Source organism: Phaeoacremonium minimum, assembly GCF_000392275.1.
Source record: "Phaeoacremonium minimum UCRPA7 unplaced genomic scaffold PA7_03_scaffold_620, whole genome shotgun sequence".
NCBI classification, from domain to species: Eukaryota; Fungi; Ascomycota; class Sordariomycetes; order Togniniales; family Togniniaceae; genus Phaeoacremonium; species Phaeoacremonium minimum.
In genome coordinates, this window is record NW_006921522.1 from 1 (window position 1) to 69,333 (window position 69,333).

Here is a 69,333-nt window from a genome sequence, read left to right on the forward strand (position 1 = left end):
GTGCAGCGCAGCGCAGCGCAGTGCAGTAGGTAGCATGCAAGCAATGCAGCTAGAGGAAGGGGAAATGTATGTATGGATTGTATTGTAATTGTATGGTATGGTATGGTATGGTATCACTGAGATCCTAGAGAAGAGGCATTTTGGGCCACGGGTGCGTGAGGGGGGTTCCTGCCGTTTAATAAGTGCTGGTCTGGTTTTCGTCACCTGCATCTGAAGCTCTGCATCGTGCATATCACGCACCTCTCCTCCGTTCCCCATTGCCTTGCCATTGCTGACCACGACGGCGTTAGTGCTGCTCTCTTCGCCCGAGCCGTAAGGAGTACAGCCTGCCAGTGCTTGCTCTTGCTGCAGGCTGCTGGAGTGCACATTACGTGGAGGGCTGGCTCCAAAGGAAGGACACCGACACCCCAAGGGCACCCGAAAGACACCCTATGACGGCTATGACGGGAGCCGTGGCGATGGCAAATAGCAGTCCCTGTTTCTGAGACTTGCAGCTCTCATGAGTGGCCCGGATTGCTGCCCAGCCTGTGAATCACGGTATCAAACCGGGCCTGTGAATCGACTGGGGAAGCTTAGGAGTCAGGGAATAGCGTCACTCCCACAGCAAGAGATTCGCTTAGCGATGGCACCATGCCGAATTCCGCACAGGATCACCCCCCTCACCACCGGCACTCTCCAGCACCTTCCAGCGCTCGAGTGCCTCTCAAGATGGCCGGGGGGTGCTGATTCCAGCCGACTCGATTGGCCCAACAGATTCCACGCCGCATGCACCGCCCATGCTGGAATCGCTGCCTCCGAATTTCCGGTTTCTTCCCGTCCAACGCAAGCTACCTGCAGGCTGGTGATAAGACACACAAGGACTCCAAGCCCCGTTCGATAGTGAGCTGTTCGTGGGTAGCCTGGCTTCTATCGCCGCCTGCTAGACTCGCTAGAGCGAGTACTAAGACGGCAAATCGGCAACTGGCCATGCAGCCATATCTGTTCGGTGGGCCAGGCTTGCGACAACTGCCGGTCAAGTGGTAGTCCAACTGGCAATGGCCATCCTTTACAGTCACAGTTATGAGACATACAGCTGTGCGTTTTTCCAATTATCGCGGGTCATCCGGGACTCTGCTAGATTGGTGGACTTTTGGTGTTTTGAGCCTTGAACAATCGGGATGGTGTACTGTTTTGAGACATGTAAATGACATAAGCCACGACCGCTGAAGCACAGGCCTCCAAACAAGAATCCTAACCAACCACGTTCTGGTTCCAGCAATTGTCACTGTGCTTTCCACAACAATAGAGTAAAGCCTTAAATTAAGGTTAATAAAGAAAATCAATTCATCAGGTTGGGTGGTCCGACTGTCCTCCGTCGTCCGGCTGCCGTTAAACTTAGAGCTACCTCCGGCCGGCAGTCCCCGTCGCATGGCCTCCGAGCCCCGCTCTCCCACCGTTTCCGTTTCTTACCGCTTTGGGCGGGCAGAGAACGATGATGTACCTGCCGGTGCAATGATCTCACCGCCTGCCGTCTCGGTGTTTCAGGTGTGAGCCGCTCTAACGATATCGCCAGAGCCAAGGCGAAGTCAATTTCTCAGCCACACACTTAAAGATCGCTTCATAATAGCAGAGTGCGTCGGTGTTTGGTGTAATTGGCAGAAACCACGGCTATCGCTCTTGTCGGTTCTTTGGCAACTTGAGTCTTGCAGCTCTCTCATCATCCGCAAACATGGCAGCTGCTGTCGATGAGACTACTGATCTCAGCAAGGAATATGACACCCCCATGGGCCTTGCCCACACGACAATGGCAGCTCTCAAGGACAGGATAAAGCTACATTATGACCTTGCGAGCGAGTATTACTTGAGCCTATGGTAGGTTCGGCCTACCAAACCATTTACAAGTCCTACGAGGCTTCACAATGGCTGAATATTTCATGGTCTGGATATACTAACTCTCCCTGTGTCTTCACGAAGGGGTACGCACATCCACCATGGGTATTGGCCTACAGAAGATTCAAAGGCAAAGGAGACAAAAGAAGTTGCCCAGATCAACCTCATACAGCTGCTCCTCGACACTTCCAAGATTGGCGAGGGCAGCAAAGTTCTCGATGTGGGCTGTGGAATCGGTGGCACCTCGAGGTATCTCGCCTCGACCCTAGGCTGCACCGTGACAGGCATCACCATCTCCTCGAAGCAGGTGGAGATGGCAACTCGCCTGACCAAGGCCGACGCAGCCAAGGAGCAGCCGGACGTAGAGCTGGTCGCTGATGCTGATGGCTTCTACAAGCTCGGCAAAGGCAAGGTCAAGTTCATCGAGCTCGATGCCGAGAAGATGGGCGATGTTTTTGCCGCGCAGGCAGAATCGTTCGATGCGGTCTGGATCTGTGAGGCACTGAGCCACTTTCCCAACAAGGCATTGTTCTTCGAAAACGCGCAGAAGGTCTTGAGAAAAGGCGGCAGGCTTGCACTGGCGGACTGGTTCAAGAATGAAGATCTAGCTCAATCGGATTTTGATAATGACATCAAGCCCATAGAAGGTGAGCTCCTACAGTGCAATTTGGTGCCTTGGATCAGCTGTGTATAGCACGAGCAATCTAACACTTTATCTAGACGGTATGCTTCTACCTCCGCTCTGCACCCAATCAGATTATACAAAGTTTGCTGCGGCAGCCGGGCTGGAAATATATGGCGGTCCGAAAGACATTAGCCGGGATGTGAGCAAAACTTGGTAAGTCTGAACCAGGCCTCAGCTGCATGCCTTGATTTAACAGGATGCCATAGGGACATATCATGGTCGCTTGTTCAAAATCCATCACTGTGGGCGTTTGCTTTGAGCCAAGGCAGAGACGGCATCGCATTTCTCCAAGCTTTCCGCGCAATGCGGAGAGGGTACGCCAACGGCAGTTTCAGATATGCCGTGATGGCCTTCCAGAAATAAGAACCGTCTTCCGTATTTTCAAATATGGCAGCCTGTCCAATTATTGCGCTCGATTGTGTACCAAGAAAGACATTTAGCTGCATGAATAATCATTAAACGGACGAGATCTGGGTCAAAGGATCCCGAAATCTTTATCGGCATTGCTATGTATGTATAGCATTAATTCCACATGTCACATAGCCGCCAAACCTCGTTGCGACCGGTCATTGGTTGCATGTGTGCGTAAATCGGGATTGATGTGTTCAAAGAAGAGGGATCAGTGGCTTTAATGGGTAGGATCTCGTGGATTGTGTAACTTTATCGCTCCTACTGGGGGGCTGAAAGACGTATCTGAGTCCGAGGCTGACGGTGATGCGAGCCGCTTAAGGCAACCCACGATTTGCCGCAGAAGCGCAATCCATATAAGCTAGCTACCGGCGATCCTTACAATGATACTTCAATCCCAACTGATGCTGGCATCAATGATTTGCGAAACAAGCGACAAATAATGAATAGACTTCCAGAGACAACAGATGGGATTGTCACAAGCTGGATTCCGATAACAACAGCATATCCACAAAAGCCGGGCTGTTCAGAGAGATACTGGTCGTATGTCGAAAGCACAATAGCAGCATGGGATCCAGGATATGGCATCAGTTATTCTGACTACGGGTGTCTGCCGAGACCCGTTACGACGTGGTGGGATCAAGATCGTCTTGGCCCAAACCCTTCAACAGTTGTTAGCCTAGGGCCAATCACTTGCCCGGACGCCTACTACACGGCATCAACATCAAAACAGGACGAGTCGAGTACATTCGTCGCTTGCTGCCCAAGGTAAAACTCTTGAAATTTGGAGCTGGTCTTTCACGACTACCACCGCACTCAAGGGACTGTACTGACACGACGCAGCGGTTATATATTCGCCGATTTCCTCGATAGGGGGTCGACTGGAGAGTGTTACAGCAAAGTTGATGCAGGAAAGGTCATAAGTTATATCATTCGGGACGAGGCGCAAAATTGGCAGGAGTCAACCCTAACTTTCGATTCGGCGACCACCGTGGCAGCGATTCAGGTCAACGGATGGGTCTTCGCCAGCCAAACCGGAACCGTTACGGGCAGCGGTTCCGTCGTATCAACGCAAGGATCAACACCCACATCAAGCTGCGCGTCAAACTCCGCGAGCAGTCCAAACCTCAGCGCCGGAGCAAGAGCAGGTATTGGAGTTGGCATTGCCTTTGGAATTATCGGTATTGCAACTTTGGCGGCCGGGCTTTTCATGATGCGCAGATCACGACGGAAGCCCAGCAACAGGAGCAGTATTAGCAGCACGACTGCTGTAGTCACGAGTAGTGTTCCTACCCAACCATCGAGCCCATTCAAATTTCAGCAACCGACAGTCGAGTTATCTGCTGGCCGCATGGCAGATGCCGAGTTGCCTGTGGCTGCGAACATGAACCACTACGCATACATGTCGAACTCGGCTCTCAGCCCCCCCTCGGCAACGACGACAACATATTTGCCTCCTGGAGACCTTCAGCCTCAAGGGTGGGCACCAAATGGCCAGTGGCGGTAGGACGATTCGCAGTATGGGAGATCTTGGTAAGATGAAAGGAAATAACGTCCTTAGTCCGAATACAAAAGGGCTCAGTAATCCTTGTGATACAATAGCAAAACATTTACAGTCAGCTGGTAGTCCGAACATTCCGGATATACAACCTGCAGGAAGACAACTTACAAATCTACATTAGCGTGGAATGACGAGGTACATTAGTTGTATGAAGTACGGCAGCGGGCATGAGGGAAGGAATCATTGTCCCGAAGTCAAGATAGTATCGAACCGAGACACTCTAGCATCAATCATTAATGACTCGGGTCTAGATACATGTAATGAAAATCTTGTCAGCTATACGAACAGCTCAAGCATCTGGGTCAATACTTATGTTAACGCAGTAATCTTAAACAACGAAAGCTTAACGGTGCGTGAACTTGTTTAAAGGAGTGTATTTTTGTTGATTATATATATACGGAAGTCTGCAATCTATGCATACTCGAATGATACCTGACCTGGAAAGACACCGAAGCAATGCTAAACACCGATGCCATGCAGTGCCCCCTTATTCACCCTTCCAACCGATGCTACCTGGATCCGATGTGGTTATGCCCATCCGTTGATGCGAATGCAAAAGCCACGCCATGAACTCCATTCCTATGCAAATGCACCGTTTATATGTACAACCAAAGGAAAGTTGACAAATGGCTGCTTAACAGTTGTAGGTCATCCAAAGCCCAGTACCCTGGACCTCGGAGAAGTTGACAGAGCCAGCCTCGCCAGCGATGCTTAGCTCAAAGCCCATAGTAGTGCGGCATGCGAAGCTGTTGATTGTGTGTAGCTGGCCGTCTGCCACAAATGTTGCTGTGCCGACGATTGAGCCGGTAGCAGGACCATCGAGCGCCTTGATATTGAGCGCTGGGTTGCCAGTAGTAGTGATGGGTGTACCAACGGGGAACTGGTATACCAAGCTACATGGACCGCGTGCATTGGCCGGGATGGTGAATGAGATGTCGTTCGGGACATTGCTTGTGGCGTCCTTGGAGATATGGAAGTTGATAGGAAACCCAAGAGCATTGGGGTACTTCACTTCGCAGGCACGCTTCTGTTGCTGTGCAGGGGCGGCAGAGACGGCGGCGGCAGCCGAGAGGACAGAAAGAACGATGGTAGTGAACTGCATCTTGATAGTGATATTTGAAAAGACTAGATTGTCTGAAGAGATATGAAAGAAAAAATTGAAAGTGAGATACTGAGGATGTTGCTGAGGTATTTGGTATAATGATGAAAATAAGAAACTATCCCTAGGGCAAGAAGCTTCTCTTATATAGAAATATGCTCAAGCTCATGATCCGTCATCAATACGAAGTTTGCGAGGAGCATGTTCTCGGCGTTCTCACCGCGTGCGCAGGTTGACTCTTGCATGAGGCAATGGCGATTACTGACAGCCGCAGCACACACTCAATACGGCTGCATCAAAATAGCAAGCAAGTAATTTAGACATCTGACCAGCTGCATCTATGCAGCCACAGAGAGCGCCATACACCCTCTATGGGAAAAGCTACCGGCAGAGGCGGCGTGATTCCTGGCTGCAAAGAGGGAGCCTGTTCGAAACGTTGCATTCCAAGTTCCGGAAGCCCATCCGTGATGATGGTTCTTGATCGGCAGTCAGATCTCGTGTTGACCCCGAATATGACCAGGTACCCGAGAATGCCGTTAAGGCTGAAGGCTCCGCCACACATTACCCAGAAGAGTGTCTTTGAGCTACCCCAATACTTCCTCTGCTTGTTTTGTGATTCCGGCGTGTAATCCAACGTCTTGGCAATATGATATCTCGACAAGGCTATTGTGTAAAAACGCTGACAAGTTAGTGTTGAATGTCGCCAGCTCGCAGCCGAGATGTTCAAGCATCGCAACTACGATACCCCAGAAGAAGGTAATTCTCGAGTCTTCTTGGCTTCTGAGTTCACGAACCATATGATCCTGTGCTTCTTTTCTTAGTCACGCCACGGCGCAAATCCACGAATGAGGGTGCAGCTCATGACATGGTCTGTTGAACCCCAGATTTTCGAGTCCCGCGCCACGGCAGCCGCTTGGGTCAGCAGCATAATTGCCAAGAGTCCAAAGAAATGTCGAGGCCGAGCTTATGACAATTGCAATGATAGCCTACACGTAAAAGCTGGAGCCTGAGCCTTAAGCGTGGCATCAGAGTAATTGATACTATCTTGGTATAACCCTCGCTGACAGACCGTGGCGTTCCGGCGTTGTGGGAGAGGCGCAGCCCGGCACATAGTGCTGACAGCATAGCATCCTGACATTTGACAGGTAGGCCGTCATCTCCGTGATTGGCTCGCGAACGGCCATGGAAGCATTTTCGGTGTCTTCCTCGGCATAGGCAGACTTTTCAGCCCAGCCCGGCAAAGCCAGTGTTTCCACTTAGAGATGGATGTGAACGGATGGGCCGTAGGCTACGAACTTGGTTGAGACAAGGCTGCTCAGCCTGACTACTAAGCTGTAGGGGGAGCTTCGTAGTCGGGTTCTCTCGAGTGTGGAATCACCAAGCGACCTTCACCGATCTAGATGGGATGTTGCATCTTCCAATAGTCTTGTCATTGGCTAATTATCGTACAGCATAATCCAAATTGCCGACCTAGTGTCATCCAAGATAATCAGCAAGCCCAAGCGCCCTCTAATGAACCAAGATCTCAGCGTTAATCGCGAAAAGAGATTCATCCTCAATCTAATCGTCTGTTCTTGGCAGCTCTGCTTGTTTCGCTCTTGGAAACACACTGCAGGGGGGTATAAGCTTAATACAGCATATTGTAGTACACTTGACAAACAAAGGAGATGGGTGCTGCTCGTCATCAGCTGGTATAGACCATATGCAAAAGCGAAAAACGAAAAAAGTCCGTCGATCGTCGTCTCGTCAATGAACGCAAGACCGTAGTGTGCTTAGTCTGCGCCATTCGCAAAATCATTATCATCTCGCGGATAAGTTCCCGGATAGGGGCTCGCCGCGCCACTTCCCTCTCCACTCGAGGAGAAATAGCTCTGGTCGATGCGGAAGATCCAGTCTAGCTTCTCGCGCTCACTGCGTGCTGCGAATAGCCATGTGTTGTCCGTCCCGTAGACAGCGAAAACGCCTGCTTGTAGCCTGTCACTGAGCTTAGCAAGTCCTTGGCCGGCCTTGCCATTGGTCGTGCCTCCAGTGCCAGTCCAGATAGTTGATATCACTCTTCCCGATGAGGTTCTTCGATGACTAGGAGTAAAGTCGCTGCCTTCACCATTTTGATGTCCATCTCCGTGATGTCCATCTCCGTCGGAGTGGTGGTCATAATCACCTCCATTCAACAGGCCCAGGATACCAGGCTGACTGTCAACCCTGGAGTTGCGCAAGCTGACTATGGCTATTTCCTCTCCGTCGGAACTATTGTGAATATGGAGGTATGGTCTGCGAAGCTCCACAAACCGCTTGACCCATCGTGTTGAATCGCTGCTAGGAACAAGCAGGTAACCACCCTTCAGCACTGTAGGGTTCTTGGGAACACGGATTATGGTCGTGATCAAGTCCGGTGGTGCCGGCGATTCTGGAGTTATTCCATTGGCTGGAGGGTCTGTATTATTAGGCCCTAGAATGTTTGCAAGTGGGTCTGGGTACCTCATCCAGAGTTTGATGCAGCGTTGTAGGACATCGGCTTCATGGTCTGTAAATTGTGGCTCTGATGACTGCTCCGCCTTTGGCTGTTGGCTCTCTTCCGTTTGTTCTGGCTCCTCTCCATCTCCTTCTTCTGTTGACAGGAGCTGTGACGCATCAGGGGTATCTTGGAGAAGCTCGTCAATCGAATCCACGTCGTCTGCACGAGACTTGGGCCGCGGGATGTCAGAGTCCGATTGATCATCGTTGTCATCCACCTTGTTTCTGGGCTCCGGCATGCCAACCCTCTTGAGCAGGTTTTGAATTGCACCGATCTCCGCAATTCGTCTTCTTTTCTTCTTGGAATTGATGTAATCACTTACAAGAGATACCCCTCGTGGAGTCCAAGCAGTCAGGTATTCCTCGCCCTTAACGTAATCATGCTGGCTGTTCATTCTCCATAAGTCGCCTACTTTCTTGATGGGAGCTGGCTTCATCTTCAGAGTGAAGATGGCAGTCGAGGAGTGAACGAACCGAATGTTCTGCCACAGAGACGAGAACATAGATGTCTGTCTTACAAATGATCTTGACAAAATCTGCAAGCAGGCATTCATGGAGAACTTCATTGGCTCGGCGAGCTTCTCAGAGCTCACGTCCCAGGCAATCGCCATCTGAACACGATACTTCTCAGCTGTCGTCCGATCGAGGAGTAATGAATCGTGTAAGCTAGAGTCCCACTGCGCGCTTATCGTTATACTTCTCGTGCCGTTGGCGTTTTGTCGGAACACTGGCTTCGAAGATAGTTTTAAGGGGATGTATGGAGAAGGAGATCCCAAGTCTGGTGTCTTGCCTGCGGCATCAAGGAGCTGGATTTTCCCAACTCTCATAGATGTCACATCATCCCAAGGTAAAGCATCGCCCGAACTGTGTGACAGGTTGATTGCAATCCGCCTTTGCAAACCTTGATGCAGCTGAAACGTACCACTATCAAGTTCGCTAGTCTGGGTGACTTCAACAGGAGCGTACTCGCCAGCTTCGTTGAGCTCCAGGATCTGGATGCGAGCCAGCAAGTCATGCTTCTCCTCGGTGTAGAAGTGAGACTCTGCAATACGAGCGGACTTGGGCCGACTTCTGGACAGTGGCACACCATCCCTCATATCATCCCAGCTTAGGAGCTTGTCAAGGTGCATTGAAGTCACCTTTGCAAAAATAGCCACGCGAAGCGTGACATCTGGAGGGCTGAAGAGAGGAACGCTCATGCTATGAACGCTTTCAAATCTTATCGGCTCTTCATCGAAGTCTTTGATCATTTGTGTGGTCGTAACCCCGTCTTCCTCAGAAACGCCTGGGATGAAGATCTGAGCATGCACTTCTGTGCCTTCTCGCTCCGGAAAGCCCACCATTTCATGCATGACAACATTGAACTTGAGGGTATTGGTAGGTGCTCGTGCGCTCGAAGGCTCCAAGGCAAGCTTAATGATGCCAATTGTTTGTGAGGTATGGGGGGACAAAACATCCAGATGGAAATCCTGAACACGACTCTCAAAGACAGCTTTGAGCGGCACATCAGCTTCTCCCACCAGCGTGTACTGAGGCATGCAAGTCTCAATGAATGGGTTGTCCAGGCTGAGATGTTGGGCATACTCTGGCTGATCGAGATACTGATGCATTTGACGCATCTGCCTCACACGGTCATGCAGCTTTTGCAAGCTCCATAGGTGGGCAACATTGTGCTTGTAATCGACGACACGGACGCCAATACAAGGCTTTTGCGCTTGCTCGAGAGCGATGTCATCCCCCTCACCGGATAGCCCATTTAGGACCATGTCGTATGAGGAGCATAGAGTATGCCCGGCGTCCACAACACAGAACTGGAAGACAACATGTTCATCCAACTCATGGCTCATGACCTGCGCTTCCTTTAGGGTGGCAGCGTGCTGAAGTACGGCCTCGGCCATGCGGACGTATTTCCGGCTTCTCCAATGTTTGACAACTTTCTTCGCTATCTCGATCTCCTCTTCAGAGAGCTTCGGCTTGGCTTTGGGTCTTTTCAACGGATCGAGTTTCTCGATCTTTGCTTCATACTCCTTTCTTTGGACATCCAGCTGCTTCTGCATATCTTGCTTCAACTGTTTCAACGTCTCTTCCATGCGAACCTTCTCTTTCTTAATTTCCTCAACTTCGACATTCGCAGCTTCAGCACTCTTTAGCTGATCTTGGAACTGCTCTTTCTGCTTATCGAGCTGAGACTGCATCTCTTCGCGAGCTTCGCGCAAGGAGTCATCAGCCTCTCCTTGTTTCGGCGTCGAGGGCATTGTGAGCGCTGTGTCTAACGAGAAATTATCGATAGTTCCTGTTGAGAGGTACTTTTCTCGGATAGGATAAGATGCCATGGATTCCATGTCTTCGTCTCCTCTCTCCATGACACGCTCTGCGCGAGCGCGCTGGACTTCCTCAAACAAAGCATTCAGTTCTTCATCTGTAAGGCTCGTGAAGTTTTGATCTGTTCCAAGAATAGCTCCGGCCGCCTCTCGCCGAGCAAATGACCAGTCTGAATCCCGACCGCTTCTCTGAAATGGAGCTGGAGAGTCTGGCCGACTCTCACCAATCTCAGAGCCTGCTTTGCTCCACGAGCGTTCATGACCACCAGGTCGCGGGCTATGAGAAGGCGATGTTCGCTCGAGACCCTGAAGTTGACTGACGGTAATAGACTGCCGTAGAAGGCTCTGACTGTGCTCTGCGCGTTCTGCTTTGGCTTCCAGAGGGTGATTGAATCTGAAAATGTGGAAGTCTCCTAAGATAACGCGGTATCCCGAATGCAGCTGCTTTGGTTCGGTGACTCGCTTGCCATTAACCATGACTGCGGCGCCTTCCATTGGAATCAATGTAACAGTTCCATCCGCAGCATTCTCGAAAGAACAATGCTCATGTAATATTCGAGAGCCATTCAGCCGAATGTTTGCTTGGTGATCTGCATTTGACTCCACATTGCCAACTGTCGTTGTCCCTGGCTTTAAATTGTAAACTAGACATTCGGCGAGAAGAGGATCATCGGACAGGTTGACCAAGTGCGGCATCTTCTTAGGCGTACTTAATCCGATGAATCCCTTCTCTATGCTGATACCAAGTTCTTCCAGAGCAGCTTCTCGCTCTTTGTGGATCTCTTCGGTCTTTTGCAACTTCTGCTCCCAGGTTTGGTTTAGGTCCTGCAGCAGCTTCTCACTTTGATTCAATTGCTCAGCAATCTCAGCCTTGGAAACTTTCTTGACCGTTCCGTCGGCCTGTGTAATGCTAACAATCTGTTGTTCAAGGGGTGTTCCTTCGGCATACACCTCCTCGGGTGGTACTGCGATGCCAGCCGCTCCGCCTCCGCCTCCCATTTTGCTTCGTAGAAGCGCCAGTTCCTCTTTCAGTTCTCTGATCATGCGAGCATTGGCGTCCTCGTTGATCACGGCGTGGTTCTTGATTCTCTTTGCAGAATCAGCATATCGAAGCGTGCTAAGAGTCTCGTCATAGTTGATATCAGCTGGACTGATAGCAGCAATCATAGCTGTCATACTGTTTCCTCCTAGCGAGTCTTTGAGAAGCCATGTCAGAACACTGTCTCTGTAAGGCACTTGGGCATGTGCGCCTTTCTTCTTCTTCCCCGTGGAGAGATCAGCGAGCGCCGCAATAACACGACCTAAGGTAGACAGCGATCGATTGATCTCAGCACCTTCCTTCAACCGCGCTCCAGTGGCACCGGTAGATGTAGCTCTTTCGGAACCAGCCAAATCCACCAGACTAATCTTGGCCACCTTCTCCATCTCCATCTTGGTCTCAACATCAAATTTCTTTTGTGTAAGCATGAGCGTGAAGACTGCATGACTTCGACTGGACGTCTCGTTCATGTTCGTGGCTGCAACTGTTCTCGCCTTGTTACCCTCGTCCATGAGGTGCTCAATCTCCTGGAAGCTGCCAACGACCAACTTTGCAAGATCTTCGACATAAGGACCAGTAGAGGGATGTTCTCGGACCTTGAGGTTTCCTTTTGTTGATGGATTAAGAAGATCGCGGACGCGCTCATTGTAAATTTCGAGATATGATACCTCGACCGTGCACTTGGAGTTCGGGTCTGCTTGCTGCAGAGCTTGGATGCGCATAAACATATCCTGACAAATGTTCGGAATGATACCATGCTCTTTCCCATATCCCATCATAGAGTAAGACTTTCCAGAACCAGTCTGGCCGTAGGCGAAGATACAGTTGTTGTAACCCTGGAAGGCATTGTCCAGGAGCGGCTTTCCGAGGTCGTCGTGCAGATTGGACTGGCCGGCGTAATTTGAATCATCCTTGTTGAAGGACCAGTACGATCTGTCAAATGCGAAAACCTTCTGGCCATGATCTTTCCCGCCCTTGCCTCCACCACGCTCGACCGCATCGGGTGGCGGAGTTAGGACGGTCTGGTTGTCACGCATTTCGACGATACATTTTGCGCCTCGGTCGATTTCTGTTCACCAGACTCGTCAGGTATGATTCGCAAGAGAGATGCGACACGGTGAAGGGCATGCGCGGCTTACCTCGTCCGTTGAACGGCCGGACACGAACCACGACCTTGATGTTGCCGCCGCCTCCGGCGGGAGCTGCCCCCGGAGCCATGATGATTGTGCTGCAGACGAGCTGCTTCAGATACTATAGATATTCCCAGTAGGGCCTCGCCCGTGGTGCCGCCAGCCTCGTGTCCCTTCACGGCCCGTCAGACTACAGCTGCAAGCCCGCGAGATCAGACGGCTGAGGGTCTAGTATATTCCACCAACGAGTCCCAGCATATGATCCCAGCAGCTTCTGCGAATATCCAAGCTCATTCTACCAGTCTCAGTTTCCAGTGGAAAGGCAACAAGCGACTCGCGTGGCTCAGTTTGGCTGTTTCGTTGTCGTGAATGAACCTTCTGCCCTGCGACAGAAGGCAATCTCCAGGTGGCCGTGCCGAGGATACTTTTGACGATAGGCTGCGGGCAGCGTGAGGATAGCGACGAGGGCTGATGACCGGGCCGCAGGCCTCAAAAATGTCGTGTTTGAAGTCGCAGACTGTGGCCGCCTTATTCTGAAGTGCTATCTCGTGATTTCCGGTATCGATGTCGTTGAGTGATGCAGGTGGAGGAAGTGGATCTGAAGGGTCTGGTGTCAACAAATTTGGCGGGAGGGATGAGGACGCGACCACGCGCTGTGCAGTGTGCAGTGTTCTGTATTGCATAGTACCTCTTTAAGCCAAATTCACGTGTCTGGCTCCCAAGGCATACCCCCCAGAAAAGTCCCTGCAGGGGTAGGTGACCTCATGCTGAAGAGTGCCCCCCAAAGTCGCGGGAATGACGCCGCCTGCTCCGTTGTTTCGACGGCCGCTTCTCTTCGGGCCACACCAACCAGGAACTCCCCTGTGTCTCTTGACCCTGTTCTTTATGCATCGCAACACCTTGAGCTCCAGGCAAGAACGCAATCTACTGCAAGAGAGTCCTACAAAAATTACACAGGATTGCATTACCTACCAAGTGACCCAAGGGCACAGTTGCGGGCAGAAGTACGACTTTAAATAGCTCCAAGCTGCTCTTTGCAATGGTCTTATTACTATATATCCTAGAGCCTCTTCTTACCGATCTTGCGGTCACGAATGACTACCATTCGATAGAGAGTTGTTGCTATAGGTGAACTAAGGTAAGTGTGGCATCTGTTTCCAAACGCATCTAGCCAGGACAATCTCCAATATCTCATCTCACGCCTCACTCGCACGCAACTACCCATACACCAATGCCATCAGTGTAAGGAGTTGGACCACCTTCTGGAATATCAGATACGCGCTCAGGAAGGCTTGTCAGAGAAATGAGAGACTTACCAGCTTGGAGAAACTGCAATGCGAAGCCGTACCAGCTCTCCGCCAGCCACAGCACGTCTCCGATTGCACTCGCGCCGCCTCCACATTCAAACGTCGCAACGGTCAAGTTGTCACCAGGGAAGGGCTGTGAGAAGCCTATCTCCTGATAGTTGCTCATGTTGCCCTGAGAGGTCCGTCAGCATGCTTGTCCAGCAATGTCAAGGCCGTCACCTACACTATTCTGGATCCGACGCCAATATACGCCAGAGTTGGCGGTCATTTCCTGCTCCATGCCGCTATAGATATAGCACGGGTATCCAGCCTGTAGTTCCGAGCAGTACGGGAAGCGGAATTGCAGCGCACAAGTGTGCGACAGGTTATCACTCGCTGGGAAGTCGGTGCCTATCGAGAAGCCGAACAGCGTGCTGTTCGCCTGGTTGATCACGGCCACATTCTGGGGGTCTGCGTTGTAAATGCTTTGGTTCGCCGGTCCAGTGTAAACATACAGCGGAGCTAAGGAAGGAAGCGACGGAGACACGTTGCAGGTGGGTGTGGGAGTCCCGGTTTGCCGCGCCCGTATGGGTGATTCGTCCTCTGTAGGAAGAGGATCGGGCTCTATTAGTCGAAGGTCCAGGTTATACTCCCCAAGACTCTGAGACGGAGCGATGTAATCGTTGAGCCATAACCTGCCCTCGAAGCAGCCGTCATGGTCTTCTTGGATGCCTGAGAAGACCCGAGGGCTGTCCTCATCCTCCTGCAGAACATCACAAACTACCCACGCATCCTCTCCGTCCGCGGTCAAGAATCGCCGGCCTCCCGAGGTGCCTGTGAAGGCCCAGGCTGTTTGGGGTAGGTCGACGGCGTCCGAACACAGAAACTCATGTGTTTCGTCATCTAGGAAACAGGTGCCGCCCAACGCATCGTGGAGAGTCTGTCGAGCAGCACTGAGTTCGAATAGCTCGGATGATGGCCGAGAGTGCCTGGATTCTTCCTCGGGTATAGTCGAAGTGGTCTCATCGAAATCTAGGTGGAATCGGTACGAATCTGACTCTGAGTCGCTTTCACGGTTCGCCAGACCAGAGACAAGCGGCGTCAGGAGGACGGCAACTGTTGTCGCCTTCATGATGAAGTTCTAGGATGCTGATTTAGAGACAGAGAAGGTTGTGTCTCAGGTCGCGAAGATGGCGTCGGTAGCAGTAGTTACAATTTGAGCAAAGTGAGAAGTATGATGATCAAAGGCATGTGGAAACTGCCGATGTTATGACGGCGCTGCTGTTGTACAATGACTTGTTTGCTCGACAAAAGTGAAGAGCTAGCGAAAGGAAGGCAGGTTCACGCGCGGTTACCAGAACCTAGGCGAGTATGGCAAAAGCGAAGGTCCCACAGAAGATACTCTTGTTTAATGAGTGCATGATATTAGGACGAGTCGCTCTTGTGTTCGTAGTCCAAGAAACGAAGAAGGCACGGTGCAGCAGTGTAAGCGAGGATCTCAGGGAAAGAGAAAAGCTTCAGTTCAATGAGTCGCGTTTCCATTTCCGTAAATTAGATAAACAACATTCTGCAACGCCGAGAGTGATCACCCAAACTCTCTATTGACAGCAGAATGTTTCGAATCCACCGTTTGCCCGGTTAAGTGTCATGTTAGGCTTGAGACAAGTGCCGCGCTGTAAAAGCGCGTGTTTTGATCATCGCGATATGATGAAATGTGTCTCGGATCACGCGGTGAAGCTAAGCCATCCCTTGTATTTGCGCCGCGATTCTACCCCAGAATGTGGCCCTTTGGCGTCTTGGCGGCTGTTGTAGCACCAAATGCCACAACTCAAGGGCGTACAATGGCATGTAAGTACGCCCTCGCTAGAAAGTTGTCTGCAAAGAGACCGATATACTAATTGATCAAAGCGGCGCTTAGTTGGACACATCCGCAACATATATCAGGCTGACCACGGGCCTAACGATCGTGAACATCATAACTCATAATTCAAGCAACTGTATACATGAATCGTTTACGGATTAGCAACCATAAATTGCTCTTACCATTGCCGCTGGGGATGGCGCCTTTGTCCCGGATTCAGACATGCCAAGCAAATTAAGGGTCCAGCATTCCTCATGATATCTCTAGTTTCCCTACCAGAGGCAGATCCCGACTGCTTGACCCAACAGACACTGTGTAATTTCCTTGCTGCAGCTTCCACTTCTGCGCTGTCGTGTCCCAAAAGCTAAGATCCCGGCGTGTCAGCTCAAATGACACCGTCGCCGTTTTCGTAGCGTTGATGAACGGCTTGTCAAACCCTCTCAGTTGCCTCACTGGTGCGTTACCGGGTATCCCAACGTAGAGTTGCACGACTTCGGCACCATCGACATCGCCCGTATTCTTCACTTCGGCTGTTACCTTCGCCAGGACGTCCCAAAGATCTACCTGGCCTCCTTCTCTAATGGCGCCAGTGGGATACTCTGCAGTCGTCGCATTATCCACCTTGCTGATGGTTATGTTTGAATAGTTGAAAGTAGTGTATGACAACCCAAAACCAAACTCGTATCGTGGAGTAATATTGTTAACATCAAAGTGACGGTAATCAACATAAATGCCCTCTGTGAAGTTGGACTGGGGGAACAGCTCGAAGATGCCTTCCGGCAGATCTGGATCTACTACGTCCCCATAGTCCGACTCGTTGCGTGCAACTGTGTATGGAAGCTTTCCTGAAGGATTTGACTTGCCATACAACAGCGACACGAGCGCTCTGCCGGAGTCCTGGCCGGGTAGATGCGCGAAGATCAAAGCAGTGACGTTAGGATGATCAATGAAGCCATCTACCAAACGAACACCCGCATTATGGAAAATGACGATTGTGTTATTGCATCTATCCGCCACGTGCTTGATCAAACCATCCGTAAAATCGTCACGTATGGAAGGCCGATCATAGCCTTCTGCGGCATAAGCGTTCCCAAACACGAGGCATGCATCGGAAGCCGGATTGACTGCTGGGTCGCTTAGACGAAAATCCCAGAAGAGGGCAGTGTCATCTTCGTATGCCTGCTGTGTAATTGCCTCAAATGGAGAGCTGACAAGCGACTGTGACGTTGCACCAGAGCCACCTCCGGAGAAGAGAGTTCCATTGTAAGCTATCGGTGAGTAGATATGGTTCTCTTCAGCACTATTGGTGAAGCCCGCAACCAGATCACTGAAGTTAGAAGATGTCGCGCCGAGGATCCAAGGTGCCAGACCAAATCCTACATCGTTCTGGTCAGTGACCTTAGCCGAATAGCCGAATATCGAGAGCATCTTTGGTGTTTTCAGAGGCAAAGCCTTATCAACGTTCTTGACCAGAACATGCCCCTCAATCGCTCCATTCAGTAAGGTGGACTTGAACGTCGAATTTCTTGCATCGACGATGCGATGAGGTTTCGTCAAGTCTCCAGGCATGCCGATTCCAGGTGATGGGAAACCTTTGTCTTGCCCCATCTGATACCACGAAGCAATGATTCTGATAGCCATGTCATCTACACGAGATTCAGGAACCGACCCGTTTGTGACAGCCAGTGACAGGTTGGGCCCCCAGACTCCTCTGTCAGTAGGCATAGTCATGTCGAGGCCAGCCAATGCTGTTGCAACACCGGCGTGCTGAGCATCCCAGTCAGACACGACGAATCCCTGGAAGCCGAGTTCAGTTTTCAAGATACCGTTCAGAGTATAGCTATTGGCGCATCCGTATGAATTGTTGATTCTGTTGTAGGAGCACATAATATTGGCACTCCCTGCACGAACTGCATCCGCAAAAGGCCACAGGTAAAGCTCATGCATCGTTTGATCATCAATGTTAGACGAAACTGATTCCACATCATTTTGCGGCTGCCGATTGGTTTCTTGCTCGTTGGCGATGTAGTGCTTCGTGCTAGTAATGACTCCCACGTCCTGGACCCCAATAACAGTGTCGTAGACAAGTGCACCAGAGAGATAAGGGTCGATCGAGAAACCTTCCCAGATTCGTCCTGACTTTATGGTACGTCCAGCAGGACCAACCACAGGACCAAGGAGAACGTTCACACCTTTCTTCCTAAACTCGCTGCCCATGCCAACGGCTCGTTCTTTGGCAAGATCCCGATTCCAGCTTGCACCGACGTGAATGCCACTGGGCCAAGAGCTGACGAAATCAGTCGATCGGATCCCATTGCCGGCATCACTGAGGCAGAGGCCGGGAAAGTCCAGCCGATCAATGGCAGGGATATTTCCGCTGCAGCCATCGTCCGTACGCACACCAACCGTCAGACTAATTTTTTCATCCAGGGTCATTTTGCCAACGAGGCTCCTTGCCTTGTTAAACGAGTCTGCCCACGAACCAACTCCGGTCATGTTGGGAGACGGATAGAATGGTGGCGACTGGCCGTAGAAGTACGTGTCGTTTGTAATACGATCATTGCTATCACTCTTTTGGCCGTGCGCACCATGTGGGAGGGCTGCTAAGCCAGCGAGACCGCCACCGATAATAAGCAACAGCATGATGATTAGAACGGCGATGCCTTTCTTTGTCTGAAGGAATGGAAAGCGATGTGTGACCCTCGACCAGAACCCGGTCTTCTCTCTAGCTGTGATTTCCTCCTTAAGAATCGAGTCGGCTGGCATGGTTGTGGTTGTGGTTCAAGTGACGTTTTCTGAGGAGTTTTGATTTTGATGATCCAGAACGAGGCAACTCATTGCTTACAGGCAATGCAATCTCCGCAAGTTGTCGTGATAATTTTATGTTTGACAACTTATGGTCGCACGCCGTTTGTCCAATAAGTGGCTGCAGCCTGGATAGAAAGTTCGACCAACCAGTTGATTTTATGCAGTTTAGGTGAAACAGCAGGTTGACGAGCGTTGGATCAAGTATTGGCACGCTGCAAGCTGAGCTGTTATGTCGAATGGAAAGAGTCCTTGCGGTAAATATAACTAAGAGTGTTTTATGAGTGGAAGAGGAATAATCAACAAAAAGCGGAAGTCGAGGACGGACTGTTGCCAGGCGCCGATGCTTCTACCCTGTTTGCCTTGATGGTCATTGCATGGCGAGCGCCGCCTCTACATAGAGTTAACGTCATTAGCGCCTGATTGGTTCACGCCATCGTCCACATGGCAACTGAAACCCCTGTCATTCAGGGAAGCTTGACCGGGGTCCCGCGATTGCGGGGAGCCACCGATGGGATGCTGTGTGACAATGTAGATAATTTATAGATAATTAATGTAGACGCCTCTCAACTCGATATCATTTCTACCACGAATGCTTCTTCGAATACAACAGCTCTTTGGGGTGATAGCTTCGACTTATGAGTATGTTAGACGATCATGAAGTGCCTTTCAGCATTTCAAGGCTAGCGTTAGCGAGCATGACCCATACTCTGCTTAGTTGTCTGTGTGACAGATAGAACGTAGATAGGAATAACTCTCATACTCCCCTTTTTGAACCATAATTTTATGGTTCTTCCAAAGGTTCTGCTCCTCTTGACGTAAGTCATGTAGTGAGTTTACGATGAAAAGTGACAAACAAAGCACTGGCAGGCACTTTGCACCCTTTGTGTCGCACTCGGGCAAATAATTAAATTGAAGCCGACCCGTGGCTTTGGCGGCGCAAAGACTGCATCTGCATCTTTAAGCCTCGAGTGGGAGTTTCGTATCTTATGTGGCATCGCACAGTCACAGATTTTTATAACAATCTACACTCCCATTGGGAGCTGCTCGCCCATCCAGCGACTGTACGATGTCATGGAGGTCACGCAAAATATGTATCTTCATCACAGTCACGAGTTTTCTGCCACGGAATCTGACAAGTTGTTTTGCAATTCGTTTCATTGATTCATAGAAGTCGTGCTCAAGCTTAGAGCTTGTGTCTTAGTATGCCTTCTCGGCCGCCTCCAACCTCCATTGGCAGTCTTTTCTGACGCTGCTCAGCCAAGATTAGGATACCTCGCGCATGGCTTGAGGCCACAGTCAGACATGCGAGCCTCCTGACACAGAGGAGATGGTTTCTGACCAGAGAGAGATCCATTCTAAGCCCCTGCCAACCATCCCAACCATTTTAACCCTCCCGCCCTGCGTCCTTCATGGGCTTTTGCAAACATAACCGCCACCATGGCCACCGCTATGGCCGTCAGGTAAATATATAGACAAGCTAGGACAAGTATGAGAAGATAATGTACATCCAACAGATGGAGGAGGTAGTTGTGAGTGACAATTAAGATGATAGAAGTGTGTGAGGTATATGTAGACAAGGTAGAGAGGAGGCAGGTCTGGTCTGGGTGGGAGAGGGTAGGTTCGCACAGGGTATGAAGGCTCGTCTGTCCTATAGAAGGTTAGGTGGTATGTATATGTGAGTGTATCATCGCAAGCATGCAGAGTGTTATCAAGTCTAACAAGACAGAGAAACTCGCGCGCCTGCTGATGCAGCACACATCACCAAACCAACGCTCATATTGTAGGCCTAGGTTGATTGGTAAGTATGCTGTCGACGCGCGAGGAGTGAGTGGGTGTCGTTCACAAAATGAGTTGCTTCAAATTGCGTTGTATGATCATGTCTTGGACAGATCCCATTGTAATTTTGAGGAGGTTCGTGTCGGTTGCGTTCGTGAAGTGACCATAGATTTCCTTCTCTGGATTTCTGTTCAATGCCCGGAACTTGTCCATGAAGTATTTGCTGGCTTGTTTCCAGTCATCTACAGGACCGTGGTAGTCTGTGAAGCCGTGTTGAGTGATTGGATTCTTTGCAAGCTTCTCCTTGAACAGATCCATCTTGTTTAGGAACAGAATCAATGCTGATTTGGTGAACCAGTGGGAGTTGGCTATCGATTCCCATAGCATCAGCGCTTCATTCATTTGGTTCTGCAAGGATTGTTAGCTCGAAACACCATTTCAATGCTGCCAGAGAAGACGTACGCCATCCTTATCCTCAACTAGACATTGATCATACCCAGAAATGGCAACCAAGAATAGCAGAGAATTGACATTTTCGAAGCAATGAATCCACTTCTTCCGTTCTGACCGCTGACCACCGACATCGAACATGCGATATGTCAGCTGGCCCAAATCGAACACCGTCTCGGTGATACCGGTGGTTCTTAGCCGTGACCGTAGTAGATCTTGGTCCGTAGGCACATAGCCTGGGTCCCAGAATCTGTCCAGGTCATCGCAGAAGCTAGAAGCAGGTCAGATAGGACTATCAACAAGTTTGGATAGGATGTCATACTAATCTAGGTTGTCGTGAAGAGCGAACTCGTTGCCCTTCAAAATGGTTTGCTTCACACCGCCGTCCAGCCATAGTTGTTTGACCGGCTCCAGGTACTCAGTAGGCAGAGGATCCTGCGGGCTCAGCTCGAAGTCTACCAATATTTGGGACATGTTTTTCTGTCAACAGGTAAGTCGGGTCGACCAACCACAGACATCCACATCAAATGGCCCCATTAGACTGGTATTGCCCGATGATTTACTCACCTCGTTTTCTTCGTTCTCAAATTTGATACCAAGTTCGTTCATCGCTTCGTAGATTAGGCGAAAAGACTGGACTATGTTCTGAAATACCACGGGCTTCCACTCCAGCTTCTCATTCTTGCTAAATCCTTGTGCGTAGATCAACTTCATTTGCTTCAGAACCGTCGACTTTCCAGACTCTCCAGCACCTACAGATAACAGTTGGTTAGTTTGGCAGTCGTGTGCAGTCGGAGTGGTAGCAAGGAAGGCAATCTACCTAACAACAGAAGCTTCACTTCCTTGGCCATGCGCTTTTCATCTGCTTTGATGATCTTGTCCAGCTCGCGAGACCTGACTGCGCTGGCCGCATCATCCTTGTCGCGACTTCCGAAGCACATCTTGAATCCGGTCTGCCGGGCAACCCTGGCCCCAATCTGTGGTCAATTGGCTAACAGAACCAAATCGCTGGCACAGAAAACAAGTCGGCGAGGCAGAAGTGTCTACTCTGAGCTATGCTCCGACGACACGACGCGGAGTTTTGTTCGAGTTGTGTTGAGCAAAGAGGAAGTCGGGCACAACAATCCTTCGGCTAGCAGGGTACAATGACGACGGTGGAGGTTTCGGGAAGGTCAATGCGATGTGAGCATAGGGGTTAAGGCAGCTCGTGTAGGCGTGTCTGGGCGATGCGAACAGCCACTCGCAGCGGAAGCTATCGTAAGGAATCGTCTGCAGGATATTGGCTTGATTCAAGTTGTTAGGAAGATCAGACAGCGAACGGCTCGGGAGAAAGATGGAAGAAAACGAACCCTTCTGCATTGCACCGCACAACTACACACAGCACACCACTGCAACTGCCAGGAGGCAGACGAGTCAAGAGAGTTGCAACCGAAACGGTGATTATCCTCCCCACTCCCACACCCTGGGAAGCTTTTTGGTAATGGGTAAGAGCTCCTGCACCTAGCAGGGGTCCTCCTCAATGCTCTCCAGGGATGTACCTGGTACACAGCCACAAACACGCTACTCTGTGCACTTGCAGGCCTCTGGTACAAGTCCGGTTCGGTGGAATATTCCTTTTTCCCTATCAAAGGGCCACTTGCGTTATGTGGGCGGTCGACCGTCGTTTCTGGACCAGGTCCCTCTCTTCCTAACGTTGACGATCGCAACTACGAGCAAATACGCGGCCATGCCGGATGGGCAGCATTCGACTTCGAAGCCTTCTGGTCCAGCTTCATGTCGCCCAAAATGGACCACTTTCCGGTACACTAAATACTAGAATATACCATCTCCAAAGTGACCTACCGGTACTATGATGAACTGACAGGGCGAATGGAAGACAGGAAGTCTGGCTCTGAAGGGAAGTATCTGCTCTACAGTCCACCGGTCCTGATCCTTAGACCTGAAGTCTGACAAGCGGGAGACTAACTAGTGTTGTAGGTCTCTGACCATGTGGCTTTTGGGGGTCATCGATGGCGTTTTCTGGGTCTTGAGCAGGCCAACTTTGCTGACTGCGAGATGCAATGCCGTGCCTGCCGCGGCATGCAGCAGCTTCTGCTTGCATTGGCAATGTTTCTGATGTACACCTGGCTGCTTGCATCTGCTTTCCTCTTATTCTCCCCCTTTTGCCTTTTTCTCTGATGGTTCCTCAACATGCCTGTAACATCTGCTAGGCTGAAAACGGGCTGGCCATGGGTGGGACGCAGAGCGGATTTGTGGGGCCGGAATTATGCTTCAGGTTGCCCAAAGGCTGCAAGCAATCTCCAGGAGGTACTGCGTACTGCATAGTACTGCAGAGTAGCTCGCGGATGGAGCCGGGCATGCAGGTCACGCTCTTCTCATTGATCAATGGCTCTCCAGGCTTGCAGGACCACCAGAAACCCCTGAGGGTCTCCTATCCGGCGCCGGCTCTCTTGGGAGAAAGCAGCGAGATCAGAAACCACTGCTACCTATCGCCCAGTTGACTTGTCTGCCCGCCCGTCCATCGACGACCGAGCCAAGCCAGTTTACCAGCAACTCACATGCCGCGCCAACAGACTCGTTTGAAACAGCATCGGTCACGCCAATCTAAGCGCTGCCGACGGGAATGGCAGCGGGAGAATCGCACGGGATTTCGCAGCCATGTGGATGGCCTGTCAAGTCGGTCCACGGGGGGTTTGGTCTGTGTGGGGCAGAACATCCATTGCTTTCCGGGTTCAAGGTCCAGTAACTGGCAAACTGCTGGCATCGAGCACCACAGAAGAATGAGGAGTGGAATGGCTCCTCCAGACAGGAACTGATCAGCCATGCATCAGACTCCCCCAGCTCTGGGTCCCGGTCCTGGCTCCCCTTTTCCCATTTCGCGAAAAGAGGTTGCCTGTGGATGCCAGTCGTACCACTCGCCATATCGCCCCCGTAGGATGAACGCCTGCATCACAAGCGCAGGCCCCCCCGATGGCTATCGTCAGATTTGCTTATTCCTGAGCATTTATTGCTTCTTGCCGTTAACGAAGCGTGTCTCTGCTACAGCACGTGTGGCTTGCCAAGGGTGACGACGAGGCGCTCTTCCAAGCCCAATCGCAACGGGAGCGCTTTGGTCACCACGTCCGCTAAGTAGTCGGTACACCAGGCTAAAAGCGAACCTTATTTCTCGGAAATACCTAGGGCGAGTGCCCAGAATAATTGGAATCAGACGGAGGTAACAGGTTTGATATGCCTGCATCACGGTTGACTATGTCGAGTTACAGTAGGAGGACAGTTTAGTGTCGGATCCAGAACCGCTGATCCAAAGACTTACAGAATATGATATTGCGGATGCAATAGTTGGGATAGGATGCAGTATTATCTGCTTTTCTTAAGCCACACGTTGTCCGTGCCGCAGCCACAGGGGCAGAGGTCAAAATGCGCCTAAAATGACAATACAGTAAAGCCAGTGCATATGCTGATTATGTCTCTTGACCAGACGGATTGAAGGGATGTGCATTTAGCAACACCAAGATGTTATGCTTCAAATGTGCCGCTTTCTTCTCAAGCCGTCTCGAAGAGCAGCTCACTTCGCGGGACGGATGTCAATGTGTTAGGCACTGCTCGTGATCAAGGACGATGAGCATCCTCATATGGTATCGCCATGCAATTAATAGACTTGCCCTCAAGAATTACTATTTCGAGGACAGTCTTGCGCCTAAGTATTGTAGATCCCCTGTTTTTGATGTGCATTGCACCGTAGAGCCAGTGTAATTCACTCTAGAAGCTTTCCCGAACAGGAGCCCCTGCCATCCAAGTAGTTACCCACCGTCTGAGCGAACTACAACTCTTATCAAAGGATGTAAGGCCAAGCTACATAGGTAGCAGAATATCTCGCATTCTCATACACGCTACCATCATAAATATCATGTGTTTAACGGCCAGCTTGCTTTTTGCCTCACTCCAGCTGTCGACAAGATGGCTTCCTCACCTTTGCAGCCTCTTCATGTCGATCTCACTACAAAAAATGAGTTTCGGTTGCTTGAGAAGCCGCAAGCGTTATTTTTGATATGTTGGGTGTCTTCAGATGAAAATCCACTAAGAATACTTCGAGTGGAATTGGCTGAAAAGGTGTTTGTGTCACAATAGAGATATTGTCGTGTGCTGTAAACACTTTGTATGTCTGTCTGTCTCTCTGGAAGATCTCCACTTTATTGGGCGAAAGTTGGGCTCTGAGGCTCCCGCCGGCTCAAACCACACATCCCGCTTTTTTCCCTCACCTGCTGCGGGAAACGTAAAAAAAATAGAGGAAAAATTTTCGACGAGACACCAAAACTTTGCCTCAAATTGGATTGCTTTTAAGGCTGCTTACTCCCATAGCAAGAAAGTCGACCGTGGCTCTTTTAGCTCGACTTTCTGTACGTCGCTTCACTTCATTGATAGACTCATCACTCTGTCGAATTAGGACCCCTCAGAGGACCATATCCAAAATGTCTGGAGAAATTACACACGCCACCATCAAAGGTACTGCCTATTTCTGGCTCCCACGTTCATCAGAACCCCACATATCAAAACCCCTTGTTCTCTAATCTCACCAACACCCATGTTGATCGTGTTTGAGAATTTGATATCGGCTGGATGTCACTCTATGTTTCTATTGCCTCAGCCATTTTGGATTGATATTCTAGCATCTCGGGGGAAGCCTGAAGGCGGGTTGGATGCAGCCTAGGCAAAATGTAGTGCATTGTTGTCTGTGTGCCTCTCATTGCAGATCTCCCATCAGCTATGATCCGCTGGAGATTATTCACGAGGTGGCACGGATCGAGTGAAGGCGCAACACGCCTGGACCTTTTGGATAAACTGTCTTTATGGTTGTTGGTTTCGTGAAGTCTGCAAGTAGTTTCGTCGGGATTCTTGCTAACTATGGCTATCTTATGTAGATGGTTGGTTCCGGGAGATCTCAGAGATGTGGCCTGGCCAGGCCATGACCCTCAAGGTGAAGAAGGTCCTTCACCATGAGAAGAGCAAGTACCAGGATGTCCTGATCTTTGAATCCACCGATTATGGCACTGTTCTCGTCCTGGACAACGTCATCCAGTGCACTGAGCGTGATGAGTTTTCTTACCAAGAGATGATCACTCACCTGGCTATGAACTCTCACCCGGATCCCAAGAAGGTCCTCGTCATCGGTGGTGGCGACGGAGGTGTCCTCCGTGAAGTTGTCAAGCATGAGTGTGTTGAGGAGGCTACCCTCTGCGACATTGACGAGGTATGCGTCTACCCACATCCGCAAGTTCTTTGGCTAAGGAGCTTCGCTAATCTGAGTAGGCTGTCATCCGCCTGTCCAAGCAATACCTTCCTGGAATGGCCGAGGGCTTCAAGCACCCCAAGGTGAAGGTGCATGTTGGCGACGGCTTCAAGTTCCTAGACGACTACAAGAACACATTCGATGTTATCATCACCGACTCTTCCGACCCGGAGGGACCGGCCGAGAGCCTGTTCCAGAAGCCCTACTTCAAGCTTCTCCACGACGCCCTCAGAGAGGGTGGCGTCATTACCACTCAAGGTTGTACGTTTCCTGTATCTTACAACCTAGGAAAAGTGTCAAGCGGGCATCCCCCTTGCCTGATCAGCTTGGACCCTTCCTGGGGACTACAACAGCGTGTTGCGTCTTCGACACGCGACAGTAGTCAATGGGGCTCTGTGTCGTTGAAGCGAATAGTTTCGCTTTTTTTCAACTTTATTTTGACATGTTACGGATAAGGACTGAACTGCTGACATGATGACTTTCTAGCCGAGAACCAATGGCTGCACCTGCCTCTGATCACCAAGCTGAAGAAGGACTGCAAGGAGATCTTCCCCGTGGCCGAGTACGCTTACACCACCATCCCGACGTATCCCTCCGGCCAGATTGGATTCATGGTCTGCACCAAGGATGCCAACCGCAACTTGAAGGTCCCGGTCAGGTCCTGGACTCCCGAGGAGGAGGAGAAGCTGTGCAGATACTACAACTCTGAGATCCACAAGGCTAGCTTCATTCTTCCGACTTTCGCTGCTAAGGCCTTGAAATAGGGTAGACAGCCAGCTTGGAGTGTAGGGAAATATCGCCAAAGAGCCAATTTGCGCTTAGATAAGGGCGTGCAATCCGCATCGTCGACCAGGAGAGGAGATCGGAAAACGATCATTCATTCGACTTGACGTCATAAAAAAAGGAAGGATGAAGGTATCAGGGTAGTCCTGAGTAAAGAGGGATTTAATGAAGCCTTGCAAAGGCGTCGACTTTTGAGACATGGGACATCTGCGCACCAAATCTGCGCTTACGACATAGACAAAATAAATGATTACGAAAGATCTTGCTTTGGTTGTACGGTGAATTATATATGTTGTGCAAACTACTGCGTTATCTCTTGCTGCTTGGAGTCACTGAGTTTTCCTCCTTCACTCACATCAGGATATACATCGAAACGCCTCTGATCCCTTAGCGGAATCCCCTTTCGAGCCTCCTCAATCTTGCTGCCATCTATCTCGTGAGAGACGATTGCCTCCTTCTCCTCGGCCTCTACAAGGACTTGCGCCATAGGGTCTACAATCAAACTGTGGCCGTAGGCATGATAGCTTGCGCTCATATCTCTCGCCGGGCTACACAAAGCCACATAGATTTGGTTGTCCATGGCTCTCGCCTGGCCTTGAAGCTTCCAGTGAAGTGGGCCCGTGGTGAGATTGAACGCGCCGGGGTATATCAAAGCAAAGCAACCTTTCCTCGCGGCAATCATGGCCAGCTCAGGGAATCTGATGTCGTAGCAGATAGCCACCGCGATCTTGCCGTACTCGGGAAGATCCACAATCGTCACCTTGTTTCCAGGGCTCAGTACATCCGACTCCTTGAACTTGATCTTCCCTGGGATATCAATGTCGAAGAGATGCACCTTCCGGTGCGTCGCCAGCAATGATCCATCGGGCCCGAATATCAGAGAAGTATTGTAATAATGCTTATCCTCTTTCTCTCCTTCTATCTCCAGCTCGGGGATCGACCCCGCCACCAGATATGTCTGGGTTTCCTTCGCCATTGCCGACAGCGCATGGAAGCTGGGGCTCTGCTCCTTGGAGGGCGGCGATGGCAGCAGGGGCTCGGCGTACGACGGGAAGTAGTCGCAGCCATACGGCGAGTTGAAGCACTCCGGCAGCACGATGATCTTTGCGCCGGAGCCAGCGGCCTCAAGCACCTTGTCGCGGGCATGCGACAAGTTGGCGCTCTTGTCGGCGCCGCTGGCGAGCTGGATGCATGCCAGCTTGACGGGCTTTTTCAGCAGAGGGCTGGAGGTCGGGGTCGCCATTGTTCGCAGTAGAGTCTGTCTTGCTACCTTTGCGGTGACGGATGGGCGCAGGCTGGTTGAGAATATTCGCAGCGTCTTCAATGCCGTCCTCATCGTTTGTCGCTGATCGGACAAATGTCCGAGTCTGATCGGGCAATTCGCACCTACATTATAGCGGACTTGGAGGGGCCGATAGCGACAAGCTGCTTCCGAGCTCGCAATATTTTGGTGGGGTCTTATCGGTGCAGGCCCGAAGGTGGGCGAACTGCGGGCACTATCAACCGGCACAGTGCACCGTAACCCCATGAGCTACCTGTACTGTACCCCCTGGTCACAGAGGGTAGCTTCAGGGAAGGCACGATGGTCGAAGCTGCCTACCTCACCTACCCAGAGCAAACTCTCACTAGCTAGGTAGGCAATGACAATCTCTCAGCATCCAAGATATGCAATGCAACTTCATCGCCCTCGGCCGGACATCGCAGCATCAAATCTAGGCAGTAGAAGGTTTACATTCTATTGTTTGTTCTGATATCAGAGGTTCTCCCTACCCCTTTATCGCCTTAAGGCACTTCAGATTGCAGGAGAACTAATAGCGTTGTCCGGACGTATTGAGAAAGTCCTCTTTTCGTGGCTTCAGCTGCATATATCAACTGCATACATCATCTCCTTTCTGTGACGCTATTTATTCAACCATGAACTGGACTGAGGGTAGTCTTGCTCGCCATTCTCGGGGCCGGAGCGCAAAGGAGACCCTCCTCCGCCAGAAGCAGCACTTCGCCAAAGTCCGTTCCGGTTTGTCGAACAGCAATGCCAAGATATCTCCTTCTAGTATCTCTTTTCTTGGTCGTATTTCCTCACCCCATTCATCCCAGCACTCAAGTGTTGGGCATGGTTCTGGATCTGGACCAGCGACAAAACGGCGCAAAATCAATCCTGCACCTGCGGACCCTGATGTCTCGATTTTAGGACTCGCAAGTCGTCACTTTAAATCGTCAGGGTTAAATCAGCTAGCTCGGCAAGAAGGACAAGCACTTGATGAGAGTCGAAAACGGCTTTTGCAGAAGAGCGATTGGGTTGGTATCGCAATTCAGAAACCCCTGGACTTGCAATTCCCAGTGGCAAGAATTACCTCAGGTCATCCATGGAGCCAACATGGCAGTCATGGTTCAACTTGGCGAAGTAGCGCTCGTCATATCATGGGATCTCAGTACGATCAGATGAAGAGTGACCACCGTGAAGGACGCCAACACACGAACGTTTCACCTATCCAGAACTTCAGGATCAGAGTCGGTAGTCGTGAAATCCGGTTGGGTACCAGCTCAAATACATCAAGTGAAAGGAGAATATCGTCTCGAACGAAAAAATCCAGCAGAAAGCGTGATCCTTCGAAGCGCCGAAGATTGCAACAAAGCCCGTCCTCTTGTAAATCCCCCACATCCTTCTTGAGCAAGGATGAGAAATTTCTAACGGCGTTCAGCATCCATTCGAAACGGCGAGTCTATCATATATCAGCCAGTTCCTCGCCGCCTTGATATTTCTCGCATCCTTAGAATTCGATCCGCCGACTCTGAAGCCGCTGAGAGTACCAGAGCCAATGTTGGGCACCCATCCTCTCCCATACCTCCATCTCAGATATGGGATAATGAAATGTGGAAGGATCGCATTGGCATGCGAGGAACCACCCACTCAACATCATCATATTCGTCAAAGAATGATGAGGAAGCAGCTCGCGATATCACACCTGGTGTCAGTGAGCTCGTCAACACTGTAGCGGCAGTGAATGAATCGAACGAAGAGACGACCACTTACGCCATGTCTTCGACAAAGAGTTCCTATTACAGCTCCACGAGTGGCACTCCCTTAATCCACAAAAAAAACGAAACGCCTTGCATCGAAAGATCCTCCTTGACGGACCTGAATGAGCTAGCGAGAACTGATGTGGATCACATCTATTCTATTCCATCATCTACCAGTAAATCCACGTCAAAATCTTCCTTGCCAAATCACCAATTGCCGTGCAGATGCAGTCATTCAAACGAGCATTCAAATACAGAAATATGCCCACCACTGGATGTGCCAGGTGGAATGTCGGCGGCTTCGAAGCAGCTGGACCAGATCACCCCCCTTCCAATTGCGGCCGATGGTAACGACCAACCTCCAACCAAAAATCTTGTCACGAGATCTAAAAATGTGAGAGATCTACCAGCTGAAAAGATTTCAAAGAGAGGAGTGAGCGGAGATCAAGGGTTGAATGAGTCTTTATCCGAAGACGAGAATGAGGTCTGGAGGAAGTTCGTATTCGGCTTGACTGACGACGATGTCGAGGACGCTGTTTTCGAAAATGCAAAGAAAGAGGCAGCACGGGAATTAAAGCCATCTGAGGCTTCGACAATTACACATGAGGATTCGCCCACAGGATGGGGTAGTAACATCGAGACTGTGGACACCAGTCTCACCGATGTGACCGAGCTTGTGACGGAGCAAAACATCCATACGAGCCAAGGTGCCACGTTAGATTCTGCATCGCTCCGTTCGGAATTGCCAGAACTGCCCGCTTTGAATAACATGTTTTCGAACTCAGCAAGTATTCTTTCTTCAGAGCAAAATGAGACTTATCCTACAATCCAATCGCCGACAGGAGAGATCAATGGACACTCCTCACTTAGCATGAGCTCTGAACCGAATTCGACTGCTGTTGAGCCAGCTCAGTCTTTACATCAGGGGGAGGCAAGCTTTCGCTTCGCCCCACCGAGAACTTTCATTGGGAAGCTGTCTGAGCACGGAGATTCAGCACTACAGCAGTTTACTGCCCGTGAGCCTCCAAGAAAGACTCGCAGAAGAACAAAATCGACGGGCAACTCCCGTGCCCGCAATGGTAGGACAGATATCAGGGCCTTACCTGACTATGCTGAGGATCCAATCGAAGAGTTTGACAATACTCAACCCAGTCGAAACCAGAAGTCGTCTCTATTCGGCCAGCTCGAGACCCAGTAAAGGACTATCATTCTCATTGGCTGCACTTAAATGCTCGAATTAGCTACTCTGGAATATGAGAGGACCTGCAACTTAGCTCAAATGTGAACAAGCGATGTTGCTCAATCTCGAAGTGAGATAATATATAGCAAACTCTAGGTTGCTTTGTAGCAGTGCTAAAATTCTTCATGTTTGCATCTGAGGGATGCGTTTTATCTTCTGCCCTAAATGTGAACCGTCAATCGATGATAGGTCATCATCTGTACGCACACTCAAAGCTATATACCAAGTGTTCAAAGCAATCAATTCCATTACTCCGGGGTATCATGCCAGTCCAAAGTCTATCATAGCTCATCCGTCTCCTCATCTTCGGTATCATACAAGAAGATCGACGTCCTTTTCTCAGAACCAGTGATTTTAGTCTCTTCCTGCTTCACAACGCCCGGCATCAAGTCTTCATCTTCCTTCTTGATACACTCCTCCTTGATATTCTGGCCATCAGATACGATGGAAGTATCCTTCCTATCTTCCTGCTGGCTTCTGGGCGAACCAATGTTATGCTTCGGCTGGTCTGCTCCATCTTCCATTTTAACATCCTCATCTTTTACCGGGACACCATCTTCGTCTTCCTCGTCGTCAGCTTCTTCTTTTTGGAGAGCCTTTAGATCCTCCAGGTCCTTTTCTAGGAGCTTGATCTCTCGTCTCTTGTAGAAAGTGTTAAGACAATTCCTCCGTTGCTCCTGCGTCCAGCTCTCAACGACCAACGCAAAATCTGTGGCATTTTGGAAGCCAAACTCCCGAGCCATAGAGCAAAATTGTCTCTTCATGACATCTATGGGCGGGTTATACGCATAACGAATCCCTTGCAGGCCTTCTGACTGGACTACATTCGCTTGACTATCCGCGAACAGGGCCGATTGTCCTTCAATGGTCGACTCGTCATCTGCAGCTAGCTCGGCGCGCCGTGACAGCTGCTCTTCCACCTTGCTGGAACCGACGACTTCAGAGTTCTCGTGGGTATACTCGACGCCAGCAGACGATAGAATCGCCTGGATAGCGTCACTCTTAGGTTTATTGGCTTTCTTTGCATCGGCCGCGGCCTCCTGATTCTCATGTGATAACAGCTCAGCCAACTGGCTCAAACCACCATCTTCTCCGTTGCTATTCTCTTCCTGTTTCAAAAAGCCAAGGTCACCGTCCTCTTCCATCTTCTCTATGTCGATATCCGAGAGGTGGACCCCTGCTTTGGCCTCGGCGATGTTTGTCTTATTGACAATTTCGCGAAGGACGACATGGTCAGAATGAAAACTCAGCAGGTTATTGAGCCCAAAAATTTCGCCCTTGCGATCCTTGTCTTGTTGTACGCCTTTAAAATAGCGGCGTTCGGTCGAAGCAGTGTAGCCAATGTTGGCCTGCTGCTGTTTGTAGATCTGGCGTGCGTAGACGATCTCTTCGATTGTGCCAGCTGAGACTAGTCGAAACACATCGACATCGCGAGTCTGACCGATTCTGTAAGCTCGATCTTGAGCTTGTAGGTCATACGACGGATTCCAGTGTGGATCAAAGATGACCACCTTGTTAGCCGAAGTTATGTTGAGCCCAGTACCTCCAGCCTTGGTTGAGATGAGGAAGACAAATTGATTGGGGTCCGAGTTGAAGTCGTCTACTGCGAGTTGGCGGTCCACATAGCTCATGGAACCATCCAAGTAACTTACAGAATAGCTGGTATGATGGAAGAGGTGCTGAAGAATCCGCAATAATCGTACACTGTGTGAGAATACAAGGACCTTGTCTCCGTTCTCATGCCAGAACCGCAGTAGTTTCCGAAGAATTTTCCACTTTCCGCAAAACTCGGGGTTAGCGAGGTTTACCAGGGAATCTCGATTCTTGTAGAGCTCTTCCCAGCCGTCTGGCACGCATGTCTGTAGAGTGTTCAACTCGGACTTCTGCTTCTCCATGGGTTCGCCGGAGGAAGGAATCAGGAGTGTGAGATGGTTCGAGAGCTTGAGCAAGGTTTGCATTGTTGGAAAAACGATGGAGATCCATGGCTTTCCGTTGGGCAGATACTTTTCACAGCACCATCCTTGCTTCTTTCCCGATCCACATGGGCAATCTTCGCTCACTTCGCGCAGCAGACGCACGGAATAACTGTCCAGAAAGTTCTCATATGCACTGCTTTGTTGGTCCGTTAATGGACAGAAGACGACCTTGTCACTCTTCTTTGGCAGCTGATGAGCTATCAAACTCTTCATTCGCCGCAGAAAGAATTCGGGAAGAAGGTTTTGGACAAGTTTCTTCGCAGTCTTCCTCGCAAGGCTAAGTTGATAGCGCGTGGCATCGTGAGCTTGACCAATTGCCAAGGGTTTGCTGATACTCTCCCTCCACTCGCTGATGGATCCAAAGTGACCAGGATTGGTCCAATTTAAAAGCGTCCAAAGCTCTTCGTAATTGTTTTGTATGGCCGTTCCCGTAAGACCAATTCTACAAAGGGAATTGACATCGTTCATCGCGCGCGTAATCTCAGAACCCCGGAACTTCAGACAATGACACTCGTCAGCCACGACTGCGTCCCACTGAACCATATTGATCTCGCCCTTGTTCAACCTGTACGTCCCATAGGTGGTAATCATAACCTCGAGTCGTCCTGATCGAGCAGCATGCAAGGTCTCATCCTTGTTTGAGCCGTGATAAGCATCGACCTGCCACCAACCCCAACGATTCAGCTCGTTCTTCCAATTTTCGATTAGTGTACCAGGGCAAACGATCAATATCCTAGGATACCAATGAGTGCCCATACGTCTCATTTTCCTCATCCTCTTAGCATCCCTCTCGTCGCCAGACTTGCCGAATGCCGCTGTCAAGAAAGCGGCCACCTGGACAGTCTTGCCGAGACCCATGTCATCTCCGAGCACACAGCCCCTTTGGTAGACAAATTTTTCGTGTAGGAACTTGACGCCATCAATCTGATAGTCTCTGAGGTACTGTGCGATCGATGCGGGAATAAGGCCAGCAGAGTATTCAAGCTCAATGTCTTTGTACGCACGACATGGCTTGATCCCGCTGGATGCTTCAAATACAGGTCTCTCTCGTAGATTGGATATGCGCTCGTCGTCGGAGAACTCGACATCGCCATAGTCGGGGGGCAGTCGTAGACCTGCCTCGCGCAGTACCTGTCTGTTCTCGTCAAACTTCCTACGTCTCTCACGAAGATAGTCAGGTACGGCGGCGTCGGCGAGGTCATCGTGTGCGCTAGATTCGTCGAGGTCCTTAACCCTGTCGATGGTATCATCGCGCCTCTTCTTGGCTTTCGTCTTTTCTCCGCCGTTGTTCTTCCTGCTCTTGCGCGTAGTCTTGCGCCGAGCTTTTAGCTGTTCATAGGCTTCGTCTGAGTCGCTCCACTCGAACTTCTCCTCAACCTCCGGAGGTGCCTTCCGCTTGCCGAGTGCTTTGCTACTTTTGATCGTGTGGCCTTGGCCTGCTGACGAATCCGAGCCTTCGGTGTCGAATATATGAATGACGTTCTTCGCGATGTAGCGCGAAGCCGCCATTGTCAACGGCTTTGTCGCATAGTTGGTGGGGGTGGAGTGCAAGACGCGTCGCGACAGCATTGAGCTCTGCAAGTTGTATAGAGAGGGGTGATGGGACGCTAAGGCAGGCACGTTAAGCAGCACTTCTAGTTTGCCACTCGACCTTACCTCCACATTGCAAACTACATGATTTGTCTTGGGTAGGCATCTAACAATCGCTGTTTAGACGGTAACATCACAGTAATAAATAGACAAGATTGTGCCGAAAAGACGTAGCAAGGCCAGTGTAAATTCAACCTTTTTTAGTTCTACTTCTTAAACCAAGGATTGAGGTAATAAGCACAGTCTAAAGATGAGAGTTGGTAAGACGTTGTCAGGCGCCTTCAAAAATACAAGCAACCAAAGATTGTGCTAAGACCAACTCGCTGTTGTTGCTATCTGATCAAATAGTAAGCACATCTCTTGGGTCTTTTTGCAACTCTTTATCTTTGCATCAGTCCAGTCAGGTCAATAAATAAAGGTAACTCACTTACACATACCTATCCTTGCATTTCAACAGCATGTGACATTCAAGATCGCAATAGGCTACCCGCCCACCCCCGCAACCCTCCCCGCAATGGCGGGTTCCGTACTTGGACAGTTGGAGCTCGGCAGCGTCTCCCACTGGCAGTTAGGGGCGGCCACATTCCGCTTTTTATGCCATTTATGGGGTCGTCGCGGACAGATACCTCGGCTCACTCGTAAACATGCTCCAATCTGATCTAAGCTACTCACAATGTCAGACCTCGTTCTATCATGATTTTATTACTTCCATATTTTCCTTTGAATATCATGTAGGTTTTGATATCTTTGCCATCTGTAAACGCCAACTTTCACATGCTCTCTGAACCCCAACGTTACGATGAACAAAGCGACTGCGAATACGGGGTTCTTTCAGCAACAGCCTGTACTGAAGAACCAGTTTTACGACGATGTCAGCTATCAAAGAGTCTTGAAACGTGTGCTAGACCCGGAAATCCTCTTCTCGGCACTCTTGATCCTATCAGCTGACATACTTAGTCTTCCTACCCTCTACTGTCGTCAGGGACATCGAGCCCGAGGTTGCCGCGTTAGGAGAAGAGGTCCTGTCACAGCGAATTCTAGACTACGTAACAGACGCAGAGAAGAACCTTCCATATTTACGCGGCAGCGGCCGCGACTCGTTTGCCAAAAGGACAAGCGACTCACTAGTAGTCACCGAGGGCTGGAGAGAGCTCCAAAACTTCGGCATCGAAAAGGGGATCGTTGCCTGCAACTATGATAGAGACATTGCACAGTTCACGCGGATAGTTCAGTTCTTGAGGCTACATCTCTGGGAGTCGTCCGCTGCAAACACACCGTGCCCCGTGGCTATGACAGATGGGGCTGCCCGACTCCTCCAGACGCATCTCGCCAAGAACGATCTGGATCCCATCCAGCGTGATGTCCTCCAGAAAGCCTTCGACCGTCTCATATCTCGGGATCCGAAGCGGGCGTGGACAAGTGGTCAATGGATGACTGAGCGCCCAGGAGGGAGCGATGTTTCACTGACCGAGACTGTCGCCACATATGCACCCTATCCCAACCAGACAAATGCTTCAGCACTTGCAGACGTTGAAGAAAAGGTCCCGCTTGGGCCTTGGAGTATCGACGGATTCAAGTTTTTCTCGAGCGCTACTGACTCCTCGATGACCATCTTGCTGGCCAAGACTGGGCCTGGCAAAGGTGTGAGCGCCTTCTTCGCTCCCATGAGGCGATATAACCCTGATCTGGTATCTGTTACTGGGAACGCCGGCGGCGTAGAGCTAAATGGAGTTCATATTCAACGGCTGAAGGACAAATTTGGAACCAAATCGCTTCCAACAGCGGAGCTTGAGTTGTCAGGGATGCGTGGGTGGAAGATAGGAGAAGAGGGTAAGGGCATCCACGAGATCAGCACAATTCTGAACATCACACGAGCCCACTCTACGATAGCAGCAATGGGGTATCTTGGGCGTGGACTCGCAGTTGCTAGGGCGTACGCTCTGGTTCGAGAAGTCGGTGCTGGGAAGGGAAAGCGCATCCCGTTGTGCAAGAGCCCCTTACACATGAGAACATTGGCCAACATGACTTCCGAGTATCATGCTCTGATGCTCTTGACGTTCTTCACTATCTACGTAATGGGCATAGACGAAACAGTCAATGACGGACGAAAGACACAAACTCCGTCCACAGATGCCCTCAAAACCTTCACTCCGCCCCCTGAGTACGTGGCTCCCCTCTTGAGAGTACTCAGCTCTCTTCACAAGGCGTATTGCTGTAAGCAGTCTGTACCATTGATGTACGCATGTATGGAATCTCTAGGAGGAGTCGGATACCTCAACAACTCCGAGTCTGAGCATTTGAATCTCAGCCGTCTCTTCCGAGACTTATGCGTTCTTTCGATCTGGGAAGGGACGACAGACGTTCTAAGCACTGACACCTTACGCGCTCTAAAGCACCCAAGCACGGGCAAGCAGAGCCTCGACGCAGTGGACTGGTTTGTGTCCAGCACATTGGGGGCAAACACTCTATGGGGGAGCCAGAACTCCGCTGCCCTCGACACCTGGAAGACATTGAAGACTAGATTGGAGACAGACTCGCCGGCAAGCCTAGCGGCGGACGCAAGGGATATCACCTTTCGTATTGCTGAGGTGCTCATAGCTGCACTGTTGTCAGTTGATGCACGAAGTGATGGCAATGAATCTGCTGCTGAGATGGGCCGACGCTTCATGGAGAGAGTAGGCTTCTCGACTAATGGGAAACTATCTAACCCTTCGAATAGTCTTACTACAGATTCGGCCATTGTTTATGGAAATCAGGGTGGCAGTTCGTCAAATGCCAACTCAAAGTTGTAATGACAGTCTCATCGCTTCACGACTACCAACTAGTCTACATTTGATTGAAAAGAGTCAAAACTGTACCAGCTCTCGAGCATGGAGCCAATGGGTCAAAACCGGGCAATTTTTGTTGACAAGACTAAGTGACCATCTTACATCGGAAAGATTCGCAAGTTTGCAAAGGAAAGGGGCATGGAATGCAAACTCTTTTGATATGAGAACTCAGAAATTACTACACTTGCTGCTGGTGCCAAGGTCTAAGCTACGACCTCCTCATGAGCCTCTCTGCACCGACTTGATTCCAGCTGTGAACACAAGCCGAAGCCGAATTGACTTGCAATTCGTTTGAAGAGCTTGGTTGAGGGTTGCAACGTTGACTCCAGCCCAAAACTCGTGTCCTATATGAAGTCCTGTTATAGATCAACAAGACGGGTAGCTTATCAGAGTAATCAATAATTATGTCTTGAGCAACCCCCCTCGCCTAGTGGAGCATGCCAATATCAGCCCGCGCAGCTAGATAATATCACCAAACAATATCGATCGTTATAGCTGAACTAGCAAGGATTTGCAAGAGCCGCGGACACGATATGATCGACCTCACATAACCGAGCACACGACATCATTGACGGCCTGCCAGTCGACAGACTTAAGGTGACGCTCGCAGATCTCCTGATAGCAAGGCGGAGAATTTGCGGGTAATCCGCAGTGGCGGGTGGCTCGCATAATATCGACATCAACGCATGAATCTAGTCAGGTCTTCCAAGGCAATCCAGATCAAGGCTGGTGGTGAAGATCGCCGTCTTCTCAGGGAAGTCGGGCACCACCGTCGTGGTCGGAGAAATATGTCAGACCACCGGCACCCCGACGATGATGGAAGGTCAAAGAGCTTGCATGCGGCTCAGCATTTGTCCTGGGTTGGGTGGGCGTAGCAGCCCACCCTGGCTCCCAGACAGCGATGCGTTCATTGTGTATGATGTGCCGCAGGCGCGCGCGATAATGAACGCAAAGAAGAGCGAATCCTTGACCTGCCCTGTTCGGAGAATTTGCAGCACCCCTCGCCGATCAGCAGTTATGACATCAATCCTCAAACGCTGGCGCATCTCGTGTTCGAGCTCGACGTTCGTCCATGACCACCGTGCCAAGACGGCTTGGACCGACCCGTTCTCGAAAACCAGCAAGATGGGCTTCTCATCGAACCTCACCATCATCAACTAGGAAGGCACCACGACAATGCGCGAAGACACCATCGTTTGGGCGACGTGGCGAAAAAGCACAGAACGCTCTCGAGTTGCGATTGCAGCATCCAATGCAATGGACAAGGGTCCTGAGACGGCATGAACTTAGGACGTCACGGCTCTGATAACACGTGGGACGGATATTTTCTCCGCCCCCTGGTTGCCGCACGGGCCGTGGGCGAGGCATCGGTTGTTCCACAGCATCTGCAGCACACAGGCGAATCGGGGAGGGCGCCGTGGTACGACAATCGCAAGGAAAAAGCGATTGTGCATCAAGGACTCCCACGCTTAGGAGCCCTAAGCGATCTTGTTCATAGGCGAAGACGATAGCTGTAGCACTATCTCGTAGATCTCAGAGTCATGGGAGTCGATGCATTGACGAGGTCACGCAATGAAGAAAACAGCACAGGGCAGGATCGACAGATATTTCCATAATGATCATATTGGATTCCGCAATGCGGGATGATTTGCCAGTTATTGTAATAGTTGTACATGGATGGGCCTAGTCTTGCTCCATCTTGGGGATATCAAAGCGTCGAGTGAACGACATTTTACAAGCTCTTGTAGCAGTTGGTACTGGTACCAGTTCGATACACACCAAGAAAGACCAAAAAGCAAAGCTTGCTTTTTCCTGCAAGACCTTCCTATCTGGAGTCGATCGCGAAAAGCAGATCGTTGCTCCCTCATTCCCCAATCTGCAGGTGCTGGTGCCTTTCCCTTTCCCTCGGCCGGATATGGAGCTCTCCCTTCCTCCTTTTTTGGAGCTTGTTCAATGGTTGAGCCGCCTTACTCGTGGCCTTGTACCCCTGCCGCACCTTGTTTCAGCCACCATACAGCTTTGTTTGCCACCTCTTCGTATTGTTGCATGCAATTTGCTAAAGGCCGTTAAGGAAAACAAAAAAGAAAATAAAAGATATGATAAACTCCCTGTTAATGCAGATAATTTGAAGGAAGGATAAATCGCCTTTAGGTAATACACAATGCTGATCCGATCTTCCTCGAAGGAAGCTGATGCATGAAGAACTGATAGTTAAGGAAAAGATAGCAGATAATAAAGACAGTAAATAAAAAATGTTGAGATGACAATGTGCTTTTCGGCCGTTATTTTGTCGTGAAGTTCTGAGGCTCATCTATGAGGCCGTTTCAGATGGTAAGTCATGGTAGTGAAAAGCAAAGCGCTGGGGTTGTAAAACAATCTATCGAGGTATGAAAACAGATGAAGAAACAAGAGATGTAAATGCACGAGTCTAGCAGTGCGTCATGTAAAAGGTCAGTTTGTGAACGTTGTTCGAGGGAGCGACGAGAATGGGTATCACGTGAATGCAAAAAAAGATGAATGCTCTTGAAGGATTGTATGCGGGTCGGCCGTGGCATCTTTGAGAATGAACGTAGATCATGAGATCGTGTAAGCGCGAAAAGAAAGTAGTGGGAAATTACGTTCCCTATGTGAGAACTGATTGTTTATCAGAGGAGCCAGTTTACATGGCCAGCACAGATTTCTCTGGGCGGAAGACGGCATTGGTGAGAAGGACCTCGCCGTCGTCTTGCTTCATCTCCTTGACAGGAGTACCAGATCGCGGTGTTGAAACAGCAGCTGCTTTGGCATTGGGAGTGTTGTTGTTGCTTGCCATAGCAGCACTGTTGAGCAATTCGTGACTACGAGCTCGGTGAAGTTGCCTTCGCTCCTCATCGGAAAGATTTGGGTCTTTGGGAGCTGACGCTTCACCACCGCTCATCTTGGTAATTTCGTTTTCGACATCAGCAAGCAGAGCGTAGACATCGTCGCCAGCATAGATACGGATGCTCTCCACATCAGCACGGCGGATAGCTGCGATCGCTTCTGCGTCCTTGGTCTCATTGGGGCTCCCAAAGCCGATGGCAGCAGCTTCCTCCACAAGGGGCTGCTCCAGAATGGTGGAGGGTACGTGAGCGACAACTCGTTGAGGTGAAGGAGAGCTTGATTGAGTATGAGAGAAAGAGACAGACTTGGTAGGTGACCGGGGAGGTGTTGAGATCTCGTGCATGCTAGCGGGATTGATACCCATAGCGAGCTGTAGACTTTCGCTAACATTCACGACACCGCTTGTTGGGAGAATAACAGCGGCAGCAACGTGCTCAAGGAGCTTTTGACGAACCCGAGTGCGGCGGTTCTCGGCTTGATCAAGTTTCGTAACCCAATCATCGATGGAAGAGTCAAGCTCTGCAAGCGCTTCCTCCTGCTTAAGCATTGACTCCGTGCTAAACTTGGCCGTACGAGGCGACCGAAGGTAAGTACAGATCCTCGAGTGAAGGTTGCGGCGACCGGCCCTGAGAGACTGGTAGGTACGGCGCAGGTACTCGGTGCGCTCATCGAGATGTCTCAGCTCCTAGACACCGTTAGCCAGAATCATGCTCAGTATCAAGATTAACTCACTCTTGAGAGGTTATCGACATCGTCCTTGCGAAGAACCTCAAATCGCGCGGCTTGTTGTAGTGCTTGTCTCTGTAGAGCGGCTGCTTCCGTCTGGTTCAACATATTCGTGGCATCGCTCGCTTTCCAACCCTTTGGCAGACTTTCAAAAGCCCGGCGTTCCGCACTCTTACTCCTCTTCGATGCCGCTCGCTTGAGACCCGGCACTGCACCAACCACTTCACCTCTCTTTCTGGGTCTGCCTCGCTCCATGATGCTTCCAGATTCTGACTGGCCTCTTCTGTGGCCCATGAGAACCGGAGTGCTGCGTGGCTCGTTCTCAGCCTTAGGTGTCGACATCGGGTCGGCAACCTGCTCCTTGGGTGTAGTAACATGATTCGTGTCGCCCCACGGCTTGGGAGAATAGGATCGTGACTCGATCGGGGCAGAGACTGGAGTAGGTAGCGTGGAGTTGGTAGAAGCTGTCACCGCTGTGGTAGCGGATTTTGGCGTAGTAAGTGCGGTAGAGGCAGACATCGGCGTATATGGAGTCCTGGTCTTTGGAGACTCATCCGTACGCGCGGATCGTACAGATGATTCTACAGGCGTACTTCCTGATCGAAGGCGGCTTAGTGAAAGCTGTCTTGTTAGTCTAGGAACAGCCGACATCTGGCTAGGGATGACTAGTGGAGCTAGGTTCTTCGGGGACAGAGGCTGGCGAGTGGTAACCATGGACTTCTGTACTTCGGCGGGAGTGTTTGACACGGGGCTGTTCTCGTTCTCGTCCTCATCAGCAATGGCTGGAGCTGTCATGCACTCGGCGAGGTGGTGCGGTCTCCAGCTATTGCCAGGAGCGCTTATAGACCTCTCGTGCAGTGGCGGTCGGCCAGGAATAGTAGCTTGTAGAAGTCAGTAACTCGAGCGTATATAATGCTGCTCGATCCACTCACGAGAGTCCATTGGAACCTCCTGTACTGTAGTCATAGGACCCAGCTCTGGCACGCTCACTTTCCTCCTTCGGATGAGGTTATGCTCCTTGATTCTCAGTCTCAGTCCGTTGCCAGCAGGTGGCTTGTCCGTCTTGTCTCCATTCTGACCCATCGCCAGCGCGAAGGCCTGCTCCGGATCGAGCTGCTTCCCAGGAGCAGAGTTGATCTGCTTGTCCTTGGGGAAGAGCTGGTACTTCCTTGTCTCTGGCTGATGCATCCTCCAGACGAAGGGCTTGTCAGCAGCAGAGGAGGGTCTCTCTATCTGCTCCGTGACGACGTCGTGTAAGCTTTGGCCAACGGTAATCCACGGTAAGGTGCCGAGAAAAGTTAAAGTGTTTTGCATCACTTACCGGATCATTAGATGAGGGCGCTGGGGAAGCCGGCTTAACTATATATTCCTTAAGGCTCGACGGGTCACCATCGGTATCTAGCATGCAGCTGATAATGTGAGCCATTGGTCAAGGGCAGGGTTATCAGGTGTCAGAGCTAGATGGACCCAGAGAAGGGAAACTTGATGCAGCGGCGGGCTAGGAAAGAATCTTAGGACGGCAATGATATAGGCCAGTTCCTTGTTGATAGGCTCAAGAGTGCGTGTGGTGAGGCGGTTCTGTATTATAAGTCTTTTATGTATGTCTCTCTCTACCACCAAGTTGCTGCATGACCCGCTCCGGGAGTGGCAGACTATATGCAGGCACGTCTGTAATATGGACCAGGGAAGCTATGTCTCACGGCAAGCGAGGCGAGGGGTGGAGAGGAGCCAGCAAGGGAAGCAGGATATTGAAGAGGAGGAGCAACCAGAGGTTCGCATGTCAGCAGCCTGTCCCCATATTATTACTTTATGTCAATCCTTTCCCAAGGACCGTGACTGAGGCTGTCCCTTGCCTCTCGACCCTCTTTAGCACTGGCACAGTAGCTTTGGGCACCCGGTGGGTGCATGGGGTGTCTGTGTGTTGAGGGTCGAGGTCTGGTGTACTCCCTCGATGTACAGGCTCAAGAGTGTACTCTACATCCTCTTGAGGACTAGTCCATGCAGGAGCGCCCCGGACAACCTCGTACAGGCAGGCAGGTAGACAGACAGACCATGCTGCTTGCCTTCAGCAATCTGGTGGCCAGCAGGGCAGGAGGCGGCGATCTGAGACAGGCCATCGCTTGATCTCGAAGGTATCTGCACCGAGATTGACGGGTCTCGCAGGTACATGGGTCTGAGTGTCCGGCTGGCCGAGAAGCGAAGTATCTCGAAGCAGCCAGGGGCCTGGGACACGAGACAGGAAGAGGGAACGGGAAGGACGAGGGAGACACGAGAGAGCGGAGCGCAATGTCCAGTTTCGACTGGCGAGAAACATGAGTCTCACAGCACAGTCCACCCAGAGTCCAACAATGTGAAACCGCTTAAGTCCTCCTGTACGCCGAACGACGCACTACTGCAGCCAGGGGGCTTTAAGCGTTTGCCCCACTCCCGCAGGGATGCGCCGGTGCGGCGCGGCAGGGGTCCCGGCCTCGATGCATGTCAATATCTGACCTCTGTTAAGTACGTTTCTCTCCTTTTTTTCCTGCTCCAGTGTACCCGACTTCTGGTCGTGGTGGATGCCTTCCTCTTCCAAGACTAATGGCTTCCGCTTGGCTAAATGAAGGGTCTCCTGATAGACTGGTACACCTGGGGTGCAGCGGAAGGTGCAGTGCAGAACGCGGAATTGCTGCAAGTGTTCAGAGATGCCGCTGCGAGGCATGAAGGAGAGGCATGTGTAGATGACTCTGACTAGTGTACCTCAAGGACGGAAGCACAAGTCATGAAGTCAAGTGGCTCCGTTAAGAACGGCAGGAGATAGATGAGGTGACACTTTTGAGGTTGTATAAGCCGTCTCGTAAGACCTTGAATTCTTGAGAGGCTTCGGAGCTTTTCGCCTACATGCTCAATGGTGCTTATGAGTGCTACGGAGGTTGTCGACGCGAAGTCAACTTGATGCGACAGCGCTGTTTTCAAGACCCATCCCCCTCGGTCCTCGTTCATGTGTTTTGCTAGAGGCTGTAGCAACACTTGCAAGACGTGGCATATGTGTCTGTTCGGTCACAATTTGAACGTATTTGTGATGAGTTTTGAACATTGAATGAAACTGATATATGATTCACGGACCACTTCATGTTACGTGAGTGAGTGAACAAAGAAAGACTTCAATTTCAAGTTTGGTTCTATTAATTGCGATCCCACCATGTCAACTTACAAACTTACACCTACTGCAACTTATTATATATTTCTAGAGTCTAATTGAGCCATAGCACACAAATCGAAGATCACCCTAAAATTGGCTCTCTGGAAAATCCTCTGTTGGCTAATACAACTTCATCCGGCGACAAATCGTACTTGAGTGTACCGTTAACAGCTCCCATTTAGCTGTAGCAGTGGATGAAGCCCCTCGTAATGGATTGTGATCTCTGGGATAAAAGTCTCAATTGAGGCGGGGTAATTTGATAAAGATGCCGGCCATTCGAGACATTCAGAATGCAGGTTGAAGGGTCCGTCCGAGCGGGATCTCAACCACAACCGCCTCATCCTCCGAACTCTTAACAATACGCCGACTGCAAAAAAAACCACACAAAGCATGGGGTGAGGTATGAGCACTGAGGAGAACAAATGTGGGTGATTGTGAGCCCATTACAACCACTACCTGAGACCTCTTGACCCATTTCTTTGCGTGCATTTTCATCCTGTCTCCTGTCAACACGGCGATGCCGGCAGAAGGCCCGCTTGAAACGCACGGCCCCCAGTGCGATTGCATGAATGATCTTTACAAGGTGATGTCTTCTAGGCAGGCTCTTTCAGCATCATAAGGGATTTCTGTGCCACCTCTGTGGCGAAAATGACGACTGTACATACAATGCCACGGTGAGGAACGTGAAGCATATTCCATCACTGCCTATTCTCGGTGTGGTGAGGTCTCGGGAACTGAACAACCATTCAAGGTTGAACAAGGCACATTCGATGGTCTTACAGAAGCCGTGTCGAGTTTACCCACAAAGGAATATTGGAGTTGCGATTGCGCAGGTGGTAGCAGCGTTAAAGCGGCTTCCCGTCCTGACGTGACTGGTCCTTTGGCCGGGGCATCCATGAAGCGCATGATACTGGGGCATCTTGTACAGAACCCTTGATAGCATGGCAAACCATATCATAGAGGTGATCATTGAATCGACAATCTGGACTATCACTCTTTGGGTAGTCATCGACCTCAAACCCTGACCTTATTCAAGGCGATCAAGCGGTGCCCACCTTGACATCCCGCGGAGAGCGAGCTTCAGTAATCTTGCCCTGAATCTCGCCTTGTCTCTCTGCCTGCTTAGGGTCTGGACTGGCTGGGGCTCAGCGACCATACACAATCCCTCCACGATTTGATCCTCTCGCCGAGGCGAGATGGAAAGGTGGAAGCGGGCAGTGGGACCATGCTCAAATTGTCAATATCGCCGCGGCAAGGTCAGTGCGCGCGTACCGGCTAAATCGCGCTGAGGTTTTCTGAAAAGCCTCGTATGCAGCTACACTACGGCGGTGCTCAAAGAAGTAAGGCGTCATACAGTGAGACTGTAAACTCTACTGCGGATGAGGAAGAGGATAAAAGAAACAAAATCGTCAGTGCGGAAGTATGGTCACCCTTGCACAAGCTTCATCTCGATTACAATTATTAGCTTGATTTAGATATCGTGGTACTGACCGCCTGATAGCCCGTTGGCGGCATATCATATAGTACAGTTTCGCGCTATTCTAAGCTGGTCTCATCAAGTTGAGACTGCAGAAAAGCTGGATTAAGAAGGCTGCTCGAGAAGGGCTCCAAGTCTGACACAATCCAGCAACGTGGGAAATGGCCGAAATGATCACCATTCGGCCGGGTACACTGTGGGGATCCTCCCACGCGTCCCTTGTCAAACCACCAGGGCCCATGACCGGAATGTTCGCCGGTGCGTCTGGGCAGGCCTAATCCCAGCAAAATCGGGGCGATGAAAGCAGAGTTCCCTCACCTAGAATCCTCCTCGCCAGTGCCGACGCAGTTTCCTTGCCAAAATTGCAGCTCGGTTATGGCTCTGCCAGCCATCTAAATTCTCAAACAAACTAATCAAGGGCATACTTCCCGGTCACCAAGCTTATCTGGATACCTAACCCTCACTATCTTGAAGCTCGTCCAGAGTCTAGGAAGTCCCCGGGACATTGATGCTTGTTGGCAGGAATACAGTGATACAGTGGTTCCACAGTTGATCGGCATTCGCAGCCAGGTTGACAGCCTGCCCGACGTTCCAGCGTAACAATATCATCTTGACGGCTTTGACGTCTCTAACTGCCGGGTAGATGTCACTCGAGCAAGAGTTATGGAGAGCCTTGAAGCGATCTTGGATGTTAGCGTGACTGAAGTTCTAAGAATACCACTTCAGTGTCATATGCTGGATACTGAGTGACATGTTGGCAAGAAACTCATCCATTTAGACAGCACGGCATTTTATTTTGGTATTTCAGTCCGGCCCCGTCTTGTTTCTGAGAATTGGTTTATTTTTGGGCAACATTAGCCTACGGAAAATTCATCTGATGTTAGTGAAAGTGGAGGAAACTAGAGAACATTGTACATGAGAAAATGTTCCGTACGCCAATGCAATGTAGTCTCTCGTGCATCTGTAGGGGCTCTACTTGGAACTTGAACAGTGCCACAGAGCTTGATTTCAGCAGCCGACTAACCCCCTTTTCACCAGCTTCTTGCTCAAACTTAAGATATCGCTCAGACCAAAACGCACGGCGATCAATCGAGGGTGTCTACCAGGTTATGGTAACCTCATGTTGCTTTTATTGAATACTGCAGCTAAGCCCCCACCTCATGGCGACAACAGCGTTGCAGTTGACACCAGCTAGCGTTATCTCCAAACCACATCCGGCGCTCTCGCAAGAGTGGTTCACTCTTGTGCCTTCATGAGCAACAACGGTGCAGTTTGGTGGGCCAGGAGAGATCTCACCGCAACTTCCCTTGCCGTTGTGATATACCGATGATTTAAGGTAGTTGACAGGAGGAGATCGCATAGGGCGGTTGCAACGCTGGGGGCTGTCAATATCACCCTTCGCTTACAGATGATGGCACTCACCTGGTTGCTTCTCAACACAACTCTGTCTCAGATTAAAGTGAAACTAAGATATGCTTGATGACGTCCAGACGACTCTATCACAAGATCAAATCACAAAGCACGTTGACCAATCCCTAGAAACATTTAGATTGCTTCAACTCCTGAATACACGTACGCAATCAGTTGCAAGGAGAGTCTCGAACACCCCCAGATCCTGGTAATCTCAACGTCTGGTAGCGAGATGATAAACGCCCGAGAACAGCCCCGGGGAAACAAGCTTCATTCTTTTGCTGATAGAGGATCATGATCAAGTATCTGCTTCGATCAGTGAGGTTCTCATGGGCCACGCTCAGATTAGCTTTCCAATGCACAGGGCACTTGAGCAGTGGAGTTAGGCGGTGATCTAATGCCAGAGAAGGGAACTCGAGGAGCACGGGGCGCTACACTAACTAATGACGCCCGGACGGGCAGGCTCGTTGCATAATTAATGACATGCATTGTACATGCACCGTACGGGCCTCATATTCCACAGTTTAGAATACCTTAATTTCAACATATCCACACATGATTCTTCTTTGGCATCTACACCAGCACTTTTCGAGACCGCTTTGATAGATTCTTGAGCAGTTGCTCCTGTATACTGCGCTACCCACAACCCCGCCTCCCCTCCATCACGGAAGGGCGAGGGGTAGATCTTTCAACCATCTTTGAAAAGCCGCGATCTCCCCGACGACCCTCAGGGGTTTAGGCTATATTTTATGGAATATGACAGGGACCCTTGTACTTCCAGGAGCTCCCCGGCTGTCCCGTACCCTGTCGAAAGCTCTTGAAGCTTGGCCACAAGAATCTATTGGCTCAGCCGCTGAAACCAGGCACAAGGCCGGGAAGCTTCCCCAAGCTTCTTCTGTTTAAACGAAACGACGAGTCGGTCCCAACAGTCAAATGCATCGTGGCCCCCAATGCAGCTAAAAAAAAATCTGATACGGAGTACTGGGAATTGACAGAGTAGAGAGTAGACACAGGAAGCTTGACATCATCACAAGCAGTCTAGACCTTTCAATAGACAGCTAGTACGTCCACAGAGTTAAGTAGCGTTTAGAGCCTCTGGACCACGGAATACACAGATGGCTAGTCCTGAGCACACAATATCTCGAGACAAAAGGATGCGGGGAAGAGAGCGAGCATCCCCAACGGCATCCAAGTTCCGCATTGAAATCCTTGATTGGTCAATTCAGGCATGGGTTGGGTTGCTTTTGTAAAAATACCCTTATTCCCTCTACCGCCCACCCGCCTAATGAAGCGTCCGTGGTGTCCTAGCAATCACCAGCCCGTAGATCGCTGCTGCAGGTAGGTTTGTGTTGAACTTGCAGAGTCAGTGCCCACGGGCCATGCACAGCGATATCGCGATGTGACGGGAGGATCACAGCACACAGCACACATCACGCAGCACGCACAGTAGCAGCGGCAGCGGAAGGGGAGGTAATGCAAGCACTTTAAAGCCTCGCACGTCCAGGGCTGTCTTGGCAAAATGTATTTACACCGTCACAACCGAACGAGATCGTACGATTCTGATGAAGAGAGCCCACTTGCTTTTGCTCTTTATCCATATCGCCGGTGGGAACTACAGGGAGCATGGTGTTCCTGAGTTCCTGTGGGCCGGATCATGTCTCCGAATCTCTGTTGCGATACAGGACGCCACGATAATCAGACTGTATCATCGATCTCAACTTGATTGGTATCTCGGTCTTCCGCTTGCAACAAGCCTGTGGCTATTCCGTTTGGTAATTGTTACCAACCTCCGACTTGAAGGCGTACTGCGTACTGGGACCAGGGCTTAAGGAGATGAGAAAGGCTCCGCTCTCCACGCGAGACCTTCAAAAATTGCTTCTACCAGGCCATGAGCGGCCCCGCTGTACAGGGTCATGTTGCTGTCTAGCTGCGACAGCTAGTGCTAAATGTCGAGACTTGAGCGTCTTCTGGAAAACCTGTTAAGGTTAAATTATTTCGGCCAGCCGCCGCAGCTAGAGCTCCTTCGAGAATGGCTTTGCGAGTGCTGCGTGGTGGTTCGTGCGGTGCGGAGCTGTTCGGAGGAGCGCGTGGGAACAGTGTCAGTGGTCGGCTCCGTCCAGCTTCGCCTCCGCCGAATCTGCACCAAAGATAAGTCATATGGTGCTGGACTTGGACTAAATCCAGAGCAAGGCACAGCTGAGTGACGGATTGTGAACCATTGTCTCAACGGTATCAACTGTCCCCATGTCAGGCCTTCAAGCCTAGGGCATGGTGTAGGATCCCACAGGGATGTAATACAGTAATAAGCAGGTTCTCCCGCCAAACATCTGGGAAATTGATGCTTCTAGACTGTCACATTCATTGCTTCTAGCCATGTCGCGCCTGCAACCACTTAAGCAGCGTGGGTGAGCAAATGCCAGTCCCACTCCTCCAGAGGTCGAGCAGAATGCTTCGCTTCGATGCGGGAGCCCAGTCTACTGCATGGGCGTCAGGGGCATGTAACAAGCTATTTCTGCCTGGTGGGATGGGCTACTTGTAGGGCGGGAATACCTGCAATGACGCGAACAGGGCTTTTGGTGGGTGAAATCGCGGACGTAGTGCTCGAATCGTCACCTCGCTCCGGTGTGACGAAATTGTAAGAAGAAATCTACGCAGTTTTTAATGAAAGTCCGGACATCGTCTATAACAAATCCGAGAACCCGGGGCAGGCAGAAGAAAGCTGGAATATGAGAGCTGACAGCTACCCATGCGTTGTCAGGGGTAGACAAGGGCTTGGTCCATGGCTACGGTTCCGGTAGGCTCTTCATGGTGAGCGTGAGATAAGGACTAATGTTTGCGTCGTTTGCATGATGACACTTTCTCCTCAAAATGAATAGTAATTCGAAGAGATTGTCGCAGACGAGCCAAAGTCTAGAGCGTCGTTTCATAACGAACTCTGGCGATGTGCCTAGATAGACACTTTCAAGCATGCATGAAGCAACTATTCCGTTTCTATAGGTGCAGCTTCGATCATATAATAAGAGAGCTTTGTTATAGCTGTCAACGGGTCAGCCATGGGCATCGGCTCCTTCAATTTCAAAGGTTGTTGCGCGGGGTTCGCAGGCAAAGAGCAATCAGTTGCCAGCTGGTCATAGATGTGGGGTTCAACGGTGAACGGGCATATTAAGACGGCTGATATAGAGCAGCTTCATGAGATCCCTGGTGTTTTCCCGTCGGGAAGGGCTCGAGATGTGCTTTATCTCCAGAAATTGAAAGCTCCAGCGACCTTACCCGTTCTACGTCTCAATACCATGCAAGTCTGCTTCACCAGAGCAGTCACTTAATTACCGGCTTTGTCGAGCTGCTGTCTTCGGCCTAAGTGCGCTGCCTTCACGGACGGGATCATCGCGCTCGACAAAGTGACAACAGCAGCATGGCAACCATCACATAGAGGTCTGTGAGGACGCTTTACCCGAAAGCCCCCTCTATGCTAGCGAGGGAAAGCCATCCGCCTCCATCCCCTATGACGGGCATCTTGGGAGAAAACGCCACGTTCTTAGGCGCGCAGCAAGCTGACCTTTGGGGACCAGAATAAAACAAAAATAGCAGCCGCAATGACACGAGCTGAAGTCGCAAGCCGCGAGGATCGTCAACAGGCTGTAATATTTAGACTAGTCACAGTGATTGGCGTCGTTGATGAGCTCGTGTTCACGGCGGCCTAAGCTCCAGTGTGAGAGGCTTTGCTCCAGGTCATGGATACAAGACGTTCTGGATAGTCTCCTTGCCCAGTTTTCTGCTGTTTCGCGTATGCAGACAAACGACCGGGGTATCCTGCGATGGAGTTCGTCTCATACCCTGAGACTGGGCAACCTGAAGCACACCAAACAAGGCCAGATCCCTAGGAGACTTTTCGTCCCATTTTGCCCTTCGTTTCTCTCAAGTTTGCTCGCGTACAACTTCTCCACCAACATGAAGCTTTGCCCGGTTGGAGTCTGTTGTTCGGACGGACCCTGAGGATGGCGCACTTCACGGTAGCTGTTTCAGCATGTTCAAGATCTTTTTAAGGTCTGCCTGTCCCACTTTAGCTCCGGCAGTGCCTGGCGATCAGCGGCCGTGTGTCCGCTTGGTCACTGGCAAAATGAGCGGGAGATGTGCTGAGGTGCGAAGTTGAAACATGTTCCGTGTCTCGATGTATGTGTGCCCCTCACAAGTGCTCAGCGGAGCTTAACGACACCTTGACACCCGAACGCCCCAAAGGGACAATTATTACACCTTGCACTAGGAGAGAATGCTACGTTCTCGTCTCTCCTGGCAAGCAGCAAGGAGCTTGATTCCGAACAACTCTTGGCCACATCTAGAAAAGGCCGCTCTTCAATATGGTTATTGGTTTGACTAGCTATGAAAATAAGCCTATAATGTAAAGACTTTTAGGTGGTGTAAATGAGTTGAGCCGCGACCTAATGTAGCTCCAATTATGACGCTGGAGGTGCACATCCAAATGCTTTACCGCCTTCCTTTCCAGGACGGCCGGCTGCCGCCCTAGCAACTGCTAGCCTATCACAGACGACGCAACGGATTCAAGCTTCATCACACGACATCACAGCTTTGCCTTACGCCGACTCTATGCGTGGCTTCTCTATTCTCAAGAGGATCACGACCCTCAAGCCAAGCCATTTTCTTGCTGCTCCTCCAAAATCTGTGACATTGCAATTGCGATTCTTCTACGTCCCCAACATGACACGCCGCGACCCAAGCACGGCATCCAACTATGATGCCTGGAGGACGAAGCATACCACGGCCACCTTTAGAATTGACTTCAAAGACCAGTGTCTACGAGGCTCGGTGTCCCTAGAACTAGAGTCCCAAACGGAGAAAGAAAGCAAGGAGATCGTTTTGGATTCCAGCTTCGTTGCCGTATCATCAATCAAGGTTGACTCGGTCGATTCGAAATGGGAGGTAAAGGATCGTGCAGAGCCCCTGGGTTCTCCCGTCCACATCTCTATACCATCCGGAGTGAGCAAGGGGGCCACTATCAAGGTGGATATTGAGCTCGAGACCACGAACAAGTGTACAGCGTTACAGTGGCTCACACCGGCCCAAACATCAAACAAGAAAGCTCCTTTCATGTTCTCTCAGGCGCAGGCCATTCATGCCCGCTCCCTCTTTCCCTGCCAGGACACTCCGGATGTCAAGTCTACATACTCCTTCCGCATCACATCTCCGTACGTGGTCGTCGCCAGTGGTGTCTCGAGCGGCGAGCCTGAACAGCAGGGAGAAGAGAAACTCTACTCCTTCGAGCAGAAAGTGCCCATTCCATCCTACCTGTTTGCTCTCGCATCAGGTGATTTGGCATTTGCACGAATTGGACCGAATTCCGTTGTCGCAACCGGACCGGATGAGGTGAAAGCTTGCCAATGGGAATTGGAGAGGGATATGGGCAAGTTCCTAGATGTCGCTGAAAACATCATCTTCCCTTATAAATGGGGCGAGTACAATGTGCTCGTACTACCCCCAAGCTTTCCATATGGAGGTAGGTCTCATGTTAACGCTTGCTCAGGCTATCGAGCATGCTAATAGGTATCTAGGGATGGAAAACCCCATCTTCACTTTCGCAACTGTGAGTGATTTCGGCCCTTTTCAAAATATACATCGGCCCACACGTCAGCATTTTAAGGAGCATCTATGATAGTTCGCTCTTCTTGTTCATCTTTTTTTCTCTCAAGTCTTCTCTTTCACCCGTATATGCTAACTCTTTTGAAAGCCTACAATCATTTCCGGAGACCGTGAAAATGTTGATGTCATCGCCCATGAGCTGAGCCACAGCTGGAGCGGAAACCTGGTGACAAGTGGTAGTTGGGAGCATTAGTACGTGTGCCCACTAGACTTGAAATTTTGTCTGTTGCTAACGTGTCACCGCATAGCTGGCTGAACGAAGGATGGACCATGTATCTAGAGCGACGGATTATCGCAGCTGTTCATGGAGATGCTCACTTCGACTTTTCAGCCGTTATTGGCTGGAAGCATCTTGGTCAGTTGTTCCATGCGTCCACGATTTCCCATTATGCTGATAAGATGATCAGAGGATGCCGTGAAGGAATATGGTGCAGACCACAGGTTCACTCAGCTGCTGATTGATCATACGGGAATAGACCCCGATGATGCCTTTAGCACCATTCCGTACGAAAAGGGGTTTCATATGGTCTGGTACCTAGACCGGCTTGTTGGACGAGAAAATTTCAACAAGTTCATCCCTCATTACTTCACAAAGTTCACAAACAAGTCTCTTGACTCATACGAGTTCAAAGACACGTTTCTGAGCTTCTTCAGTGGACCCGAATATGCAGCTTTGAAGGAGAAAATTGATGGCATTGATTGGGACGCCCGATTTTATGGCCGCGGTCTCCCACCGAAGCCTGAGTTTGACACTAGTCTGATAGATATTTGCTACAAGCTAGCAGAGCAATGGAAGGATAAGGTAAGCTGAGCAGTCGTGTATCAAGGTCATCGCAACTAACTTGCTACAGAGCTTTGTCCCTAAATCTGGGGATGTTGAGGGCTGGAGTGCCAATCAGAAGCTCGTTTTACTTGGTGAAATTCAGGACTTTGATGAGCCACTCACCGTAGAACAAGCTCGTCAACTTGGGGAGATATATGGCTTGTTTTCTACGCAAAATGTGGAGCTGAAATCGGCATACTATCAGATTACCCTCAGATCCAAGGACGAGAGCACCTACCAAGGCGTAGCGGACCTGCTAGGCTCGGTAGGACGGATGAAGTTTGTCAGACCTCTCTTCAGGGGCCTAAACAAGGTCGACAGGCCGCTGGCTCTTAAGACATTCGAGAAGAATAAGGACTTTTACCATCCAATCTGCTTTGCTATGGTGGAGAAGGACCTTGGACTCTCAAAGGACGCTAAGAAGGCGTAAGGACATCTGAGCATTTGAGCCTTCTTGCTGGGATATGTAACATGATGTAGTATTGACCGTGTAGGCCACGATGGTTTCAATATAAATAATTGGAACCCACACAAAGTTTTTTGGTATTTTAGCATTGTAGGTGCTTCCTTGACATCGACACGCATTGTGAACTAATCGCGTAGTATGTAAATGGATAATCCCTCAGTCGGGAAGACCTTATGACTACGCTCCCTTAAGCTTGCCATGATGTGTTTTGACCTTCCCCTTTCCTAACACGAAGCTTTTACATCAACCTTCCCCACAATATATTGACAGACTTAATATCTTCTAGTTCTTGATGAATCAAAATGTATAATATCATGTTTAAATATAAAAATTATGAATTGGCTTCTCGTATCTAAATTGTTACTCCTGAGTCGCTTGTTTTATGATTGAAAGGCTACACGATCTTGTCTCAGGGGCTACAACGCTCATGTGCGCTCACATAAGCTTTTCTGTCTGCACATTTGTCTTTCTGCACACATGCAAGCAACTAGTCGTTATATAAGCATACAGATGTCTAAATAAATCATCTTGGAAACGTTTAAAGAACAAAAAATGTTGATTTTTCCGTCTGCTCGCTGTTGCGTGCGATTGGGGGAGCCTGCAATATCCCGCTGTCAAACTTTTGCCTGCCGGCCATCCTCCTGTGCGACCTATGTGATATCTCACCGGTCAAAGCCCATTCTTGACCTTCATATCACAGGGCCACTGCCCATACACGCTACATTTCACCTAAACCGGGCGTCATTGCCCGGCACCCATGCGGGTCCACGCGGGTGGAAGGCCTACATCAGATCGAATCCGCTAAAGATGCAACAAGCTGGAAGCTAAGCAAAGCCTACAATGAGGCTGCTATTGCCGAAGCTGCCGATCTCCCGTGGCACTATATGGGCAATGCTCTGCACTGTCACGATTTTGAAAGATGGCAGATAACATTCACTGGTTCCCATGATCAGATGACGTGGCTGGCGTGCCACGGGCTGGTAGGGCCTGGTCTTAAAGATCAGCGCGTTGAGGACAGTGTCATAGCTATATTGATCCAATAGTCGTTGCAAGGCACGATGTAGGATAAGATGTGACAGGGATGGTGCTTGTTGTACCGCGTCAGCCCTGTGGTGCGGAAGGACAGGGTCTAGAGACAGGGGTAGGCGGTTCTAGATAGGGGCTCTGACTACTTCTGGGTCCGAATAGTAAGGTTTTCGAGCCTGGAAAGTCCGCGAAGAAGGCAATGTTGGAGATTGAGTAAAGATGCTCTACGAGGATTGGAGAACAAACCTGCTGCAAGAGGGCGTGTTGTGCTCCGCTTGGAAGAGCGGTGAGGAAGACTTCAACAGACCACCAATTGCTCGCCCTATCTTATTTGAGTGTTACAAAGTCGCTGGATTTCCATCCATTTTTTCATTCTATTGGTTAGAATGGCTAAATTCTATCAGTACAGGTGGCTGTCGCCGTATGTTGATTATTAGATATCGCAGATGTTATGCATACTTGCGGTGACTCAACGACAGATACTTGCTAGCATTCCGTACTATGTCTGGGATCTAAGCTTCTCATCCCAGGTTTTCAATATCAGGATCTGAAGTTGTGATCCCTCCTCTGCAGCTACATGTGACAATTGCTCCGCCTCTAGCCTACCCTGCCGGATCCTCGCATTGGCTACCACGTCCTCTTTAGGTCTCTCGCCCATCAGTCTAGCCACTTGGATATCGGCTGCTCGGAGTGTCAAGGCAAACACACCGACCAAGATGTTCAACCCTGCCAGCAGTGCCCGAAGCAATGCCAGCGGTACTTCAAGGATGCCTCGACCAATCGATCGCCCCTCTGCTATGACATGGCCGGGACCAGTGAAAACTGAGAATAACTCGCTTGGGAATTTCAAGATAAGGAAAATTAACATTTGAGGGAGACTGTAAAGTCGCGGGTTGCTTGCAAAGAGGTCTGGCTGGAAGCGACTGCCAAATTCATAGCAGAGAAAGTCAATGAAGTTGTAGAATCCCATGCATAGACCAACAAAGATGGTCAGAGGTGCTAGACGATATTAGTTGGGCCCTTTTTAGAACGACAGGGAACAGCTTACCTCGCAGAAGATGGAGAAGAACAAAAAGCAGAGCTCCTATTCCTGAAGCGGCGGGTTCTCTAGACATGGCCATTGGCACCTTCTCTCCGTCGGAGGTACCGCTATCCTCGGCCTTCGTTTTAGGCGATATATTCTTAAAATCAGTCGAGATATTGATCCATAGGCGCCCCATCGCCTTTAACACTCCTGTAAAAGGATCGCCGGGGGTGACATAGTCGGGCCACTTTACAAGAGCCAGTGGTTCCAGGTTCGATTGCTTCACTTTGCCCTCCTGGACGAGGACATGCCCTGCCAGGGCGGACACTTTCGCCCCATTGGATATGCACTTCCAAACCGCTGGCCTATCAGGTAACACGTCGCATCGACCTTCCCTCTCATATATGCTAAATGTCTGCAGAGCCGACTTAACGAAGCCCTCTTGACCAGGAGCCTCCGCGGCGATCTTCGCTGCCATTTCTGCAGCGGCCTCTGCATATTGAGGCTTTTGAACCTCGTCTAGCCTCTCGGCAAGTGCATCCGCGGTCAATTCCTTCATCAAAATGGGCTCGGTACCACAGCCTATCTTATAGATCTGGTTAGCCCAGAATGGTTGGTCGCCAGCTACAGGAAGAGGCACGATGGGACGGCCGGTCTTCAATGCCATGGCTGTAGTACCTGCACCGCAGTGGATCACACAGGCGGAAACCCTTGGGAATAGCCACTCGTGAGGTGCCTCGTCAAAGACGCATACGTTAGGGATCCTCTCGGCTGGAGGCTCCCAGTTTGCCCAGGAGCGCCCGATCACTGCGCGGACCCCTGATTTCTTGATGGCAGCCAACACGGATTCGTAGATCTGGTCTGCGTTCGGAAAGCCCACTACAATAGTGTTAGTACTGTACGAGAGGGCAACACATTTGCGGAGACGGCTTGAGCTTTCGAGCTTTGAGAAAGCCGAGATATGTTTCCGCCGTATACATGAGGTTACTTACTACTGCCAAATCCAATGTATATGGGTTTCTCCTCCGAAGCGGCAAGAAATCCTGCAAGCTCCGCCGGTGGCTCATATTCTGGCGCCTCGCGAAAGACGAAGCCTGCAATATCAATATGGCTACCCCAGTCCTTCGCTTTGGGCAAAAGAGACGGTGACCAGATGTAAGTCATTGGCGCTCGCACACGATTGAACTGCGTCATCTGCCAGATCGGCGAAAAAGGCTCGAGGCCCATCGTCATGACACGGATGTCATTGAAGAGAGGTTTGATAGCCTGAAAGAAGCTGCGTTTATGTTAGCATAGCCTCTACGAGCCTTTCAGCTTGGAAACAGGTCTGGACAGCGTACAGTAAATCCTGGAACCAATATGAAAACTTGTTCTTGAAGGCTCCGCCGCCCTTTGCAAAGCCTTCTGCTTGCGAGTGTGGTACATATTTGCTAGGATTTCTTGCGTTGGTACCAATCATGTGAAGCGGTATGCCCATTCGCGCTACAATTGATGTCTGGTCGAACGCCTGGAAGATGGAGATGACAGCGTCGGCTACGAATGGGTTGGACTCTCCATCATCGCTCAATCCAGCTGGGTCACCAATACAAGCACCCCACCAGCTCTCGCCCATCTCTGCGAACTCGACTTTGATAGTGGGCAACTCCTTCTCCATCTCTTTGCGAGGCAATTGTCGTCGGACTTGCATATTCTTGGGATCCGTCCTGCCTGTCGAATAGAACTCAATGCCTTCCGCTTCAACCGCCTCCTTGTACACCCGGTGGCCAGCAAATCGAACCCGGTGGCCGTGGCGGTGGGCCAGAATCTTTGCGATCTCGAGCTTGGGCTGCAAATCACCTCGTGTACCAAGACTCATGATCACGATGTTGAGCTTCACAGGTGGCAGGTCGGCGCCGGCTGGCCCGTGTGCCGGTGCCGGCGCGTCCGTGAGAGTTGCCGACACTGATGAAGCCATCATAGAAGTACAACTTTAACCCAATTGAATCCAAAATCAAACGCGCCTATAGTGATGAACAAAAGAAGACCCTAGAAGCTCAAGAATATGAAATAGTAGGAAATTCCATGATTGACTGCAATCATATTTGACAAATTATGGGAAGTTCCGTGGCCCTGGCCGCCCGGTAATGAAGACAACCAAAATAAGGTGTTTACGTGTAATCCTTCGCGTTGGTGATAGGTGGAGTCGAGGCGGTCATCAACGCCAGTCAGCCAGGCTGCCATTGCAAATTGATAGGTGAAGGATCCACTACCGAGGGGCCAAAAACCTATGAGCCTTACGGATTTTGATGCTCGTTAGATCCTGCGGGAATGGTAGATGAAAACGGCAAAATGCCAGATCCTACGGACTGGGCGCAACATTACAGAGCTGTGCAGTAGGATTGTCCAAAAACCAGCTGCAGGCGACTACATGCTCTTTTGGGGAGCTTGAAAATACCACAGGGCTGTCGCTAGGGTGTTTTTCAAGCAGTAGGAGAGCCAGATCAATTACGCTAAAGCCTGCTCTAATTGCTGTGGTCAGCACTTTAAATGTTGCTCTCGTATCAATACGAGAATACTGCGAAAACAACTAGGTAGTCAAGCAGCATGCAGGACTGATAGAATACACTACCAACAGGGTTACGTATAAACAGGCTCGAGAAGCTATGCTCATGAGAAGACCTAACTTGAGAGACTTCATAAAGAGGAGAGCCGATAACCAACACTGTGTGCAGTCTGACCCTTAAAACCCACTTCTGGTTACATGGAATGGCCGAGTTCGGTTCGGCCGCTTGAATTGACCCGTCTATATTCTAGAAGGCAGTAAGGACGGCTTGCCATCCTGTATTTGGAAGAATGTCAGTTTGATCTGAGAGCGGGAAGATAAGGTTAAGCGGTTAATTTGACATGCAGGAGATCAAGTGCTCTGCTAATTGCAAAGTGAGAAACCTCCCACTTCACGATGTCGGCCAAACCTTGAAGGAGGATCCCGAAAGATCAAGCACCTCCCAGGCCTGGCTGTGCAAAGCCTCAAAATGTCGCATTGACACCGATCTTGAGACAAGTCTAAGCCCTCGGGAGCGCTGAAAGTTTGCTTGACAAACATTTCCAAGGGCGTTTAGTGATCGTCCTTGAGACAGGGACTGTCGTTCACCATCTCCAGAATGACGAGCGATCACATGTCCAGCCACTATCACGATGCTCGACCTCACTGCCCAAGGAGATCATGGCACGCTAAAGTCTCAAGGGAAGAAGAAAGTGAAGGGGAGCCTTTCCAGTAGGCACAAGATGCCACAAAGCCGTCTCCGAGCTTCACGAGTGATCAGATGAAACTGTTGGCGGGCTATAACCTAATCTCGGTGTTAGAGATGTGCACTGGGATTCTGGTCGATGCGGCTGTTCATGTAACAGGTGGAAGAAGTCCTTGATAGGAGTGCTCATGCTGTCAGTCTGAGTCGTCGAGCATACCCTGTGTCTCATTGAGACGACTATCTGCAGGTCTTGGAATTACGACGATGTCGCCGTCATCTTGTGTTGAATGTTAGTTCTGTCGAGGTCATTTTTCAACATTTGTCGAATAAGGTTTGTCCCAAAAATAGCATCCAGCGCACCTGGGCAATTGACCAAGCGCTGTACAGGATGTCCACTATCAGATGCAAGGCTTATCATCAGTGCAAGCTGTTAACGCTAGTCTTGATCAAACCAGACCCTGCACATCCTGGCCTGGTTTGGAAACAGCCATGGAGTTACTGCATTTGTCGGTCGGGCTTTCCCCTCTTGAGTTCCTGAGACACCAAAACACATATGCCCAGTTGGCACTCTCACTCTCTCAAGAGCCCAAATTCCCTCAGCTTAATTCGTACTCGTAGATATGCAGTTTCCAGGGATCAACATCTCCATCTCTCACATGTGCAGGGTTCGACTCGGTTCCTATCGAGCGGCATCTCGACCGAGACCGAGCCAACGCATGAATTAGGTCAATCGCGCGTTCCTGGAAATGGTATCTCGAGACTCGGGCTGAAACGCCGCTCGAGGTTTCCAATGGATGACAAGTGCAACCCGGCGGGGTGCACTTCGCTCAGGACAGGCTGGGAACCTGCCCCTGGCTCGACCCTGCAGCATGTCGTCCGCAGCGCCATCTCACCTAACGTGACTGACCCGACTCGACTCTTTTTTGGCTTTTCTCTCCGAACATCCAAGATGCCAACCGATCCGTCAGGCGGTGTTATCCAGGTTTAGGACTACCATCCTTGTTGCTTCATTCTGAAACATGGGGACTCGTCTCACAAACCAATCGCATCCAACATTGCGTTCAATGTCAACGACACCTTGTGGCTGATGCCGCATCTGCCACCACACCTCTCACCATCTGACAACCTGTTTCCCACCACGGCCTTATGTCCGTTGTGCTTGTACAGTCCCAGGTTCCTTTCCCACGAGAGACTCCAAATGGCACAGAGTGGACACCCTCTGCTCGTTCACCTCATTCCAACCCTTCATTTACATATGACATTGAAGCTTATTGTGCCGCCTCGCCCCCGAAACGGATACCTGTGCTTGTTATGATTCCCGAGCAACCGACGGCCCCATCCTGTTGGTTTGGATCCCGGTCGTCCACACAACGCGGTGCAACACAGCCATAAGCTTAGGATAGAACATCAGATATGCAACCCTGGCATGGCTGACAATGCAAAGCCGGCACCAAAGCAATACCTCTAGGTTTTGGCTTCCTAACAGCGGCACCTCGTGGAAGGTGCAATCAAATTTGCCAAATTTTACGTGCCTTTTTTTTTTTACAACGAAATGTCTACACCGCGGCTATAAAATATCTTGCTCGAGCAGAGCAGGAATCAACTTATGCTGACATGCTGCCTGGCACAATATCGGCTCTCAACTAGCATAACATGCAGACGCGAAGTCGAGCCCCCCGCAACTAAGACAGTCGAGCGTAAGGAACAATAGGCCCAATGCCCACTCGCTAGCCTCACCCACTCGGCGAGTTAGCCCTGTGCCTATGGATGGATCGCCCTTCAGGTTTGTGAATTTCCGAATCTATCATTTCTAGATCTTGAGGGAGAACTTCTCACTGGCAGTGGTACTGGTCTCATTCGGCATGTACCGAGCTACCGTATCAATCGCTTGTGCGGTACATGTCCGTGGCTGCTGCATACGGTCGGATACTTGCCCGGTCACAGATGGGCTACGAACCCTGTCTGTGTCGTCGCTCCATCAAACACACCTCTCTCCATTGCGAGGTTTCAAGGCCCATCCCAGGTATCAGCTTGCAGATCCTCTGTGCGGCTGCGCCCCAATGCTTCGACAACCCATTGTACAGGACTGTGAAGCCAGATCCGCTTGACAAGGGAACTCGGTTGCTGAGTGTTGCTCAGGTAGCAGACAACTCGGGATTCGAGCCACGGCTCAGACTAATCCCTGTGCGGATCATATTGGTTCAGACGACTTTCTGACGCCATGATCTACTGCGGTCCAATCTGACGCACAAGGGCCAACACGTCGGCACATGGAAGGACTTCACACCTGATCTTGAGAGAGTGCCATCTGTCCCTGGCACACACGCCTCACTCCATGTCCTTGAATAGAACAAGGGTTTAGGTCGGAAGCCACCCGCCAGCGGCCTCCATGGTCCTATGCTAAACGTCTGTGGGGAAGTCCAACCTCGACGTACATCCAACATTCATGCGTGACACGGGGCTAGCATTGCATCGACTCAGGCGGGAACTCTAGCCAGATTCCCTACCTTAGCTCAACTGTCATCATGCTGGTCTCTACTATAGCATGCTCACACGCTCTAAGGGTGCTCGCCTGACTGTCCACAGAGCGTGCCCGTCCTTGTTTGCCCCAGGTTTCCTCGTGGATCATTGTGCCTAGTCCAGAGACTAGGAATGTTTCCCACTCTCTGCAGATCATAGGGGTGGCATCTCTCTCAAATCCCCAAACGTTCTTCTCTTCAGGAACCCCTTCTCATTCATGCATTAAGAGCACAGCCCAACATACTGTTCTACTTGCCCACGCTTCTCATTCGCTCTGCTACCTATTTCCTTCTTTTACCTACTCTCTTTTGTTTTCCTTCTTGTATGGAGTTTTGACCTTTATCGCTTTCCATCACTTTCACCAACATCGCTGGTCGTATTGTTTCTGTGAGACCCAAAGCGACCCCAACGCTAGCTCTCCACCCTCTCTTCAGTTGACGTCTCTAGTGAGTTTGTTGTTGTCTATCAGACTTGTGATTTCTACCAAGTTGTCGATCTTGACATCCGAGCTTCCCCCTCAGATCATCACCTCGAGCAAGGCCCTTTGTTCTCGGCAAGAGCACTGAAAAGGGTGTCTCTTGTTTCTCTCGGTTGTGACGGGATCCGATGCGATTGGAAGAGCAACTCGCTCCCTCGTGTCCCAAAATTTCGGACGACTACGCTTGACTAGTCCGGGTCCTGGGTCCTTGGTGTTTCGGCTGTTTCAATCTACATCAGGGCTGTCAGTGCGACTCTCAGACGTCGATCCCGTCCGTAACCTAGATAATCTTATCGTCCAGCTTAGTCCTTGCCCTTGAAAGAACCTACAAAGCATCAAGATACCCCATACCTGACTGGTTTTGTCAACTCTGGTTCCACTCCTCAAGCTCCGGGATTACTTACAATCTGTTGACACGAGAGCCTCAACGGGATCAGCTTGCTCCGCCAGGACTTGCGGGCTAGCAATACTGTGGCACAACGGGGACAACTTCGATCACAGCAGAGAGAAGATCGTTGTTAGAAAAGCTGGTAGACACTTGGGTAGAAATCCTACATACGAACCATTACCAGGAGAGCGTCTCGTGTCTCTCTGCTCAATGGAGGGTTGAATCTGGATTCTGGCACTATTCGAAACTCCTTCGTTCTTCGGATCAACTTGGGGGAGCCTTCAACGTGGGACTGTGAGCGTTGGAAACGACTCACCGGTCATATTTATCACTGCCGGCGCGACCTCGACGGTCGGGACGTTCTGAAGATCTGTTCTATTGCGGTTTATCAATTCTGGTCTTATCACAGCAAAAGCTAGCTGCGAAGAGAAGTTGGTGTTGTCGTTGACACAGGTTGATCATCGGCTGCAGCCAAATATAGAAAGCGAAGCAGTCCCGGGTTGTTCCAACGGTTGCTGGCCTCCAGCCGAAGTGAATTGCGTGGAACCGGTTAAAGCTTACAGTCATTTTGATCTGTCAGAAGACCGCATCTCGTTGCCTTTGAGCTGTTTAGCCGTTTCTGATTCGGCTCGAGCTGGCACTGAAGTCACACGATTAGGCGAAACAACGTGGAAAGATGGATGTTACAGCACTTCTCAATTCTGCTGCTACAGCAGCCCATGTTGGCAGAAAGGAGTCTATAGAGCAAGCAACGACTCCGTCATCCCTAGGTGGTACAACAGTATGTTCGACAGCAATCCCAACTCCTTCTCCTGACAAGACACCATCACGAAGGAGTAGCGAGTCAAGGACACCCAATAGGAGTAGAACACCTTGGGATGCTGGTGGCTACTCCCTTCCTCTGCTGGATACCAAGATCCGACACGCAAGCTCGACAACAAAACTGATATACTATGATGAATCACCAATTGATCACACTGGGTCAGCCAGTCCATCGTCTCCGAAGCATAAATTCTCGGATAGCCACAGCAGTCTCTCCTCCTGCACTTTCTCTTCCTCTAATAATTCTGTTTCTCACTCTCGGATATCTTCCTTGTCGACGGTCAGTGAACTGCAGCCTCTCAGTACTCTGGCCATAGACATGCCATCTCCAGACGGCAGAAAGATGTCAGAACCTCATGGTCAGGGGCTAGCCTGCCCAGCCTTGGGAGAGATACAACCTCCATCTCCCACTCCAAGGAGACTCACGCATGAAATTACTTCTGATGTAAATAACCAGGAAAAACATCCAAAGGAAGTGAATCGGCCCCACTCTCCTTCAGATGCAGTTCTGATGAAGTGGCGCCCTAGCGCCACACCAGGAAGCAGAAGGTGAGTGAATCACCGCAGCCCTTCTTGGGATGAACCTCTCCTCCCATTGTTCTCCCCATCCACAATAGCTGTTGTCTCGACACCGACCACACTTTATTTTTGCGTCTGCCTTTGGCGTGTTTACTCACTCTCATAAAGTCTGGTCTCGCTTTTCTTCCCATCTCCCTTTCCCTCAACAACGCTACCCCAATTTCCTTTCTTTCACCATCTCTCCCGCAACCCTTCTTCCGACCTTCATCGCTCCCCATCTCATAACCTCTGCTGATATCAAGCTCCAGTGCGCAAGAAAGGAGGACCCCAAACCCAAGCTCCTTTCTTCTGCCCGAACCTTCAAGTTCATCTTGGCACACGAGAGGACACAAACGAGCTGTGTCTGCACCTGATTTTGCGCCACTGAACTCTGCCTCGTCTAACCCAGCGTTCGTCCCCAAGTTTGGACCAATGCCTGAGCCTACCCCCCCTCTGTCCCCTACTGCAGCTGGTGCTGATCAGCTTGCTCTCACCATGGACCCAGCTCCACCTTCCCCAGCAGCTTCCTACCTATTTGGCCCCGACGAGCTCAAGTGCATGTTTGTCGACAACTGCGACACTGATGCCCCTCTTCGCAAGGCCATCTCACACATCTTCGGCCGCAACAAGCTCTGCACTCGTCTCATTCCTCCTGCAGTTTGGGTCCACTGGTGCCGCAAGCACTACCAACGATGCCGCTATCGCAATCCGGCAGAGTACGCTACTCGTCAGGCCGATATGGTCAGCGTTCAGATTGATCGTGTCCAGATGTGGAGCGACGAGAACAAGTCTCGCAAGCTTCCTGGCATCGTCCTCTCCTGGGTGATCCAGCCTCGAAAGCGAGAAGCCCAGCGCCTCAGCGAACAAGATGGCGATGAGAATGTTGCCCAGCAGATTGGTAACCAAGGTGACGACCAAGCCATTGCAAATGGCACTGCGATTCCCAACTGGCTGCTTCAGCAGTGTGAAAAGGAGTTCACCACCACCCAGGTCCAAGACGTCGTTCGCCGAATCCAAACGGAGATGCAAGCGGGTTATCTTCAACAGATCCCTGACATTGAGATTCTTCCCAACATCAGCACCGAGGGTGGAAACACGACAAAGCCGAAGTCTACTTTGAAGCGCAAGATGGGTGGAACACCTACTCACAAGCGTTCCCAGTCCATGCGAGTTGGTGGCCGCCCCATGGCCCACCCGATGACTCGTCGCGCCAGCCATCAGGGCAGCTACTACGACCAGAACCATCAGACCTTCTCTCCTGCGGAGAAGCGTCAATGTGTTGGTCCTCTTCCTCTGAGCGGATACTATGCCCCTCAGCATGGCTTTCCTCCTGTGCCTCCTCGATCCACTGAGCGCATCGTCCCTCAAATGCACTCGCAGTTTGCTTTCGCTCATCCTCCCACCTTGGAGACTCAGCCAGAGATCTCTCAGCACTACGCGTACCAGGGTCCCAATCCGAGTGTTCCTACTGCCTACCACTCTCAGGGCATGGTTCCTTACGAGGCCAATGAGATGAAGTCCAACCGCGCTCAGCTGACTCTCACCCCGATGTACAATAAGGTTCACCATCGCAGCCAGTCAGAGATGGTTGTGGGCCACCAGTTGACTGCTGGCCAGTCTGGTGTGAACTTCAACCAGTACGACGGCAACCGCCCGACCTCCTCCTCCAGCTATGCTGCTCAGCCCCCGATCAGTAACTTCCAGTTCACTGCTGGCGCCCAGCCAGGTCATGGCTTGGCGTACGAGAGCAATATGCATGGTTACTACGATCAGGCCCAAGCTGTCCGTAACTGGCCCGGCGATGTCGCCAATCACTTCCACCCTGTGCACCCAAGCTATGCAACTCAGCATGGACATGGACGTCGCCAGAGCACCCCAGTGACTTATCGACCTTACCCTATCCAGCGAGCTGCTTCCGCCGCGATGCTTTCGGGTACAACTGCCTCTGAGGCGCTTCCGCCTCTCCACACGCTTACCCAGCCTGGCTCCTACTTCCAAGCGGGTCACGAGCAAGTTGGCGCGCAAGGTGCTGAGGATCACAAGGATTCTCAGCGCCCTGATGAGCTCCGTCACTAAAGGCTGAGGCCTTTCTACGAGACCGATGCCTTGTTTTCACTTGGACACCACACTGTCATCGATCTCCCGAGAAGCTGACACAGCTTCTGTATTTGACGATCACACGACTCACAACCATGTCTCCTCTACCCCAGTTCGCCTTTCTAGTATTATTCGACTCTACCCACTGCACCTAGCAGTTTTTTATGGATCCTTTTGTCATCAAGGCATCCTTGAGTCTTACGAGAAATGAAGGATAAAACGAGCTTCTCTTCTGTATCTTGTCGACCATGACGGTTCACATTGCGACGCCTGCGTTTTAGGGCCCAGGAACGATAACGACGAGATACCCATATCTGCATCTGATTTTGCTTTGCTCTACTTACCAACTTGGGACACTCCCTTGCATTACGCCAAACATTTGGCACCATTGACCCCAATCAGCACATAATTGTCTTGTCTACGGCAATCACGAATTTTCCTTACCTCACGGATCACGGTAATATTTTCTTTACAAACAAAGAATGCATGGAATGGCAAACGGCGCAAATCAGGAGTCAAGGAGCTGGCAAATAAATACCACCGGAGTCTGACCGGAATCCCTGGAGGATATTGATCTATCGAGCTCTTAAGTGAGCCCCGACGGAGATAAAGGAACGGATATGGTGGGCAACCTTTGATTTCTCGACGCGATCATATAGGGAAAGGGGCGAGGAGGAACTAAAGCCCCTCTGGCGATGCTGGGATACAGGAAAAGCATCGATTCTCTGAGTACTTGACTAGCTCCATACCATGCTTAGCTACAGAGTGGTACTTAACACCAATTGAGAAAACATTATAAATATCTGCCGTGCAAATCGTGATCGCCTTCCTAGTATTGCAATGAGAAATGGTATAGGAATAGGTGAAACATTCAGATCCTGGTCACGAAAAGAAGGTAATTTTATTAGGGAAATTGTGCCAGCGGCGGACTACCGACAGAAAAATTACCTAAATACAAACTCTGCTGAAGTCGCTGGTCGGGAGGCTGGCAAGTGGTAAAAGCGAACACGTGAATTAACATGGCGCACCGAGACAAGATGCACAGTTGCGTTGCATAGCAGGAGGTTTAAATGCAGGATGCCGAAGCCGCAGAGCCTCTCAATCTGCGGGTGCTCCCGTTCGGCAGGTCTCCGTGTAACCTTATGCTGACGGAGCTCCAGTAACGATGATATCTACTGTGGTTGAAGTGCTTTGTTCTCTGGTGATCGAATTGGCTTGCTTCTCACTACCACCAAGTAACTATCAAGTTCCTTTGTCGGAACATTCCATATCCTAGGCTCGGTACCATCTGCCGTCTACCTCACCATCACGGAACAAGGGGTTATAGCCGGGCCTTTTGCCAGGGACAGGGGAGACAAAAACTGGTGGAGGAAGAACTCGAAAGGATTCGCCAATTGCTGTTGCTGTGGGATGTAAGCATCTACCTAAATCACAGCTCCGACGCCACCAACATCTTTTCCTGCCGTAACAACTTCAAATTTTGGCGCCACTGGATTACAAGCGGAATCCAAATGAAGCTATTGACCATGGATCGACCGCCAGAGGCGCACTTTGACATCTCCGTTACTTCTGAAGATATCCTAGCGCACGGGACGTGGGCACCCGAAACAACCGCCGCACAGCTACCCCGGCCAGCTAGGAGGTGCCGACTGTTCGAGGTCTCGACGGCCAGGTCTGGCGAGTGAGGTGAGTCGACTTCCGCTGGTCTTTCTCGTGGAAACAGTCTTTCGATGAGCTCTCCTTTTCTTCGCTATTTTCTTATCTGCGAACTGGTTATTGTGTGTTGCCTTCACAGAGTCTGTTTGGCAGTGAAGACACGACTTGGCGCCACATAACAGAATCGTCATTCGTTTCATACCTGCCGCACTGCAGACCCAGCTGATCGAGAACCTGAGATTGAACCGAGACGATAAAGAGTCAAGCGGGTCGCCCAGCTCGGGGCGGGTGAAAGAGCTGGCTTTTCCTTCGAGGGCGATCGTCTACCCAGTGTTCACTAATCCGCGAATCGGCTGTCTTCTGGCGAAATGGCATCGACCATCCTTCTTCTTCTGGGTGCTATTTTCGCATATGGAGTCCTGTACCTCGGTCATGGGCTGAGGAGGAACATTGCCGCGGCGCGGCGCAGTGGCTTGCCCTACGTGATCGTCCGTACGTCATCTCGCAAGAACCTCAAAAGAAGGCCTGCCTGCTAATATTCACAAGCGGTCTCCCCGTTCAATATGGGCTGGCAAATAACATGCCCACTTTGGACGCCGATTATCAAGTGTCTTCCAAAGTCCTGCTGGGAAGACTGGCTCGAGTAAGCTTGTTCCAGATCAAGGACATGCCAATCCGATGACTGACCGATCGTTCTAGCGTCTTGACACCCAACTGGCCGTACCGCTGCCTCTTGGAGCCGTTTCAGCGTCTGGGCGACACGTTCTTGACCGTTTCACCAAGCCAGATCGTGATGTACACCAATGACGCCGACGCCATCCGCCAGATCGGCGCACGGCGTGAACACTTCCTCAAGCCCACCGAGAACTACACCATCCTGGAGATGTTCGGGCGGAACGTCCTGACCAGCGAGGGAACGACATGGCGCATGCACCGCAAGGCGACGGCGGCCTCCTTCAATGAGAAGAATGCAGCGTACACCTTCGCCGAATCGATCAGCCAAACAAAAGGCATGATTGAGCACTGGCTGGGCCCAAACGGTGAAAGTAGTAGCAAAACGATAAGTACGATTGAGAGAGACACCATGACGCTCGCATTGAATATCATTGGCTATGTGGGATTCGGGCTGAAGCTGCTATGGCCAGGCCAGACCCTGCCGCAAGGGATCAGCCCGAAGCTGGTCAAGTACGGCAAGTCGGAGCCGCCTGAGGGGTATACAATGAGCTTTGCGGACTCGCTAGCTACAGTGTTGGACAAGATCCTGGCGCTGTTGCTGATACCTAAATGGTTGCTAAAGATACTGCCGTTCAGGTCCATGAGACAAGCACTAGAGGCAAATGATAATTACGTCAAGTTTATAGAGGAATTTCTACAGGAGAAGATCGAGGAGGTGAAGAATGGCAGTCAGGGAGAT

General features: G+C 50.7%; 13 protein-coding genes across 13 annotated transcripts in view; 5 read left to right on the plus strand and 8 right to left on the minus strand.

The window, feature by feature from the left end:
* Positions 1-1,708: 1,708 nt before the first annotated feature.
* Positions 1,709-2,917, plus strand: UCRPA7_8912 (putative gamma-tocopherol methyltransferase protein; the record flags this gene model as incomplete). The annotated part of the gene is made up of 4 exons (XM_007921425.1): positions 1,709-1,851; positions 1,954-2,516; positions 2,590-2,707; positions 2,761-2,917. 4 exons carry the CDS (start codon positions 1,709-1,711, stop codon positions 2,915-2,917), a joined length of 981 nt encoding a protein of 326 aa, XP_007919616.1.
* Positions 2,918-5,157: 2,240 nt separating this feature from the next.
* UCRPA7_8913 (hypothetical protein) lies at positions 5,158-5,625 on the minus strand (the record flags this gene model as incomplete). Its single annotated transcript, XM_007921423.1, has 1 exon — positions 5,158-5,625. One exon carries the CDS (start codon positions 5,623-5,625, stop codon positions 5,158-5,160), a length of 468 nt encoding a protein of 155 aa, XP_007919614.1.
* Positions 5,626-7,394: 1,769 nt separating this feature from the next.
* Positions 7,395-12,714, minus strand: UCRPA7_8914 (putative kinesin-ii 85 kda subunit protein; the record flags this gene model as incomplete). The annotated part of the gene is made up of 3 exons (XM_007921428.1): positions 7,395-8,767; positions 9,059-12,565; positions 12,636-12,714. 3 exons carry the CDS (start codon positions 12,712-12,714, stop codon positions 7,395-7,397), a joined length of 4,959 nt encoding a protein of 1,652 aa, XP_007919619.1.
* Positions 12,715-16,025: 3,311 nt separating this feature from the next.
* Positions 16,026-18,269, minus strand: UCRPA7_8915 (putative glycoside hydrolase family 3 protein; the record flags this gene model as incomplete). The annotated part of the gene is made up of 1 exon (XM_007921427.1): positions 16,026-18,269. One exon carries the CDS (start codon positions 18,267-18,269, stop codon positions 16,026-16,028), a length of 2,244 nt encoding a protein of 747 aa, XP_007919618.1.
* A 2,151-nt stretch (positions 18,270-20,420) lies between these two features.
* Positions 20,421-21,748, minus strand: UCRPA7_8916 (putative guanine nucleotide-binding protein alpha-2 subunit protein; the record flags this gene model as incomplete). The annotated part of the gene is made up of 5 exons (XM_007921422.1): positions 20,421-20,765; positions 20,820-21,078; positions 21,130-21,287; positions 21,375-21,559; positions 21,628-21,748. 5 exons carry the CDS (start codon positions 21,746-21,748, stop codon positions 20,421-20,423), a joined length of 1,068 nt encoding a protein of 355 aa, XP_007919613.1.
* Positions 21,749-25,752: 4,004 nt separating this feature from the next.
* On the plus strand, positions 25,753-26,858 carry UCRPA7_8917 (putative spermidine synthase protein; the record flags this gene model as incomplete). Its single annotated transcript, XM_007921430.1, has 3 exons — positions 25,753-26,055; positions 26,115-26,355; positions 26,581-26,858. The coding sequence occupies 3 exons, from the start codon at positions 25,753-25,755 to the stop codon at positions 26,856-26,858; spliced, it is 822 nt and encodes a 273-aa protein (XP_007919621.1).
* Positions 26,859-27,178: 320 nt separating this feature from the next.
* Positions 27,179-28,120, minus strand: UCRPA7_8918 (putative nitrilase family protein; the record flags this gene model as incomplete). Its single annotated transcript, XM_007921424.1, has 1 exon — positions 27,179-28,120. One exon carries the CDS (start codon positions 28,118-28,120, stop codon positions 27,179-27,181), a length of 942 nt encoding a protein of 313 aa, XP_007919615.1.
* Positions 28,121-31,416: 3,296 nt separating this feature from the next.
* UCRPA7_8919 (putative snf2 superfamily rad26-like protein) lies at positions 31,417-34,620 on the minus strand (the record flags this gene model as incomplete). Its single annotated transcript, XM_007921418.1, has 1 exon — positions 31,417-34,620. The coding sequence occupies one exon, from the start codon at positions 34,618-34,620 to the stop codon at positions 31,417-31,419; it is 3,204 nt and encodes a 1,067-aa protein (XP_007919609.1).
* Positions 34,621-40,188: 5,568 nt separating this feature from the next.
* UCRPA7_8920 (hypothetical protein) lies at positions 40,189-42,446 on the minus strand (the record flags this gene model as incomplete). Its single annotated transcript, XM_007921429.1, has 4 exons — positions 40,189-41,076; positions 41,124-41,998; positions 42,050-42,375; positions 42,439-42,446. 4 exons carry the CDS (start codon positions 42,444-42,446, stop codon positions 40,189-40,191), a joined length of 2,097 nt encoding a protein of 698 aa, XP_007919620.1.
* Positions 42,447-51,895: 9,449 nt separating this feature from the next.
* UCRPA7_8921 (putative leukotriene a-4 hydrolase protein) lies at positions 51,896-54,087 on the plus strand (the record flags this gene model as incomplete). The annotated part of the gene is made up of 6 exons (XM_007921426.1): positions 51,896-52,691; positions 52,747-52,778; positions 52,923-53,026; positions 53,083-53,189; positions 53,242-53,636; positions 53,686-54,087. The coding sequence occupies 6 exons, from the start codon at positions 51,896-51,898 to the stop codon at positions 54,085-54,087; spliced, it is 1,836 nt and encodes a 611-aa protein (XP_007919617.1).
* Positions 54,088-57,157: 3,070 nt separating this feature from the next.
* Positions 57,158-58,130, minus strand: UCRPA7_8922 (putative udp- transferase protein; the record flags this gene model as incomplete). Its single annotated transcript, XM_007921419.1, has 2 exons — positions 57,158-57,449; positions 57,514-58,130. 2 exons carry the CDS (start codon positions 58,128-58,130, stop codon positions 57,158-57,160), a joined length of 909 nt encoding a protein of 302 aa, XP_007919610.1.
* A 6,531-nt stretch (positions 58,131-64,661) lies between these two features.
* On the plus strand, positions 64,662-66,242 carry UCRPA7_8923 (putative orp1 like protein; the record flags this gene model as incomplete). Its single annotated transcript, XM_007921420.1, has 1 exon — positions 64,662-66,242. One exon carries the CDS (start codon positions 64,662-64,664, stop codon positions 66,240-66,242), a length of 1,581 nt encoding a protein of 526 aa, XP_007919611.1.
* Positions 66,243-68,712: 2,470 nt separating this feature from the next.
* The window catches only part of UCRPA7_8924 (putative cytochrome p450 protein), a gene marked incomplete at both ends in the record, with an annotated part of 1,602 nt that continues 981 nt past the window's right edge, over positions 68,713-69,333 (plus strand). The window contains one exon of the mRNA XM_007921421.1: positions 68,713-69,333. This exon is cut by the window's right edge and continues 981 nt beyond it. Within this exon, the coding sequence (XP_007919612.1) occupies positions 68,713-69,333 (621 nt within the window).